The sequence below is a fragment of the Ictalurus punctatus genome, chromosome 23, assembly GCF_001660625.3.
Source record: "Ictalurus punctatus breed USDA103 chromosome 23, Coco_2.0, whole genome shotgun sequence".
NCBI classification, from domain to species: Eukaryota; Metazoa; Chordata; class Actinopteri; order Siluriformes; family Ictaluridae; genus Ictalurus; species Ictalurus punctatus.
Window position 1 is genome coordinate 11174130 of NC_030438.2, and position 72089 is coordinate 11246218.

The 72089-nt window shown below is 39.3% G+C and overlaps 2 protein-coding genes across 7 annotated transcripts in view; one reads left to right on the top strand and one right to left on the bottom strand.

The window, feature by feature from the left end:
* Positions 1–32555: 32555 nt before the first annotated feature.
* On the bottom strand, positions 32556–44493 carry tfap2a (transcription factor AP-2 alpha). 3 transcript variants are annotated; one of them, XM_017452838.2, is made up of 7 exons: positions 44354–44493; positions 39586–39999; positions 38550–38601; positions 36744–36972; positions 36173–36291; positions 34692–34833; positions 32556–33989 (listed from the first exon to the last, which is right to left on the bottom strand). In XM_017452838.2, the coding sequence occupies exons 1-7, from the start codon at positions 44366–44368 to the stop codon at positions 33701–33703; spliced, it is 1260 nt and encodes a 419-aa protein (XP_017308327.1). In that variant the 5' UTR covers positions 44369–44493; the 3' UTR covers positions 32556–33700. The 3 variants fall into 3 exon arrangements, with proteins under 3 accessions (XP_017308327.1, XP_017308328.1, XP_017308326.1); XM_017452839.3 differs by lacking the exon at positions 44354–44493 and adding an exon at positions 42332–42488; XM_017452837.3 differs by lacking the exon at positions 44354–44493 and adding an exon at positions 40453–40996.
* Positions 44494–69652: 25159 nt separating this feature from the next.
* The window catches only part of bloc1s5 (biogenesis of lysosomal organelles complex-1, subunit 5, muted), a 7621-nt gene continuing 5184 nt past the window's right edge, over positions 69653–72089 (top strand). For 2 of the 4 annotated variants that reach the window (XM_017452851.3, XM_017452853.3), the window contains exons 1-2: positions 69653–69902; positions 71724–71810. In XM_017452851.3, coding sequence (XP_017308340.1) covers positions 71792–71810 — 19 coding nt within the window. In that variant the 5' untranslated portion in view covers positions 69653–69902; positions 71724–71791. The remainder of the gene's footprint in view (positions 69903–71723; positions 71811–72089) is intronic. The other 2 variants (XM_017452850.3, XM_017452852.3) reach the window with 1 other exon arrangement.

Consider the following 72089-nt stretch of genomic DNA (forward strand, 5'->3'; position numbering starts at 1 on the left):
GTGCATGTGTGCGTTTGTGTGTGTGTGTGTGTCTGTGTGTGTCTGTGTGTGTCTGTGTGTGTGTCTGTGTTGGCCAGGTATTTACACCCGTCTTCTTATCAGATTACCTGCACTAGGCCACATGCCCTGAGGCACAATGACATACACAGATCATAATCCATGCATGACCTCAGCTTCAACACACACACACACACACACACACACACACACACACACACACACACACACACAGGTTCGCACACACACACAAGTCCAAATGTGTCCTCCATGTGGTTGCTCATTTTTCGTATTATATTTTAACCCCAGATGTCTCTGAGCTTCACCTGTAAAGAAAGAAAGGGTAATGTCTATGGTTTTATTACATATGTGCATGTATTCAGAGAGCACACCACTTAGGATAAACTCTAGATTTTTAATCTTCATGTGTGAGACAATATATGTATAGTTTCATAAATATCTCTGTGGACATATTCAGAGATAACTAGGTGCAAGAGAGAAGAGTGTTGGGGACAGTTACTCATGACATTTTTTTTATGTATGTAACACAAATCATGTAACATATGTAACACAAATGACTATATTTGGGGAACATCACTTTTATTGAATCACAGTTAAGAGATGAATTTAAGCTTAGATTAAAAAGAAAATATACAGTTATTAGAAATTAAGCCTAAATGGAATCAGCAATAAAAGAGGAGTATTGGTTTGTCTAGGTACGTACAGTGTGTGTAAAATCAGGTGTATTGGTAATTTTAGCTGACCTCTTTCTGTTCAGGAGAGGATTTGATGAGTCCTGGCTCACAGGTGTGTGGGGAACCTCTGCAGTAGCCTGGAACTGCTGAATGCTCATTGTACTATGATGGCCTCACCTGCCTGATAACATCAGCGTGCCTCCCTACATGCTCCACACCCTCAGGCAAGTGGCTGTTTGTTTAAAGCTAATCGGTATTAAACATCTTTTATTTCACCCTTGTTGAAGGAGAGAGGAAAGGAAAGAAGAAAGCACTGATGCTCACCAATAGCAGGACACATCTTCAATGATGTTTCATTGCCATCTCTTTCTCACTGTTTTTATTCTGTCCTATAAAATAGAATGAAGCAAAATGCAGCCAATCATACTGCTGTTATAGAACTGAGTGATCAGATTCCAAAAGCTGCAGCTGACTAGTGCACTTCTTCAATTATTTAGATACTGCCAAGCTGCAGGGTTTAGTATTTACCATATTATTACAAACCCATTTTAGCACACAAACATGACACAGAATAAATGACTGGATAAATACAGAGCAACATACATTTTTAAGTTGCAAAATACCTGTTACTATTAACATTTACCATTGCTTAAAATGACACTGTTTGCAGTAGCCAAAAAAGGTTAAACCTAATCCAGTGGCAAGTTCCCCTCTCTGTATAAAGTCAATGCATGAGTGTTGTGCAATTAGTAGGGAAAATGTCTGTCATGTCATGCTCAAAGGAAGGACAGAAATATCAGTTTCTGACCTGAAGGACAGATATGTCAGTTTGGGCCTTCATATTTTGGGCAGGGTCTCAGTAGAGAGTCTCTATCAGGAACTGTCTGTGTTTCTGTGTAAGGGGTGTCAATAACTTTCTAATCCATATCATCACTTCTTTCTTTTCTATTAGAAAGTATTTAAGTGTTGGTCTGCATACATCTATGTGAGGGAGAGAGATTTTAGACAAGTTGTATTTTGGTTAAGCCTATACTCTCTTCTTTCCCCTGTTTTATGCTTTGTGTAGACACGCACACTCAGGCCCTGTTTACACTTCTGTGTTTTCTTTTTAAAATGGCGTTTTAAAATGAAAACGATCTTCGTCCACACTGGAATTTCCGCTGTATTTCACAAACAATCTCCATCTGCACTACATGTGCGTGACCATTCATGCACACTGGGCATGCGCATACAAGTGTAAACAGGAAGTTGGTTGCTAGACACCGTTTTTGACCCTCAAAACGGAGTTCAATGTAGGGCTTACACCGCTTGAAATGAGATTTGTTGCCGATTGCTCTAATCACAGCTTGCCTCTTGAGCATGTATTGCAGTATTATAAAATACAGAATTTAACTGCACAAAGGCTGCTAAGAATGACAACAAAGCCAACAAAGCTTGCAGTTCAGTCTCCATGTGTATACGATTAAGGTAGCGTAATGGTCATATGTTAGGGGCTTGAGGAATCAGGGAAGGATACACAATGATCCAGAAGACCCATTCAGGAGGCGAATGTGGGCAGCCACGCCTTCGTTTTCAAAAGTCTGAGGTTTGGTCTGTTCACACTGAAATGCAAGCCCGGACTTTGAAAATTAAAACAGGATCTTTGGCATTTGCAAAAGTCTCCATTTTCGAGGGTCACAAATGCCGGAGTAGTGTAGACGACAGGCATAACCATAGCAAAGGTTATGCATTTTAAAATGAAAATGCAATAATGTAAACAGGGCCTCATTTTCTTCTCTTCTGATACAAATAGGCTGTGTATTTACAGTTGGAGCACAACTACCTGCAGTGAACAATCAGCAGTGACCAATCAGTAGTGGAGGTTCAGCTGTTGATCAGTTAGTCGGTGGATGTGTGGAGCCATGGCTCACTGGTGGCTGAGTAGTGAGGCCTGCAGGGGTCTAGAATTTTAAGGGTAGTCAGTGACTTTACTGCCTCATCATCGCTACAAGCATGCAATGTAATACAATATACAGTATAGGAGGTTTGTGTGCCAGTAACATTACATCAAGATTCCAGAACTATGAACCCATAAGGTGCTGTATAGGCCTGCACACATACAATTACTCACACAGAGAGAGACTTTCTATGGATTGTGTATTGTGAAAGGCTATGCTTATATATTTAAGCAATATAGCAAGAGTGCACTTATACTGAATATAGAAAATGGCTGTGATTTGCCACAGGTACGAGCCTGCAGGGTGAGACCAATATTCAGGATAACTGCATGATTTCAAGTGCAATATTGCTTTTATACAACAGTTCTATAAACAAGAAATTGATATATAGTAAGTAACATTTCAGACATAATATGGCTAAATGTTCTGTTTATTTTTGCTCTGCTAGCAGAAATTGATACCAAAGAAGTCACACTCACTTTATAGCATATCGGATAACTAGCTCACAAATTTTTTTACATTCCTGTTAAAGGTGCTTCATTTAAAATTAGTGTCCTTTCATATTTTAAGTCATATTTTATATTACTGAAAGAATCATTTGCTATGCCCACTGATGATGTCACTAACACTAATTTAGAAAATGTAGAATTTTAAGTGGCAAACACAGACAAGCGGAGTGATACACACAGTGAAAGGTCCCAGTGTGGTTGTAGGAAATACAGGCACTCTTGGAACAGAGGTCATCCTATTAAATTAGTGGACCAGGACTAACAGTTTGAGATGATGACATATATATGTATATATGTATATATGTATAAATATATATATATATATATATATATATATATATATATATATACAGTGGAGTCCCAAATTCTGAGACCTCTCAGCAGATTCGGGCGTGAGCAGAACTTGGTGGGCCGTGTCAGCAGACTTGGGGGTGAGTAGAACGTGGTTGGCTGTGTCAGTAGACTCGGACATTAGCAGAACTTGGTTGACCATGTCAGCAGACCCAGGCGTGATCAGAACCTGGTTGTCCGTGTCAGCAGCCCCGGGCGTGAGCAGAACTTGGTTGTTCATGTCAGCAGACTTGGGCCTGATCAAAACTTGGTTGTGCATGTCAGCAGACTCGGGCATGATAAGATCTTGGTTGGTCGTGACGTCGGCGTCAGGCATGAGCAGAACCTGGTTGGTCGTGAAATCCGCCTCAGGCATGAGCAGAACCTGGTTGGTCGTGACATCCGCCTCAGGCATGAGCAGAACCTGGTTGGTCGTGATGTCGGTTTCAGGCGTGAGCAGAACCTGGTTTGTCGTGACATCCGCTTCAGGCGTCAGCAGAACCTGGTTGGTCGTGACATCGGTTTCAGGCATCAGCAGAACCTGGTTGGTCGTAACGTCCGCTTCAGGCATGAGCTGATCCTGGTTGGTCGTGACGTCGGTTTCAGGCGTGAGCAGAACCTGGTTGGTCGTGACATCGGTTTCAGGCATGAGCATAACTTGGTTGGTCATGATGCCGGCTTCAGGCATGAGCAGAACCTGGTTGATCGTGATGTCAGTTTCAGGTGTGAGCAGAACCTGGTTGGTCATGACGTCGGTTTCAGGCATGAGCAGAACCTGGTTGGTTGTGAGTTCGGTTTCAGGCATGAGGAGGAATTGGTTGGTCGTGTCAACAGACTCAGGCGTGAGCATAACTTGTTTTGTCCATGCCAGTGACCTTGGACTGGAACTTGGTGTGGGAGGTCACTTTGTCGATGTCAGACTGGAACTTGGCGTGAAAGGTCATCTCATCAATCTCAGACTGGAACTTGGTATGGAAGGTCACCTCGTCAACCTTCAGCTGGAACTTGGCGTGGAAGATCACCTCGTTGATCTCAGACTGGAACTTGGCATGGAAGGTCACCCCGTCGACCTCAGACAGGAACATGTCTTGGGTGGCCATCTCTTCAACCTCAGACAGGAACTTGGCTTGAGAGGCTGTCCCCTCGACCTTGGACAGAAACTTGGCTTGAGAGGCCGTCTCTTCAACCTCGGACAGGAACTTGGCTTGGGAGGCTGTCTCCTCGACCTCGGACAGAAACTTGGCTTGAGAGGTCGTCTCTTCGACCTCGGACAGCAACACATAGCTTGGGAGGTCACCGTGTTGACCTCTAGCAGGAACTTGACTTTCTGCTGGAGCTCTGGAGATGAGACCGCCTTGTGCATCTCATACTGGAGCTCTAGGGATGAGACTACCTCATGCGTCTTATGCTGGAGCTCTGGGAATGAGACCGACTTGTGGGTCTCATGCTGGAGCTCTGCAGGTGAAACCACCTAGTGGGTCTCAGGTTGGGACTCTGGAGATGATGTCACCACATTGACATCCAGCTGGAGCTCTGCAGGTGATACCACTTTGTGGGTCTCAGGTTGGGACTCTGGAGATGATGTCACCACATTGACATCCAGCTGGAGCTCTGCAGGTGATACCACTTTGTGGGTCTCAAGTTGGAGCTCTGAGCATGAGGTCGCCAGGTTGACCTCCTGCTGGAACTCTGCAGGTGAAACCACCTTGTGGGTCTCAGGTTGGAGCTCTGGGGAGGAGGTCTCCACGTAGACCTCTGCCTGGAGCTCGGAAGGTTAGACCTCCTCGGGGGTCTCAGGTTGGAGCTCTGCTCTTAGTTTCTTGTGAAGCCGTTGGAGGGCACACCTGCGGCCCTTGAAACATTGCTGAGAGCAGAAAGATGATCCAGGTCTCCCAAGCTTATTACAGTTGCGACATTGTAGCTGCCTCAGGTCACACAATGCATAATTCAGATCTGGGAGGTTTATGCCAGTCCACTGGGGAAACTCGACTGACATGAAGGGTGGCCAGACATCTCCATTTACTCTGGTGTGACACTCTCCTTGCTCTCCTGTTGCTTCCATGTTGCGACGAAGTATTCTGTCACGTATTACACGTAATGATGGTTAGTATGGATTCACGTGGAGATAAGAGCTTTTAGTAAAGTGAGTCAGGCAGACAAATCCAAATCATGAGACAATAGCATAATCAAGGAACAGGCAATGGGTTAGGTGATCTGTAAACAGGCATGAACTAGGCAAGGCAAAATCAAGAACGAAGGACAAGAAGCAAGATCAATGAACATGAATCAAAATTAAGAACAGGGTACAAACGCTTGGTATGGTGATAACACTCAATACTTTGCAAAGTCATGGTGTTCAAAAAGTCTCTTATATAGCGTGGAGTGAGTGAGTGTGAGATTGACAACAGGTGTGTGTGATTAGAATTCCGGAGAAGATGAACGTGTGTGTGGGAAGTGTAGTCCATGGCGGCCATATTTGTAGGCCGCAGTGCAGGATGGGAAATGTAGTCAATGGTTTGCTGTGATATGACAGCATGATGACAATCTGACCTTCTGTATAAAGCAGTTAACATGGTCAATATCACAAATTTGGTTCCATTATATAAACCAATTTTGTAGAAATGACACCATGTGGCAGCAGAAGGACTGCTGGGGCAAAGTTTCCCTGGAGTTTGCACATATTAATTTAAGGTACCACCCTGAATAATATCTGAGGGACAATTTTAAAACAACAATAATTTGTCCATCCATCTGTCAATCCATTTTACTATACATTGATAATGCTAATCTCGTTCATTTTCTCTGTATATTTCCGGTGTGAGTATATCTCCAAACTCTAAGCACACTGTGTGTGTGTGTGTGTGTGTGTGTGTGTGTGTGTGTGTGTGTGTGAGAGAGAGAGAGAGAGAGAGAGAGAGAGAGAGAGAGAGAGAGAGAGAGAGAGAGAGTGTGTGTGTGTGTGTGTGTGTCTGTGTTTTCTTGTTTCTACCACATGGTGTTGCCCGTAATTTGTTTTTAATAGATACAATGGAGTTTGAAAGTTTGTGAACCCTTTAGAATTTTCTATATTTGTGCACAAATATGACCTAAAACATCATCAGATATTCACACAAGTCTTAAAGTAGACTAAGAGAACCCAATTAAACAAATGAGACAAAAATGTTATACTTGGGCATTTACTTATTGAGGAAAATGTTCCAATATTTGTGAGTGGCAAAAGTATGTGAACCTTTGCTTTCAGTATCTGTTGTGACTCCCTTGTGCAACATTAATTGCATCTAAATGTTTCCAGTAACTGTTGATCAGTCCTGCACATCAGCTTGGAGGAATTTTAACTCGTTCCTCAGTACAGAACAGCTTCAACTCTGGAATGTTCATGGGTTTCCTCACATGAACTGCTTGATTCAGGTCCTTCTAAAACATTTCTGTTGGAAAAGGTCAGGACATTGACTGGGCCATTCCAAAATATTAACTTCTTCTTTAACCATTCTTCTTTAACCATTCTTTAGTAGAAGACTTGTGTGCTTAATGTCGTTGTCTTGCTGCATGACCCACTTTCTCTTGAGATTCAGTACATGAACAGATGTCCTGACCTTTTGCTTTAGAATTCAATATTATAATACAGAATTCATTGTTCTATCAATGATGGCAAGTCATGCTGGCCCATATGCAGCGAAACAGGCCCAAACCATGATACTACCACCACCATGTTTCACAGATAGGATAAGGTTCTTATGCTGGAATGCAGTGTTTCCTTTCTCCAAACATAATACTTCTCATTTAAACCAAAAAGGTTTATTTTGGTGTCATCCGTCCACAAAACATTTTTCCACTAGCCTTCTGGCTTGTCCACATGATCTTCAGCAAACTGCAAAATATATTCTTTTTGGAGAGCAGTGGCGTACTTTTTGAAACCATGCCATGCACATCATTGTTGTTCAGTGTTCTCCTGATGGTGGACTCATGAACATTTACATTAGCAAATGTAAGAGAGGCCTTTATTTGCTTAGAAGTTATCCTGGGTTCCTTGGTGACCATGCAGACTATTACACATCGTTCTTTTTGAGTTATCGTTGTTGGCCGACCACTCCTGGGGAGGGTAACAATGGTTAAATTTCCTTCATTTGTACACAATCTGTTTGACTATGGATTGGTGGAGTCCAAACACTTTAGAAATGTTTTTTTTTTTTTTTAACCTTTTCCAGCCTGATAAGCATGAACAACTCTTTTTGTATGAGGTCCTCAGAAATATCCTTTGTTTGTGCCATGATACACTTCCACAAACATGTGTTGTGAAGATCACACTTTGATTGACCACCTGACTCTAATTTCACCTTCAGATTAACTGCTAATTCTAGAGGTTCACATACTTTTGCCTCAGACACCCTACATAACCAGATTAGCTTCAGAGATAAATGTTAAAAATAAGCCAATAAATACTATTATTAGACTCAAATATTTAATTCATTACATAAACTTCTGACATTGAGGCCATGTTACTGTATAATAACAGCTTTTAGAGTGGTGGCTTTTGAAAAAAAATGTGTTCTTGATTACTTATAATTGCATAATTCCCTAATTTCTCCATCTGGGGATTAATGAAGTATTATCTTATCTTATCTTATCTTATCTTATCTTATCTTATCTTATAATTAATTGATTTGATGTAAATATTCTAAATTATGTATGAAGCAGTTCAGTTAATCTATTTTTGTTTTGGCCAGTCCATTAATAGCCCTAGTCACAGATCTACCGGTCTATATCCAACAATCCTCTCTCACTGTCTCTGAGACCACAACGAGTGTATATCCCCTATCTCCAAGATCTTGTCACTGTTTTGAGAGTACAATTTGCCTGCTGGATTGATAATTGTTGGAAGGAAACATGTGGGCGTCCTGGCCTCCCCATAAGGAACCACAACTCCTTTGTCTTAGCACAGCATTAGCATTGTGCTAGTCAGAGTTGCAGAGGTTCCTGTGGATGCCCTCCTGGGATGGTCAGGCTTTGGTCAGAGCCGCTGGGCCTCCAAGATTTGCCTAAGTCCTTTCAGAGAGTCACCCATGTGAATTAGCCACCACTGCTAAAGAATTGTTGCCCCAATGTGGCGTGACCAAGGGCTGACCAGTAATAGGGGCACCTTGATGGATAGACAGGGTTAGGGAAGGGCCTGTCGCAGAGGTTAATTCAATGCATATGTTGCCCACTCACACAATGGGGCTTGCTAGGAGGAAGCACTGCAGGGGGTAGTCTTGTCCAATGTGGGAGTAATTAAAGAACAATATTAAAGTGATGAGTCATGAATTGTATATGTTCTTGTCTCTCTCTCTCCTGCCCATACATAGATATAGACAGATATCATTTTGGATGAGGTCAGGACAGGTTGGAATATGATGCAGGAATCACTGACTTTTAAATCACTGAAGTTTTAAGAATCTGTGATATTTGTGAAATATGAAAGTATTTCAAGGTATGTTTTTTTCCTTCTCTTTTAAACATCCTTTGCATAGCCCAAAGGTGACAGAGTAGCCGTGCTGTCTGGCCATTACATGGGAAAGCATAGCAGAAGAAAAAAAAAACTCACTACCAGCCCTTCCATTCAGTTATGTTATCCACAGTCTGCTGGGGCTATTGATTAAGAATCTGTGGGTCACTTGGTCTCAAGAGTGTGGAATTTCCCAAGAGATCCTAGTCCTCTTGACCAAGTGGTATAAGTGAGTCCTACTGGAGAGCTCTTACTCTTATTGTCCTGACAAATATGGGTCCCAGAGCAGAGCTGTCCTGAGTGGCTAACCTGGTTCCTTATGGAGGGATAGAAGTGAGTATATGAAAGATGGAAGAGGTAAAAGGAATATTGAAAAGAGAAAAACGTAAAACATTATAATGGAATTAAGAAAACCAGAAGAAAAAAAGCAAGAAAGAGGAAAAAGTTTCACCATGCTATGACACTGGAGCTCTTGAACAGACATCTGTGCTTCTATTTGTAATGGGGTCAGGATCTGACAAGATCATGATAAATGTCTACCTAATCTATTCACTTCCTTCTGTGAAGTGATACGACAGCGGGTGGCAAGAGGCCCCTACTTCTATTTGGGATTGAAGTATCAGAAATTCATCACCCCATATTACTCTCAGTACCAACCTGAATTGGATCCATCACTCCACTACACACTCCTAAAGAAAAGGTTAATGTGCCATCAAAATATGATCATAAGATTGTGGTTAAAGACAGGCTGAACTTGCCATGAACCCTGCCTGAGCATGGTACATCTTGTTTGGGCCTTTCTGTGCTGTACTCGGCACAGTGAAATGGAGGGGAGGATACACCAGGTCATTTTAAATATACTACTGGGCAAAAGTCATAGGCACATGCAAAGAAATGCTGTAGATCAAATATGCCTTCAAAACTAATTAAATTAAATGTTTCTTCCTTTTTAAAAAAAAAAAAAATGCTATAAAGAGTAAACAGTAATAAATTAAACAAAGGCAATATTTGGTGTGATGACCCTTTAATTAAAAAAAAAAAAAAAAAAAGTAGTCTCAGGTTGAATTAGTGCAGTTTTATAAGGGAATAAGCTGTAACATTTACTGAGCCTCTTGCAGAACTAGCCACAGTTCTTCTTTAAACTTGCTTCTTATTTTTGCAGCAAAACCCAGCAGCCTTCATTAAGTTTTTTGTCTGAAAAGTGTCTCTTACCACTTAATATGCTGCTTTCCTTACAGACATACAAACATTTTTCTGTAATATTTAATTTTGTGCTGGAAAACTAATGTTTGGAATAGATTTCCAAACATTAGTTTTCCAACACAAAATAAATTTTGTTTTAGAGAACATTTTAGATAAATGTTTTTGTACTGACACAATAATGTAGAAGTCATAACATAACAATGTTTGTACAAAATAAAATAGGGTGTCTAAGACTTTTGCACAGTAGTGTAGTTTAAAAAAATGATGGAAGGACTTGTCTGTCCTTACCAGAAGCTTTTTGGAGTTTTTTTTGTTGTTGTTGTTGGGGATGCTGGTGATAAACAATAATGGCAGCAAAATTTCTTCTTTCAAATTTTTCTTTAAATGCAACCTATTTAAGCAGATAATAATATCTAATTATGGGCACCAAAAAGAAATTTCTACTTGATCTAAAGCAATGGATAAACCGTGTAATAATAATAGTAGTAATAATAATAATAATAATAATAAGAAGAAGAAGAAGAAGAAGAAGAAGAAGAAGAAGAAGAAGAAGAAGAAGAAGAATTTTCTAGACACTCAAAGTGCTTTACATTGTAATGAAATTATCTGTTAAATGAAAGAATAGTTGCTAAGTAAACAGTATTATCGGGATCTTTCCATACATTCAGTGTGCATTCATTGCATGTGACACAGCACACTCTGGCTAGCATGATTGATTCAGACAGATGATCTTGTAAGGAAACAAAATTCATGCTAATTTTCTGAGCGGTTGAGTGGGGTTGGAATATGCATACAAATTATTTTTTTTAAACAAAATGCAAGACACAAATTTTTCTTCTTGCCTTCTGTTCTCTATAAACATGTTCTGATACAGACATATATATACAGGCATACTGTACATTATATGGTCATAGGTATGTGGACACGTGACGATCACACCTAAATGTGTTTGTTGAACATCCCATTCCAAAAGCATAGACTTGCTTTGCTTTGATTTCATAACAGCCTCCAACCTCCATTTTGGAAAATAGCTGTGGGGATATGTGCCAGTTCAGGCATAAGAGCATTAGTGAGGTCAGGCACTGATGTCAGGCAAGACGGCCTGCTGCAATGTGTTCCAATTAATCCCAAAGGAAGTGGGGTTGAGGTCAGGACTCTGTGCAGGCCAGTGAAGTTCTTCTACACCACCCATAGCAAACCATGTAATTTATGCACAGGGGCACTGTCATGCTGGAACAGATTTAGGCTAGGCCTCTTAGTTCCAGTTAAAGCCATGTTAAAAGTTAAAGTTGAAACATTCAGAGACATTCTACACAAATGTGTGCTTCTATCTTTCTGGATGAAATATGTATGGGATGGTTAGGTGTCCTCATACCTTTGGCCATATAGTGTACATAGACATTCAGGACCAAGTGTTAAAAGGTCCTGGTACCCAAAGTGTTCCTTTAGGGTTCTTTGGATATTCGCTTCTTTACGGGGTTCTATTTGGAATTCTCTCTGATAGAATCCATCAATACACTGTTGAAGGGTTTTAAATAGAGCCTTCATTCCTTCCCCACAGGAACAAGCATTGTAATGAATGTTAGCTACATCTTAAATTCTGTCAGTACTTACAAGACTCCCATTATTAGGGCAACAAAGACATGAAGTGCTACTCTTCATGTACATAAATTAGGTTGGGATTATGCATAATCTGCATATAAATGAAGATTATTCAGGCTCGGGTTCTAACTCTCCTAGCAGGTTTTTCAATTTTTCTTTGGATGATTAATTAATTGGAAAGTTTTCTGAAATTGAAACCCTCTGTTTTGATTTCTTATTCAGAAGGACAGACAAAAAATCAATACACATAAACATACCCAGTGATCAGTCACAAGGGAATTGTAGCAGCAGTGAATGTGGGAGCTCAGCATCTACACACTATATGCTTGAACTTGTGTAGCGTTCTTAAAAAAGAGTAGTGGGTTTGTGGATTTGTGGATTTGCAAATGCTTAAATTTGAAATGGTAGTGGAGGCAATTACTTTGCATCTACTGGTATAGCTAATGCAGAAACTGAGACAGATCTGCCTATGAAAGTATTCTTATGATACTGAGATATGTATATGAGATATGTATATGACATGGAAAGTCTACCAGTCAACTCATGGCATGTCAATATCACTTTGGATTAAGCCTACATATTATTCCAATTTTCCAAAGGGTGGCAAAGGTTTGTAAAGCTAGTTTGTTAGTTATCATAATATCTGCTTATATTCAGTTTCCATTTAACCTTACATGCAGATTTCACTTCAACCCTACAAATACAGCACCTAACAAACAACATCAGGTTTTTGCCCTTCTTTACACTGTATGTGAATGTGATGCCTTCTTTACAAGCTTCCCCACCCCTACTCCTTTAACCTATAACTGCTCTCTTTTTCTCAGTTCAGCTGCTAGTGATGCCTGCCTACATAAGTCACCACATGATTGCCAGCCCTCTACCCCCTGACAACCTTCCAGTGCTCAAAGGAACAGATAATGCATTGTGGGTTTGTCTGGAGGGCCTCTGCCCCCATTAAGAATATGTGACGCCCAGCTGCTTAGCCATGTCCTGTAGACTATTGCCTATTGTATGGAGGGGATGGTGGCTTTGGTCACATCTCAGCCTGATGAGCTCCTGCTGATGACCTACATGATTTGGCAGAACTGGCCTGGACTTTATCCATAATACTTGATGGGTGTTTCCACTCCTGGGGTTTAACGATAGTAACTCAGTCTCTGACTCAAACTATAGTGTCCTAAATGAGTCTGTCTCATCTATCAAGTTTTGGAAATCCATCAAGCTACAACTGCAGATTTTCACTCATGGTGAAGCATGCAGTGGCATTCTTACATGTTCAAGACTTGAACCTCACAAGGAACACATTCTGGCAAGCAACCTTAAATGTATTTACTATTCTGAATTATGTTGATTCATGATTGGCCTAAGAGGCATTTTGAGGTCAACAGGAAAAAAAACCTTTGTGCACTATCAAGCCAGCTATTAAGCCTAATTTGGAGGTGTGTTCAATTAAAGCCTATATTAAGAGTTTGGTTTATATGCCTCACTGCATTCACTCCATGCTTGATCTGTCATGACAAGACCACAAAAACATTCTTCACTAATATCAAAGGACATTTAAATGCTGTAGTCCAAGGCTATCTAGCCTGTTAAAAAAAAAAAAAAAAAAAAAAAAAAAAAAAAAAAACGAATAGTTTAAATTAAATTCTTCAGAAATTAATAGAATTTCATTTCTAATGGTGTTCATGGGTACAAACAAACACAATCTGTGCCAAACATATGCCTTATAAAAATGATGTGTAAGCATCACTTCTGAATGTTGCTGTATTGTTCTTTGCTTCACTAGGATGCTTTAATTCTATTTGTGAGGGCAAATATTTTAATATATGTTTCCACTTTTGTTTTTGTTTTGCATCTTCTTGCTCTTTTAGCCATTGCTTTTCACTGTTTCACTTGGCATAGTGGAATCATGCCAAATATAATAATAATAATACCAATAATTAATCACTTTAATGATGCTATTCAGAGGATCCATGTTTTTTGAATTGCAACAAACAAGCAAGGGGGCAAGTGGGAGGTTAAGCTCAGTGCTTGACTGAAATATAAGGTTTGAGTTAATTGCATCCAGAGCCAGAGCACAAGAGTAGATGCCACCCTTGTGCATCAATAAATGCTTATAAGTAACTTATTTGGAACTGGCTGCCATGAAGGGAAATGGCATAACTTTAAGCATGGTAGCTCTGGGCTATTCTCCTGCTCTCTTTGTCTTTTCACCCCACATCTTCAAATCTATTCACTGCCTTAGAGTAAATAGCCCCAGACAGCAGGGCACAGAACAAAATACAAATATGCATGTTTTACAGGCATGCTATTCTTGTTATTAGGCTGTCTCATTTCAAAAGATTGCCATTCTGAAATGACAGAGTACTCAAATGCCTGATGTAGGCACAAATTATTTTATGCACATTTTACCTGAATAGTTTTTCTTCTGTTGTTATGTAATAATTACAGAGGAGAAAATGATCTTCCAGAGGAAGGCCCATTGTGTCATTATTAAAGCACCTACTTTTTCTTTTTCTTATATTTTAATACAATTTGAGTCAGAGTTACTTTTTACTGACCTTAACAAATCATTGTAAAACAACACCCCAATATAGCACTTTATTAAGACAGATGTCTTAATGTAGTCATGATCCATACATGATAATGAGTCTTTATTTGTCACATATACATTACAGCACAGTCAAATTCTTTTCTTCGCATACCCCAGCATGTTAGGAAGTTGGGGTCAGAGCACAGGGTCAGCCATGATACAGCACTCCTGGCGCAGAGAGAGTCAAGGGCCTTGCTCAAGGGCCCAACAGTGGCAGCCTGGTAGTGCTGGGGCCTGAACCCCCGACCAGTAACCTAGAGCCTTAACCCCTAAGCCACCACTACCATATACATGTACATAATTGCACATTTTTATTTTTGCCTGATTTTTGGTTGCATGTGTGTGGGTGTGTGTGGGTGTGTGTGTGTGTGTGTGTGAGAGAGAGAGAGAGAGAGAGAGAGAGAGAGAGAGAGAGAGAGAGAGAGAGAGAGAGAGAGAGAGAGAAGAGAGGATGAGTTGAGATCTTTTTCCTTTGAAGTCAAACTGTCAGCTAGTTTGTGTGACACCTGTACGCATAGTCATGGGTGTATCTCGTTTTCTCTCTCTCTCTCTCTCTCTCTCTCTGTCTCTCTCAGACACAAACAAAGTGACAACTATTAAAGAGCTGTGGAGCTGGTTACTCAAGTCAGATTTGCATGCAAGATCACAAGCTGACATTACTGCTGTCTCATAGAACGTAAAAACAAAAGACAGCTGAGACAGCTTTTAATATTTCTATTTAAAATCCTACTACAGAGGGGGGTTTTTCAGCAAAGATTCCTAGTAGAACCCTTTTAGAAAGCATTAACTATTCAAAGAACATTAGATTTTCTACACATTAGATATACACATTTTCGAATAGTGTCTCTAATGCCATAATATGAATTCAACTTGGTTAGAGTAACTTTGAGGGGGGTTTTCTGCATTCCAAATCTGTGTGTCTTCCAGTACACAGGCATTAATTCTTTCATGCAACAAGTTTAAGTTAGAACTGCTAGCCATTATTTTTGCTGTTGCTGCTGTTGTTGTTGTTGTTGCAGCAGCCTTACACATTAACATAAACAACGTTATGCATGGCACTTGGCTGTGGAGGCTTCATTGGTTTGTATTAACAATGAAACATATGTAAGTTTCTACACAGAGGCAGGGGAAACTCAATCCTCGCATCCTCTGATGCTGATCAGAAGTTGTGCAAGTCTGTAGCATCTTTCATTAGCCATTAGCTCATTAACATGTCATTCTTCTGTTTTAGCTGTCTCCCTCACCATTTCTGTTCATATGCCCAACTGTCTCTGTCTGTCTCTGTGTGTGATGGCATTTTGGTTGTGCATCCACAGGCTAATTTCTGGCTTCAGTCTTAATAGCATGGGAGCACAGACACTCCACACACAGTGCGTCCATGTCTTGTTTGTGTGCGTGGGTGCATGTGTGCGTGTGTGTGTGTGTGTGTGTGTGTGTGTGTGTGTGTGTGTGTGTGTGTGTGTGTGTGTGTGTGTGTGCATTTGAGTATGAATTGCAACATACACATATTCCCACACAGATAAATGTACATTGTGTTTCTGATGGTGCATTTCTGTCTGTTTGTATGTCTGTCGGAATGCTTTACAGATGTGCATGTGCTGGTAAATGTTGGGGGTGGTGTGTGGGTATGTTTAGCTGTAAGCCTATGTGTACATTTTCACTCTTGCATGTGTTGAGCTATGTTTATGAATGTATGCAAATTTGTCTTTGTATGACTCCAAAGTTAGCAAACTCCGTGTCTCCAAAGTATGTAGCATCATTTTCCAGCACTACATGCCCAGTATAATCCTAAGTCAGTCTATCAAGTGCACGTGTGTAGGTGCACATCAGAGCAGTAAAAATAACTGAATTTGGTCATTGAAGCAAAGTGTGTTTATGTTGCTAGTTTAAAGACATTACTATATATTTTTGTCAGAATAAAATAGGAGGATAATTTGCAAATGCAACTTGTGACCCTGGATTTTGGTGGAGCCTTATAGCCTCAAACATAATTAAGTCCAAAGGGTATATCTCATTTGAGTTATGTGACCCTATAATAGGCAGTTAAGAGTTACAAGTCTTGAATGAACTTGAACAAACTAAATAAGTACAAAAATTTTCAGTGAGAATGTAGAAAGATCATCTGATATAAAAGTATGTGCCCCCAGCATAGACAAATAGCCACAGGTGCAATTCCCACTGTCATTGTTATAGGGCGTGAGACAAACACAGAAGAGCTAAAACCATTAAAGAACCTATTCACTGCTCCTCCCCACATATAAATAAAACTGTGACTCCTAAAGTGACTCCTACCCCAATGGGCTTTAGTGACTGTGGCATGATTGTTGGTTCTAGCTTTAGTTAGTACTTGTTGTAGTTCCCATTGTTGGCCAATAGGTGCAATAATTACTCTTAAGCGCTAAATGGGATGTTGCTCTATATATGGAAAATGTTGCCTGGTCTCATTCTGTCTAGAACCAACAATCATGCCAAAGTCATTGAGATCACATTTTTCCCCATTCTGACATTTGAACATTAACTGAGGCTGTACCTGCATGGTAGTATAGATTGTGCTGCGCCCACTTGATTGGCTGATTGGATAATAGATAACAGTTGATAACGTCAACAAAATAGTCTTCATGCAAAATCTATAATGCATTTCCTGGTTATACAATTGCCTTTTTTGACCATGTAGTATGCAGTTATGGAAGGGATTTATTTTTAATTTCACTAATTGTTGTCACCCAGATGAGGGCGAGTTCCCTTTTGAATCTGGTTCCTCTCATGGTTTCTTCTTCATAATAACGAGGACAGTAGTCCCAGGGAGTTTTTCCTTGCCACCGTCGCCTCTGGCTTGCTCATTAGGGACACATTTATAAAGTTAAAATTTTTATCTTGAATTTATATAGTTCTGTAAAGCTGCTTTGTGACATTGTCCATTGTTAAGAGAATTATACAAATAAAATGTAATTGAATAATTGCATGAATGAGGTGTGCAGGTGTTGCTAATATGATTGAGTGAGTGTATGTGGTTGTGCTACCTACCCCAAAATGAGCTGCCACTGATATTTTAATGGTGTTTTAAACCAAAGTGACAGTCTGTTAGTAAATATAGAGTCTGGCCACTGGCAAATGTAGTTAAATTAAGCTCATAAACTCTTGTTTTAATAACATATCCATGCTATCATGCTATCAAATTGAATCAGTGTGTAAGTGTGATCAAGAAGGCAAAAGTCCATCAACTCTATGCCAGTAAACCTGAGATCAGCTCATTTACCACCTATCTGTCCACCCTTTCGATGTTCTTCAGAATTTAGTGTACGCTACTTGCAGTGAACCTACAAAAACAGTTTACAGATTACAGATTACAGTCATGCCTATAATCTTTTTTTTTTTTCAGTTACATGCTAGAAAAGTTTGCAGACAAGTTTCTTGTTAATGGTGCATATGGTGGCACACATTAATGAGTTGATCTGCTAAATGGTATAATGTGATTTGTTCAATGTAAATATAATAACAACAAGTTTTCAAGTTATATAACAAGTTTTAAAGATACTACAGTGAAGTGTCTTCATAAAGTAAAGATTTAACCACAACAGGTGAAGTTTTTCTTTGGCAAACTCTCAGATATTCTGTATCACTCTTACATTACTTATTCATATTGAAATTTTGAATAAAGCAATCATGCTTAGGTGCTGTCATCTAGTTCAAAGTTGCTTAACTGTTGGCACTAAGCAATTGGAAGTTATCCCTGAAGAACAGCTTTGTCATAGGTATAGATGAAGTAAGAGCTTGGGCTCGGCAGTGTTTCTGACAAGACTAAGTGCTAAAACAATGTGTTTAAAATGAATACAACTCTCAAATCTAATGTGTCTGTCATCCAATCCAATGCAGAAGAAGGTGCCCAGCAGGGAGAAAGCCTATTTAATTTTGCTGAAAATTATGCAGCCATATTTGTCAGCATTGTTGGGCACAGAAAGAACCTGCCTGGCATATACTTTTTTCCTTATCTTTTTTTTAAATCTAATTTCTCTTGCCTTCTTTCCTCCCTCTCACCTCCTCTCTTTACTTTCTCCATGAAATTGATTTCTTCTTGTTTGTCTTGGCAGTAATAAGATCAGTGAAAGGATTACATTTCAATGGCATACCTTCAACCGCAGGCAAATAATTTGTCCAAACTTAATAATAAAATCCTTACAATGTATTTTCAAAGGTAAACAGCCGTTATTATAAAACAGTCCTCCAGGGTGCACACTTTCTTTTAACTTGTAAAACCCTATTTACACCAGGGGTCCTCTACACACAATTATGATAAAATGTGTCCCATTTAGGTGAGATAGACATCACTGTAGTACACATGGTAAGAAAATGAAGTCCAGAGAGCAGATGGTTTAGCCCTGGCAAATACCAAAAACACTTGTCAAGCACTGATGTGAGGCTAACTTCACTCTGAGTAGTTCAGTTTTAAAAAAGAATTTTCATGGAGTTCTATCTTGAATCAGACACATGAGAAATACACTAATGCCTGTCCAAATCTCTGGGTGTTATTATGCCTGTCAGTACAAGTTATATTTGTGAATTAAAGAGAGATCATTGTTTCTGCTCACAGATGAATGGCCTTTAGTTGCAAGGGAGATAAAAAGCAGCAATGCACTTCCTATAAATGGGCATAGAACTGAACACCAGTTTGTGTATTACACAGGGCTTGTAGAAACTTGAATTTCAACTTAGAAAGCTGAAGGTTGTGGGGTTAATTTGATTGATTTGGCAAGCTTAGTCAAGGTAAAATAAAGTGTTAGCTTAAAGCTAAACAGTTTTGAGTACACATGAATCCTATTCTAATTAGCATTTGTACTGTGTAATCTATGCACCTTTATTTGTTCAGTGAAAGTGGCACAGGGCAATATGCCTTTTGGATTGCATCTGGTATGGTTCTGTTTTGCGTATAGTTTTTAGAGATGTTTTGACTCTGTAAACCAGCCTCACTTCATCCTGCTCTAATCAAATTGCTATGCTAATTAAATTAACTTGTAGATTATAACAGTAGGGTTGTGCTTACATAGTGGCTTTCATTCGATAGATTATGTGTATACACAATACACAATATGTGTATAAATGTGTAGATGCATGAGTTTGTGTACTTATGTGAGTGTGTAAAAAAGCAGAAATCAAAGATTGTCTTATCTGGTCAGGGACTGAATTAGTCAAACACCTTTGCAGTGCCTTGGAGCAATGTTCTTTAATAGCTGCTAGAGATCTTATACCCCATATTGCTGCCACCAATTCACAATACCCTATTTTGAGTTATATGAACCTTCACATCTACTGAGCTGTGTTTCTGATTAGGACAGCTACAGTGCTGTCTTTTAAAGCACATTTTTAAGATTATTTTCTTCACTTCACAGCCATCTGTTAGGATAAAAAGCCATGGATGTTTTGAAGTTTGGCCTTGCTTTCTGTGTGTGGGCAAAAAAAAAAAAAAAAAAAAAGCATTTTTAAAGTTGCTGTGACACCCTTGTTTGAATTGTTCCCCATCATTTAATGTTAGAATAATTTCTAATATTAAATTGCTTCTCATAGAAAGGACATTTGCTTCTCACAAAAAAGTACTACAGTCAAGTCCTGTTCTGCTTTGAATTACAAATATCAGTCATAGTTACTCTGTGGTTTTGCCATTTGACTGATAAAACACTGTCTGTTGTGCCAACATTTCATTTTAGTCTATTTTTTATCAAGGTTAATTGATATTAAACAAATTAAACATTGTCACCTTATTTTTTTCAGTACAATCCTATTTTAGAACATTATCTGTATACAGTTAATTAACCAACATTATCTATATACAGTTAATTGAAAAACTAGAGTCTGATAGTTTAAGATAATTACCACTAATAATGCTTTTCAAGTAAACAATACAGTATATGATAAAGCAACACTATCATAACATTATTATAAAGCTTGTGCTACTGTCAGAGACTATATAAATGTGCCCGAAAAATCAAAACCCATACGCGTAATGGCTCCATGCCTTCAAACAAATTTGAATACAAACAGACTACAAACAGATCACACAAACAAACACACACACACACACACACACACACACACACACACACACACACACACACAGAGGTAGACTAAGGTAAGATTTGTTTAGTTAAACTGTGCAGTGCATGTTTAGATTATAATTGTCAGGGATTTGTAGCGGAGCTGCTTGCAAGTGCAGATTTTTATTGTATAAAGTGCCAACAAATAACAAAAACATTGAAAACAAGAACCAAATAGATACAAGCGATATAAGGCAAAACATGCAGACTCTGAGCGAGACTATCGTACAGACAGAACACACAAACACAGCAACAACAAAAGCTTCACAATGGATTCTTACAAACTTGAACTTATATAGAGGTGCTAATCAGGGTGAAGCGAGACACAGGCAATAGTGGTTAGGACATGTAACATGGAAAATGTAGTTCATCATCTACCGTGGCGCTACCATGACAGAATCCATCCCTTAACATGTGGCTCCTGAAGTGCAATACACAAGAGGGGGTCCTGGACAGTCATGCGAGATGTCTCTATGCTTATAAAGTCCTTAGGCCAACAGGTTTCCCTGCGAGCCACACCTTTAGCATAGCAGGGAGGAGGGATGACATCCTCCACAAGGCGGTGAGGTGGAGCAATCTCTTTCGCATAGCTAAGGTGTTGCGCAACATCGAAGGTGGAGCACAAGAAGGTGACAAGAAAAAGCTTGTCAGTGAGGTTCTTACAAACTAGAACTTATATATAGGTGCTAATCTGAGTGAAACTAGACACAGGTGATAATGGTTAGGTCATGTGATGTGCTGGGGCTGATGGGAAATTTACTTCAGTGTCTCTTTGGCACTACCATGACACAAAGTCTAAACATTAATGTCTGATATTTGTACATTTATGTTAAACATGTTTTAACATACTCCATTTATTCATAGATTTATGAATATAAATGTATATGGTCAGGTATGCACACTTGCAGCTAGCTATAATTGAATAGCACCAGCCATCGGAATGAACACTGCACTTGTGTTTCACTGCACATTCACTACAGAAGGATTTCACTGCTGGGAGCTGGTTAACACTGTCAAAAGAGCAGTCTTAAACTTCTTTTCTCAAAATGAACATTGTGGGAGGAGAAAGAAATCTTGGGCTAACCAAGACTCAGCAAGGGAAGCCCATCCTCCTCTGGCCAGCACTTTGAATCAGATAGTCTAAGAAGTATAAAATACATAGAATATTGGTTGAGAGCTGGGAGTAAGAATACCAAAATACTGTTTGTCAGTGTCACTTTGTCATTATACAGTGTCATCTCCATGGTCATGGTATAAGTTGAAGGACCTCAGAATGTTAGGAGTAGGAGCTTTTAGCCCTTAAGATTGGTAGGTACCACATTGCTATAGTAAGCAATGTAGAATAAAAAGAAACAAAACTGCTTGTATTATGGAGGAACACATATAACTTCTTCAAAATTATCTGTATGTAATATTATTATTAATGACCTATATAAGAGGTGAGGTCAGTGGGCCACACAGTGATGTGCAGTCTATGACACACCAGCAACTATAACATGTAAGGAGAATGCTTATTTTCTCAAACCATATTTGAACAATGCATTACTGAAGTGCATCACTGTACTTCTCCTTATAAGTGGATGGCATTTTGACAGTGTTCCAGATATGGAAGCAGGATTTTACAGCAAACTCAATAATATGGTTTTCAAATGTTAAGTCCCTGTCAATTATGACACCAAGACTCTAAGAAATACTGCATGACATAGTGGTGAGACAGTTAGGCTCCTACTATGCTCAAGCCCAATGGCCCAAGACTCCTTTCTTGATTATTTTACCCTTGTAACAATCCTCACCAACAAACGGTAGAGAATAGTTACACGAAGGAAATCAGGTGAGTTAAATCTTGTGATGGGTGTGAGCAGAAGACTCACTTTTCAAAATAATGTACACTCACCACACTTGATTTCAAAGATAAATAACTAGGGAGAAAGGCAGAAGAGAAAGAATAAAGGATGGAGTTAGTGTGACGTTCTCAGTGTAGCAAATGTAGGCTGAAATAAAGCAACCATGTGCCAATTGAGCTCTTACAATTAACAGATTAGTGTGATAAAGAGGTGCTTGGCTGTAAGGCAAGGCTGCCCCCCTTTGCCCCAGGGCACCTTGGATAGGGATGGGCCACACTCCTGATGAGAGGGTCAGATAATCTCTTTCTCAACCTCCCTCTCCCTCCATTTCTCCCTTACCCTCGCCCCATGCCCTGCAGCACCTCTGCAAATACCTGCTCAATATTCTACTGCAAAAGGGTGTGTGTGTGTGTGTGTGTGTGTGTGTGTGTGTGTGTGTGTGTGTGTGTGTGTGTGCGCGCCTTGGAGTAAGTGGCACAGCTCTGATGGAGATATATAAAAAGGCCAAGCAGAAACAAAAAGCGTGACATCTGCTAAAGCGATTGTGAGTAAATATGTTTGACAATTATTGTTTACAGTGACAGTGGAAACAGTTCATGAGATCCATCCACATTTCTGTTTGTACTGAGGCAGATGGGCCTACAGCGATTCATTAGCAGGCTGTCAAAAGCTTATTTTGAATTTACTTTTATGTGCCTGCATACCACACTGAGAGGGGAAGCTGTTTTTGGGAATAAAAATAGCTGTTATCAATTTGCTTGCCATTAGTAGCTTATGTATTCCACATTTAAGTGTTTCCTCTTCTTTTTGCCCCTCTTTCAAATTTTGCTGCTAGAAGTGTTTTCTCTTTAGTCTTGAGACCTTGGGGTTATGCCTTCAGGATTATTTATTTTGGTTGAACAGTAGAATGAGTATAACCTTCTGACAATGAATAAAATGATGGTGATGACATGCTGGGGATGATCATTTTCTAGAAGCTTCTGGTGCAAGCTGAGACTTTGACTTAGAAAACAGTAATTACTTGCAATTTATGAATCACTGTTTACTACCATGAGAATTGGTACAAAGCCCAGACTTTATTTATTTTCATATACCACCTAATTTAGGTAATTCACATAGTATCATTGTTAACGTATTGTACTATAAAGTATAGCATAATAAAGTAGTTAAATACATAAAATATTCACACATTTGATCCAGTTTGACAGTTTGAGGACTGAAAGTTATAACATGAACAAGTGTGTGCAGTTATGTGCATGCAAAGAGCATATTTTGAATACAGTACGCAAATTCTGTTGGCTTAATCAAATAGGAGAGGCTTTGCACTCTGAGACTTAGACTCCACCAGGCCACATTCATTTTCATCACAGTGAAACAAGGATACAAAATAGTGTTATAATAAATGAGATCTTCTTCCCAAATCCCCAACACTGTTGATCTGATCCACTCAATCAAACGTGTTAAGTCATAATTAACCTCAGCCCCCTCCACACTAATTTAAGCTTATTAGAGCTGGCACGTGCTACTGTCACAAAACATAGGAGGAGCTCACCCGCTTGATTGGTAAGCAAAGTACAGAGGCACCACACACAGAGGTTAACCAGCACTTAATTATCAATGAGGGTCTTTTTTCAGCTCTGCCTTCTCTCTAGGTCTCTCTCTTTGCTCCATCTCCCTCTTTCTTTCTCCTCAGCCTCAGGCTCCATTTCCTTCAGTAAAAGTAATGGAGTTCTTTAATGGAACTTGTGTTAAACATGGTGCTGCTGTTCATGCTAGGCCACTTAGCACAGTGACTTGGGTCCTTATTTTGGAACCTGATTACAAATGAAGACTGTTTAGCTCTCTAAAAGTAGAAAAGGATAGCAGCAGAGGCCTGGGCCTATGCAGTGGGATAATATCATACTCACAGTAGTACACTGATAAAAACATAACCATTGCTGATTTTTTTTTCTCTTTATAATCTGCTTTTTACTTATTACAAATGAAAGTCAAGTAAAATAGGAGCTTGTATGTTTATCAATATTATTAGGCTATTTTGTGCCAATTTTGTGTTATTTTACATTAGCATGCATGTTGATATTTTATGATGTTACAAATTGGAGCTATTGGTAGCTATTAAAATAATTAGGGGTAGCACTAAAGTTAGTACTAAAGTTCCCAGAGAAACAGCACATTTTGGATGAAAGTCCTTCATCACAGTCCTTCATCAGACTTTGTCTGAAACATCCTGATTTTCTGGAAACTTTATGTACTACTATGAAATTTTTACTACATCTACATTAATCATTTAAGTACACTGTAGTTACTCCCTGGACTCTTTTTTCAGTGTAATATGAAATATTTATTTTGATATCATTAATGGACCTCTGTATGTGGAAAGTTTGAATGGAAGTATTGTTTTAAAATTATTTTTTTTTTATGATGAGTCAAATGACGAAACTTTAATATAGTACAAGGTTCTCACTTTGTATTTAAAGAAATTAAATAACTTTATGCATAGTCTCTTCTTAGTAAGTCTTACAGTATGAGATTCGAAAAAGACAAACATATTGTTGCTTGTACACCAAATCACACATTTTATGTGCAGGTCTTATTTAAATAAGGTAAGGACAAGCACATCCAACACATTATCAGTAAAACACCGATATTACAGGACATGTGGTTGTGTTGATGCAACTATTTGGGGAGGTACTATTCAAATTGAAAGGGTCTGTTTTAGTTTAACAACATAAAAAAAATTCCTGGATGTAAAAAATAATAATAATAATAATAATAATAATAATAATAATAATAATAATAATAATAATAATAATCAGTGAGTTTTCATATAAATTAAAAGTGATCACATTCAAAGAGTGAGAGAAAGGGAGAGAGGCAAAAGGCATCCCTCATTTGAGCAATGCCCTAGGAGACAGAGAGAGACTGCAGCATCACCTTTGGGTAGAATAGTTACCTTACCACACAGTACAAGCACCAATCAAAACAATGTCCGTTAGTTTCTCGGTTAAGAATAATTATAACAAATATGGACAAAAGTGGATCATGGTGTATCAACAATTATATGTCAACATTACGGTTCAACTATTCTTATACTATTGCTATTTTATTTAAACTAAAATGTGACATTGACAGCCATAAAATGAGCAATGGACATGGGCAATATTACAATGTTACAGTCTAGTTTGTTTGCTCATCCTATATTTTCTCTTTACTACTGCAGTGGATGTGACGTTAACCCAATTGTTTTTAATTATTTTATGTCATTACAGATGTTATTACAGCTTAATAATTTCAAACAAACTTACTGCTGTAGCAACAGTATAGTGATATAAAAGAAAAGTATCAAACAATTTAAACTAAACAAATAAATGCATATTAAATGTGGTAGCATAGACATCCTTAGACACAGAAACTGAACAGTTCTATGTCATAAACTAATAATAATCAGCACTTTGACCTTTGTCCAAGACCTTAGTATTATTTACAACAATAAAATATTCATTCCTTTTCGTTTACGCATTTTGGACTCGACTTTTAACAAAATCGGATAGCTGTAATGCAGTTATACAGACGGATAGATAAATACATTTCCAGTAAGATGCAATAAGCCAAACTGATCTGTATGTAATATTAAAAGGGGAAACGAAAGAGTGAGTCTGCGAGGCCATCGCTGCAAGTTGATTAGATGTGCAGTGAAAAACTGCGCTCTCTCTCTCTCTCTCTCTCTCTCTCTCTCTCTCTCTCTCTCTCTCTCTCTCTCTCTCTCTCTCTCTCTATGTGGGAGCAGGGTAAATCCTTTATCAGGGTCTGACACCGGCGTAGCCTGCAGCTACTGCTCGCCTGGAGCGAGGTGCTATAGACGAGTAAACGGGATCCCATCATCAAACTTCATAATAACGCGCCCTGCGCCGCAGCTGCGGTGCGACCCTTTCTGATGGAACAGATAGCAGCGAGATGAAATACTGTTCTTCTTTGGTATGAAATTATCACGTCTATTAATTCAGACCGACAACGCCTCGCGCTCTCTCTCTCTCTCTCTCTCTCTCTCTCTCTCTCTCTCTCTCTCGGTTGTTATTTTTCTACCCCATCTCTTATTCCTGAAAATATACGATTTACAAGCTAATGTTTTGTTGTATTTATTTTTCTATCGTTTATTTACAGAAAATAAGACTTAACGTGAATACTGAACTAGTGTGTAAGAGAATTTAAAAACAACGTGCTTCGTCGTGTTTTTATCTTTTCTTTTTGAAGATCTGTTTACATTCATCCCAAGAAAGCAGACAGAAACAGACAGGAATGGGTGTGATCAACTAAGCGAGACTCACTTCTCCCGGTTAGGACACATGAAACGTTGAACAAATTCGGAATAATCCTAAAAGTGTTAACAGCAACACAGTGTAAATCAGATTTGTGTTAAATATTATAATATTTTCTTTAACACTCCTTACACACACACACACACACACACACACACACACACTACCACCACCACTAATAACAACAACAACTATTATTATTATTATTATTATTATTATTATTATTATTATTTTCTTTTATTTTTTTTTACTTCTCCTACTACTACTACTACTACTACTACTACTACTACTATTATTATTATTACTATTATTATTGTTGGTGGTAGTGATGGTGGTGGTGGTGTGGATGATGAAGATGATGATGATGATGATGATGATGATGACATTCATAGTATTAGTAGTACTGTATTGTAGCCTGTAAAAGTATTCAGAAAGGGGGCGAGCTCAAACGAGATTTGGAACTTAACTTGCATTAACCCTATGCACATCTTAAAGCGTGTTAGTTAGAGTCAACACTGCTGCAGGCCATTGATTATTACTAAAGTACGTTATCTCGACAATATACTGACTGCTAAATCATATTGGAACGAGTTGTTCTTTTGTGAACAATCTTTATCATTCTTCAGTGTGTTATAGCAATTTAGAAAATGTAGAACTACAGCGTCCTTAAAGGTTAAGGAAAGAATTCATGAAATTGAATGGAAAAGAACGGTTTAAAGATAAAAACTGCTTTAGGTTTAATTCTGAAATGTTAGCAATATAAATTCCATATTTATTTTCTTATTTATGTATGTATTTATTTATTTATTTATTTATTTATTTTTGCACTATGACCCAGGTCGTAAAGGTGCAATTCTACGCTGCCACCACTGAAAGCATCCACACGTGAGCAGTTACCGCTGGTGTTGGTGCAGCATTTTGAGGGGAAAGAGGAAATTCCACCGCACCTTCAGAACGGCTGAGAACATAATTTGCTGCAGTCTGCTTTCACTATACAACCTGTATATCTCTTGGTGTTTTTGACCAAGCTGTGAGACGGAGAACACTGAAAAATTACTAATACATGTCAGTGTACTGTATATGGCGAATAAATGTAATCCTATTTTCTTTTTAAACACAATGACACAGCAAAAATATCTCGTTTTCTGTTATACAATTGTTGTATAATCTGTTTATAATTGGCATGCCACACTGTAACTCGTTGCTAATTGTTGCCGATTAGCATTAGTTTTTTTTACATGCACAATATACATTTATTAGTTATCTAAATATAACAATGGCCTTTTTGACTAAGAATTATTTGACTAAGGCCACGCGTTTCAGTATTCAGTTCATGAATCTGTAACACCTTAATATGTAGCGTTTTTCCGGAGCTTTTCTTTTTGGGCTCCACAAATTGAGGGTTCATTGCATGGTTGGTGGGTCTTTACCCCTACGTTTTCCGTAACTGGGCTTCTGTTGGATGCTTATATCTAGTAGAGCTATAATGACTGAGCAGACTCCACACAACACTTTAATTCCCATCATCCCATCTACTTTGATTCCCATCATTTGGACTCTGGAAGACAATGGTGTTAGGCTTGTTTAATGTATTATAAGGTTTGTTGTGAGCGATCACTTCTGATAATAGCTCTTCAACAGATCCAGGAGCTGCCATATTTGTGTAGTGGACAAGAGTTGCACCAAGTCATTTGCGGAGAGGAAGAATTTCACTTCCCTGTCCTGTATGGTGAGTCTAGGGGATTCAGACTGTATGAATTGCACCCGTAGCTAAAATACTAAAGGGTTTTGGAACGAGGCTACATCCCCAGGTGACCCTTTCCTTTCCTGAGTAAATAATTTTGTATTTGTCCCATGTTACTCATTTGTTATCCACTTACATTTAATTAATGAAATAATGCAGTTTACTCACTACACAAAATTAGTTAAATGATAAAAGATTTTTACCATTTATGATTGATTCACATGTTGATTGATTATGGTGTAATATGGTGAAACGGTCGGTAGTACAAAAGAAGCCATTCTCTCTCTCTCTCTCTCTCTCTCTCTCTCTCTCTCTCTGTGTCTTTCTGCATTAGTGTGTGCGCGCGTGCGCGCGCGTGCGTGTATATGTGTGTGTACACTGTTGCTAATAGATTGAACTATAATAGAACGTTTTTGCGCGGTGTTTCATGGTGATGTTTCCAGTAGGTCGCTGCGATTAATTTGAGCTCGTAAGTCAACCCTGATAACATCCCTGGATTGTCCGAGATGAGCGTATCCATAAGAGAAAAGGTGCATAATCAAAAAGGATAAACAATCAATAAATTAATGAATAATAAGGTGGTTTGCCTTGTCTATTTTGTGCCTTTGTTTGTTTGTGTGTGTGTGTGTGTGTGTGTGTGTGTGTGTGTGTGTGTGTGTGTGTGTGTGTGTGTGTGTGTGTGTGTGTACACGAGCATGAAAGAAGAGAGAAAGGGAGAGCAGGTTGGCAGTCTTTATGAAGCGTGAAGCGGTTTGTTAAATGTTCACATCATTTGCAGGGACTACGGTTTGATAAAAAGAGACAGCCCTCAAAAGAAATTGATTGAAATGGCGTGTGCCTGGCTGACGGGAGCCAGCGAGGGACAAAGCCCTGTGAAACCATGGCCACTCGAGCAATTATTCCTCCACGCTGAATTTGGATTAGCGCAATGGAAAGAAGCATATGTTTGGCCCGCGGCAACATTCCCCCCGGCTGGCTTGGGCGAGGAAGGGGGAGCGAAGCTAAAACTGGAATATAAACTATATTAAGCAGAAAATGAAACATTTACACCGTTGTGGACCCTTTATTTTTGAGTGTGCACAAACAGTGCTGAACTCGTCTCCAAAGTAACAAACTTCACGTTTTCGGTTTAGATTAGAGATTATAAACCAAGTCCTAGGCTAAATATGATTTTCAGTAAATATCTAAAATATGGGTGTGTAACAATGGACCTAAAAAAAAGAAATGAACTACAATCTAAGTACATTTCATTTGATTTACATTCCTTTCGAAAGTAAACTACTTTTAATCAGCGTTTCTATTTCTAGTCAACTTAATAATTAATACGTAATTGCAAACATCTGAGGCTTCAATGGAAAACAAAACGATTTAATAATATAAATAATAATAAAATAAAATTATTATTATTATTATTATTATTATTATTATTATTATTATTATTATCACGAACTGTGCACCAGATCAATTAATTTTGTTAGTTTGTTTATTCAGTGTTTTTTTCTAATTGATTGCCTTAATGCTTCGAACTATCACGAACGATTTGTTGAAGTCTCTGACCTCTCTTTGCATTGCTGTGTCCCGCAGCCTGCTCTCACGACAGGGGTCAGTAATGGGGCGAGACCTCAAATGATGAGGGCTGAGGTTACGAGTCGAGTGCAATTAGCTTTTTTGCGCTCGATTAAAAAACTTACAATCACGTAACACGATTGCGAGCGCTCCGTATTGCTACTCAGTCGAACTAAACTATAAACTATAGACAGCCTGTATATCGAAACGAATTGGTTCATGAGTAAACCAAATTATCTCAGAGAAACACACACAATGAACGCTGGTCCTTGTAGATGTGATGGTGTAGCTTCTTTATTTGATTCATGTAAATTAGACTATTAATATTGCTGCTTTGGCGTCAGTTCGTTTATTTGTACCGCCCGAGAGTATCACTTTAGCCAACATTCTTTCAACCGAGGTTAAAATTCGTACGACCTGCTTACAATTATTAGCAACAAACACTAGAATATAATAGGCTAATGGACGCATAACCCGTATACAAATGCAGCAGCTCATTGAAGCGTTAGTGCATTTTGTTTAATTCCCTTTCAAAACAAGCCTAGCGCGACCGTACTATCCAATTTGAGCTTATCTGAGCCGGTGACATTTTGATAAAGTAATTTTCTGTCAGCGGTGTTGAATATGTCGCGTTTACCCACTTAAAATTACTGTTCCCGTAACTGTCTTGAGTGTACGAGCTAGTGAGTTTCGCTTGGTTGTAATTAACTTAGGCCGAAGTTTTAAAGCATACCCATCATAACAGCAGTCGTGTGTGTGTGTCCGTGTGTGTGTGTGTGTGTGAGAGAGAGAGAGAGAGAGAGAGAGAGAGAGAGAGAGAGAGAGAGAGAGAGATTGAGGGGGTGTTAGCGAGAGCGAGCGTCAAATTAAGTTTGGTAAATAGGTCCTGCAGAGTTAAGGACGACCGCCCCCCCCCCCCCCCCCCCCCCCCAAATGCACCCCTAGCCAGTTAAGATCATTGTTTTTTCAGGTGTTCATTATAGCGGATATATTGTACAATTCAATAAATTAAGAACTTTAATAACGTTAATTATCACAAAAGAATACTGTGAAAATGATAGACTGAATTGATAGTAAATTAGCCAAATTCAGCAGGGTATTGCAATGCCACTGAATTTCAATTCGAGCTGTTTTACACACACCGCTACTCCTTCCAGGCATTATGTTAAACAAGTTCTTCCAGTTAAAGTGAAATTGCAGTAAAATACAAATTAAAATACAAATGTATTATAGTGTGTTTTGCGCAGACTCCATAGGGACGTAAAGAAATGCTTAAAATAATGCTTAAAATGTATGAGGAGAAAATGAATACACTGCTGTGCATATGCATAACATGCAACGGGTTGATATATGCTGTTAAAATTATCGTTTCTTTTACAAAAACGCACACTCTAATTCATCTAGTAACATTAGTAGTAAAGGCTCACGCGTGACTCATTTTTCCTTAAAATGATTGTGTATGCGTTTTCCCCACCGACTAACGCAGAAGATGCATCCAGATATCACTCTTTTCAAGTGAGCCATTGCACCCGTGGTTAGGCTCCCACAAACAATCTGAAATGGAGCCAACAAAAACAGTACTGACAGATAATGCTCACCTGCTGCAGCACTTTTCATTGTAATTTTGCCAAGGACGTCTGCACTTAGGTTTCCTTAACCTTATTTGAAAACAACAGCCACCCGATAAAAAAAAATCGCTGAAACTAAAAAGAAAAAAAAGAAAGAAAGAAAAAAAGCTCGCGGGGCAAATGACCGCTGTTGTGAAAAGAATAGCCTGCAATCCTACGTCAGAGGCATTGCAAACGCGGGCTTTGGGGAACTGGGCTGGTCACTGTGAAAGGGAACGCAGCCATTTCATTATGCTCCACTGGAGATTGATTTAGAGGTGCAGGGTATTAAGAAACAAACGTATTTTTAATTAGAGTTACACAGTTTATTTTAACTGTATGTAATAATTACTGAAGAGGACTTCACTAAGCGTTGTCCAAACACACTATGATCATATCCCACACAATATAATATTATATATATTTATCGTAAGTTGGTAGAAAGAACGTACCAGATAGTGGCGTTTAACAGCATACAGCGCTGACATGGCAAGTGCACTCACCCCCAACCCAGGCTTATACATGTGACTGATTTTAAGAGCGGTTTTGCTTGAGGGCCGAAACTACACAGATTCACTTCAAACACGATTGAGAATTCATTGTTGCCTGTGTCATTTGGCTTGTAAAAAAAAAGCTGCTATATTTGAATTATTCTTTGCTCTGAACGAGGAGTTCAAAGTATTGTTATTTTCATTATTTCGATGGTAATAATAATAATAATAATAATAATAATAATAATAATAATAATAATAATAATAATAACCAACAGCAACTGTCATTATTATTATTATTATTATTATTATTATTATTATTATTATTATTATACTTGAAATAAAAAGTGGGTTAAACTGCTTATTGCATGGAATCGCCAGGGGAGAGCTAAACGCAATTATAGTATCCGTGCTGAATATATAAATAAATAAATGAATAAATAAATGAATGAATAAATAAATGAATAAATAAATAAATAAATAAATAAAATAGCCCGGCGTATCGGTCACTAAATATAAATAAAAGATGATTAATTAAAATCGAAAATTGATATGAAGCGTATCAAATATTTATTTTCTTTTGTGGGCAACAAATGACTATAATACATTGACAGGCATGGGAACTATTGCCAGCACAATACAGATAAAACCGCCTCCAATGTGACATTGGACATAGGGTACCAGATAGTTCCAAATATTTTGAAATTCTTAAAAAAGAAAGAAAAAGAAAATGCATGTTAAAGACAATAGGTTATCCATTTATTGCTCTTATGGTGCTTCAAGGGAAGAACACGACGTGAAAAGTATTCTGATTGGCACAACACAATAAAAACTCACATAAAAGCTCAAGAAATTAGAAACATAAAACTAGTCACGGGGTCTTTTGCGTTTTTTTCCAGTTTAAAAGGAAATTACATTAGGGATAGACAGCGAAATAAACGTTTATTTCTATTAAATTTGTTCACTTGCTTCAGTGACGCCTCAACATGCTACAAGAGGGCTGAATTGAAAAAAGAAACCCTTCTGTTTCCTAAGAACCGTAAAACCACATAAAGAACTAAGCGAATATTCAAACCCACTAAAACAGGAGGCACCAGATAAATAAAAAAGAAGTTTCAACAGATGCACCATATTTACAGTTCCCGTTAAATTACACATAAATAAATATATACATACATGAACACAGATTCCCTCATATAACCGTGAATCGTGTTTAAATTCAAAGTTCAAGTTTGGTCTCTCAGAGTGAACCGTCTGTGTGTGAAGACATGGCATGGAACTATGGGACTCTTTCAAGTTTATTACTGACAATACTGATAGAAAATCATCCTCTTTCAGTTTCTTTTTTGTCACGTGGCTACAATCGTCAACTGACAAGGGTGGCTAAATTTCAGCCCGTTGCAGCTCATAAAAAAGAGGGAGTTCATTAAAAGTCGTGTGGAAAAAGTTTTTTTCTTCTTCTTCTTTGCTCACGCGCCCCCTGTCTGGAGTTGGTTCCTGCACCTCATTAACACATTTTTTTTCTTCTCATTTAGGTAAAATTGTCTTTCCATGAATCCCAGGCTGAACTGCGGTTTTTTAAAGAAATTAAACATTTCAGGGTAATCGTCAAGACCGGGAAATGGCACATTGTCCTTTTTATCACTAGTGTAATATATATACGTTTATAATATCTGTGCGTGGTCTAATGGTCGCAGATCACTTTCTGTGCTTTTCGTCTTTGTCTCCACCTTTAGTGCCGGACTCGGAGTGGCTGTTGGGATTGTTGTTGAGGTACATTTTATCCATCGCTTTAATGGCCTCTGTCAAATAGTTCTGTAGCGCAGTGACGGCCGCGCACACGGCCGGCGTCCCGAATCCGTGAGAAATGAGACTGAAGTGAGTCAAACAGCTCTGAATGCCCGGCTCGAGTATGGGCTGCGGGCGTGAATTCCCCAGAGGCGAGCGGTCCTGGGAGAGAAGGTCGGTGAATTCTTTGCAGATTTGTCTAGAAGGAGACACAATGCAGTGTAAGGAGCTGATGGCGTGATATGTGCACACAAAAGTGCCATTTTTAATTTATATCAAACTGATTGTTTCACTAAGAAATACATTAGCACCACTTTTGTCGTGTTTTATTTGAGTGCGCCTAATCAGTATCACGCAAGAAAATTTTGCTGTTACTGCAGAATTAAACCGGTTAGGAACCAAAGTTCAGTTGAATCAAGTCACATGCCAATTATCCTACGTCACTCACGTATCTGGGGATGAAAATGAGCCTAATAATAGACCTACAATAAATTCCTATTTTTGTAATCATTACTTGGCAAATTAAATTGCTATTATTTATTTATTTTTTTAATTTTGAAGTATGGCGTATCTTGATTATTGAAAATCTTCCGAAGAAGCGTAATGTTCATGCACGAACTTGAACGTGGTGAGGCGGACGTCATCCAGTGGGATGGTTTGCCATTATGCTTCACTAGAATGCAGAATTCCAACGAGCATTTACTAAATCCTTACATAAATATTACAAGCCCATGAAATTAAAGCATGAAAATTGCATGGCAATTGTTACTGAATTGAATGATTACTACTACTAATAATAATAAAATGTTATGCAATCGTGCCTGTGTTTTCGGAATTAGACTACGTGCTTGTAAAAATGGTAATGCATCAATCATTTGAAAAGCAAAAATATATCACTTACTTCGTTGCCAGTAACATATTTTTTCTTTGGACTTGTTCATTTGGGTCGGAATGCTGACGGTTTACATATTCAGCTACTGCCTTGGCTGGGAATTCGGTCTCGCATACATAACCGAAATCTCTGGCAAGATGCACAGCTTCGCCTAAGAAGAAGAAAAAAATGGGTTGAGTGTGTAATATATTACTTTAAATTACTGACACCAAATGTAGACCAATTAACACCTTCACTTTGCTCATTTATCATCTAATTAACGTTCTCGGAAAAAGGACAGGGCATTCTTCCAAAAGCCTATATTTATCAATCAAATTATTAACAGCACTTTATTTTCTGTTGAATAGTGGAAAATCATATGTTATCAATAAGTATGAAGTTAAATAGTATTTGATAATGGGCGTCACACAGACACCATGACATTGATTCGCAATTCTTCTAAAATTATTGGCGGATGAAGAGATTGTTCTCCATAGTGAACCAAATACAAGCAGCAGTAAGTAACGCTCTCTTATACATAGGCCTACTTTAACCTTGAGAATCACTAGGCCATTCAATATGGGTATGTTTTGTTGATTTTCTGAAGTCTTTGGTTTTAATTTCCTGAAACAGTTGGATTTTAACTTCAGGCTTTCCTGCCACAAGTTTAACCCCGGAAGCACGCATGCGCCAATTAGCAAGTTCTGGTCCAGTAAATCGTTTTCCATAAAACGGAGCACAGTAAACAATAACATCACTCCAGAAACCTGCTGTCCTACTATATCACTACTCGGCTCCGCGTACCCCAGGTCCCTCCATTTTATCGTGAAGGAATCATACATTTCAGCAGGCTCATTTCCATACAAAACCAAATTTCAATGAAGCAGGATGAATATTGCTTTCAGTCTTCAGCGACAATGATTAACAAGAACCAATGAACCGTCTCAGACTTTCACCTTTAAAAACCAAATACCACCGCACAGAATAATCACCTTCAACTTTGCAAGCAAAAAGGATTTTTAACATATAAGTCATACGTGAAAATAATAATCATAATAACAACAACAAGAATACGAATAAGGGAAACAAATTATATTAAAGGTGTCGTAGACAGTCGCCGCCATCACAATCAAAATGATGTTTCGCCACATTTACACGAGCCAAAAACAGGCGCATGCTTTTAAGACAACAGACAATAAACCAATACATTTGCATTTATTAATTTAGCAGACGCTTTTATCCAAAGCGGCTTACAAATGAGGAAATGATGAATGAGGAAAAACAACAAATGTAGCCAATAATGTATAATGCCCTAAAACAATGTTAGGTCTGCTGATCCGCACTGTTAGAAGGGTGCCATTAATCGTACACAAGTCCTAATGTTTCATGTTTTAGGTTCCAGTACTTTTGTTTAAACTCCTTGGATTCAGTCACTTCATATGTTGCTTTAGAATGGCCATGTGCAATAAAGTTAAGCACCTGCTTTAACCCGCACTTATACTGCGACTTACCTTCTACCAGTGACGTCAGCAGAGTAACGTTTGCTGCTTTGCGTCTTCCTGCCGGTAGATTTAATCCGATTTTGTCCAGCTTCTCTCTTAGTGATCTTCCACCATTTTTAGATTTTGCCCTGTTGGCCGAAGGGTAAAACCATCAAATATCTTGATTTTCTCTATGTTTAAGATTCCGAGTGACATGAACCAGGTTATTGGCTATTATCTGCTTAGGCCTAAGTAGTATTAAGCGTCATTCACATTCATTCAAGCGTCTTCATCATACCTAAGAGCATATACAAATTACTACTAGCCTAAGAAAAAAATGTTACAGATACTAAAAGGCACACAATAAGTCATTTATCACTGTTTGACTATTTTATTTGTATCTTTTTTGTTTTATTACGTTAGAACAGTTAGGGCAATTTGTCATTGTGTATTCCGATATATATTCTTTTATCACTGTAGCTATGGTGATCTTTTTGCTACGAGGCTTTAGGAACGCACTAAATATGTTGGTCGATGTAATTATAGGTGGCACTTGAAAAGGAAGGAATAGAGGGGAAAAAAACATGGAATACCGTCTCACCTTCTCAACACCCCACCAAGCAAGGAGGCGTTGAGGCACTCAGGCGGCGAGAGGCGTCTTTGCACTTCCGCTACTGTGACCTTGTACTTTGATGTAGAACTGAGAAGAGACAGACGACCCGGAACAGAACAGAAAACTTCGTTTGGATTCACCACCCCGCCAAAAAGGCCATCCTTATTTATAGGTATAGCCGAAACGTTGCTGCTGTTCTTGGATAACGAAACTGGACCTAAAAGAAAAATAGGACACAGATCAATATTTGGGACATTCGGGCTCATCTACTTTGTGAAACACATGCAAAAGGATGGATTGCTATCCGCCAAACAACTTGAATAAGAGTAGGCGTGTGCGCTTATTAAGAGTGTATAGTTGTAGGCAGTAAGTTCTCATCGAAAAGAAAGGCGCCTAGATGTAGAAAAATAGATGCGATAGCAATGACTTTTCATTCAGCTCATGAATGTAACTGCTCGAATACGCCTCGGGTAATAAAGTGGTCTGGCCATCAAAATATTTAATATTATCACAGTCGTGACGTGGGAATATAACAGCGGAACGTGCACGGCATTGGTTCGATATGGACACTGACTTGATGTCTTGCTAGGCGGGTTAATGAAGGAAAAGGAACGTCTGTAAACAATAAGTGAGACTCATGCATAACGAAATTATTATTAGTAGTAAGTAGTAGCCTAGTAATAGTAGCAGCAGTAACATCAACGACAGCAACAATAATAACAATAATAAATTAACTTATAAATAATAATGCGATATATCTATATCTATATATCTATATCTATCTATCTATCTATCTATCTATATATATATATATATATATATATATATATATATATATATATATATATATATATATATATATATATATATGACATTCTTGTTTCTAATCCAGTATTCACTATTCTTGTGGTGGAACTAATTTATGAGATACTAAAATGGCCTAATCTGCTTATTGCACATTTTCTACATTCCCACACGCACACACACGCGCGCGCGCACACACACACACACACACACACACACACACACACACACACACCGCGCGCTCGTATCCGACTGCAACGCGTGTTGTTTCTTTGTCGTTCTTTGCACGGTAAACGGAGACAAAGAGCTAAGCACTTCTGGATAGATCACTTGTGACATTAATGGCTCAGCGGAGGCTAATAGAGACAATGGCAGTTAAGCGAACTCCGGAGATTGTTAATATAACAACCAATTATCGTGCAGATATGAAAAAATACATCGTTGAAATGCATCCGCAACGTATCAAATGTAACAAAGAGAATTATAGCTACCAATACAGTCGTGACATAAATTTTTGGAAATATTTTCCGAATTTGTTCTTCTCCAATCATGTGCAGCCGAAACAGAACAGATGCAGACCAGCAAATGGACATTTCTTATTGAACATAAGCGTAATTATTTTAGATTCATATATGCATACATCTTTATGTATTCATCTTCAGCGTATTTGTAGTGTATGGTCTCTGCGTGAACACGTTTCATAAATCGTTAACTCTGCCATTTTCGTATTTGATTTTACTACTGTGACGTGGTGAACAAGTCACGATGAAAGAAATAGTATCGCATTAACAGCCAAGTTACACATTTCAGGCGAATATTAGCAAGAGCCCGCTGTAGAGGGCTTGTTTAAAATGGATAGTACCCCATCGGCAAGCTAACTGAATGCCTACAAATTAACCCAGTGTACACTTCAGAGCAAGTTCGGCTAGGCTTTACAATCGTTGAGCAGCCAGTCGAGGCACGTACGGTATTTAAAAGGAAATTGCTTACCTTTCTTGATTACGGTTTGGTCAGGGATGTGAATTCCTTGATCTTCAACGTGCTACAAACGATGAAAGCAAAATATTAAGAAGCATACTAGAATGCATCGGAAAAAAAATTAAATTTGTCTTAATAGATACGCCATTATTTTAACGGAAACGAGGAAAAATTTCGCTTTATTTTTGTATCAGTTTTTGTGACAAACTGTAAAATGTCAAAAATATATTAATAGAAAATAAAAATTTCTATCTAAAAACAAATACATGAGCGATGACAATGATGTTCTTTTAATAATCTGCTTTTCCAATTACACTTGCTATACGATAAATACAGAAGTCTCTATATGCCCTCTGCTTTTGCATGAAATGGTTCTGTGTGAAATGGGCCACTTAGCCTTGTCTTTTCCGTTCGCCTGAATCTTTTCAGTGGGAAGACAATTAAATCAAAGCTGAAATGCGGGCAACCAAAAACCACGTCCAAAAATGCCAGTCAATATTAAGGAAAATGTGCAATAAAGCATGTACTCTTTTTGAGGCGAAAATATATAGTTTTAATCTTAATGTACAAATATCTGCGTTATGTTTCTACATTTTATGGGTGCTTTATTTTAGAGTCTATTGTAAAACTTGTAGTCTATTGTAAAACTTGTCACTTATGGATTAAAATATAAATACATTTTTTTTATATATAACAGATAATACATTAAGCTAGTGCTGGTAGTCAAATGTACCATAATCAGCACCCCCGCGCCAAATTGCATTACTTTGTATTGCATCAATTATTTGTCAATAATAAGCTCATTTTAATAGCAAGTTTACTCTTATATCCCGCGTTGCTATTGCCAACATGTATAGAGTACTGAACTAGGGCAAATGTTTTAAAATGTTGAAGGCATAACTGTATAACAAATTCTGGACAATGAGCAAAATTCTGTTTGTTGAGATAAAGGGCTCTGCAGAACCCCGGCAGAATGTAGCTTCTAACAACCCCCCGGGGGGGAGGGGGGTGTGTTTGGGGTAACGCAAAAGTTGACGTTTCACCTTACCTGTACATCGTCTAAAGAATGAGGTATTCCATGGATAGGAATCGAGTCTGTGAGTCCAGTGTCAATGCCGTGAGCCGACGGCAGCAGCACTTCTCGGCGGTACTCCCTGCAGAGTTGGTGCGGCAGGCCACGGTGCTGGTGCAGCAGGCCACTTTCCTGGCTCTGTCTCTGGCTCGGCCAGGCTGGATGCTGCGGCTGAGGCTGTGCATGCAGCGAGTTTATGGAGTATGGATCGTTCACGTGCGAGTAGGGGTCCTGAGACTGCGGATAGATGGGCTGGTAGGGCGGCGGGAAATAGGGCGGCTGGAAGTCCGAGTTCGGCGTGTGGGAGAGCGGCGGTGCACTGCTGTACTGACCCACGCTGCCCAGCTGAGGTAGCCTGGCTGTGCCGTTGCTGGTGCCGTCGTGACGATCCTGTACAAAGAGAAAAAGAGAAAGAAAGAAAAAAAAATCAAGATTCATTGTGACCGATTTTTTGGAGCATTTGTTCCACATCTGGAAGCGTCATGCTCGGTGTTCCAAGACAAATTTATTTTCATATCCGAATATATGCCTCTTTCTATTAGATGTGGGTTAGGGTTACATTTGATGGTGACAAAAATATAATAATAATATACATTTCTGGCTATTGAAAACAGAGGCAAATAATTTGGCGCATTATAAATCTGTGGGCAATTTGCAGACTTAGGGATCGTTGGTTTAAAATTTAAAGCTACGAAAGGGAAAAATGTTGAGAAGATAAATCGAATAAAATTTTCTTATAATAACGTATGATTTTTTTAAGTACAGCCTGCATGATGCTGGAGGATAAAATGAAAAGTCTAAATGTGAGAGATTGTTTCAACTGTAGCCCTGCTTGTCACTCACCATCGCGGAAAAACTGTGCACTAACATCTGCGAAGATTTCCGAGCGTTTTTAAACGCGAGAATTTGGGAAAGACGAGTGTCGACAAAACAGCGAAAATAAACAAACGAATCAAACTCAGCACTGTGTTCTGCGTCGAGATCACGCAGACCAGTGTTCAAATAAGTGAAGAAGAACCACGATAATCCATCAGAGTTTGGGTAGATTCCCAGTGTTCTTCATTTGCTGTTAAAATGCAGAGGTTAGATTTTTGCGGATAACTGATTAAAGTGTGTTGAATCCCTTTTCCATCGCTTCGCTCTGTCAGTGAGCTGATCCCTTGCTTAGGCGCATAGTAGCAATGAGCTGCGTCTTCTTGTGGATTCCTAGTAGAAGATATTCATGACTATTAATATTACACGAACGCTTAAGAGAAGAATGGTCGGAAATCGAGCGTGAAGCGAGGAAGCAACTCAAGGCAGACTCTGCACTAAATGACGTCCATTGAACGAGGAATCGGTATATCTAATCAGAGATGGGGTGAGAAAGAGAGGGGAGTGAGAGAAAGAGAGGGAGGGAGGGAGACAAAAAGAGGGACATTCTCTTGCGTCTGACGAATCAGAGAGAGAGAGAGAGAGAGAGAGAGAGAGGGGTAAACATTTTAAAAGGTTCGAGGGCAAGCAAAAGTGAAAAAAAAAACGACAGAATGAACTGGGAAACGAAGAAATGAAGAATGGAGGAAGAAAACGGAGCACATCTGATTCGTGTGAAAATTCAGCAAACACTGAGGCCATTTCATTTAGCATATTTTTAGTTTTGGTATAGGGCGGTCATCTGCGCTGTGTCTCATTGTCTTTTGCTTCGTTTTCCGTCTTTCTGTGCTCTATGGCCTTTTACATTTCGTCCCAGAGAATTAAACGGCCACATGGCTACATCGGACAAGTTAAATCGCCCTCTGAGCGAATATACTCCGAGGTTTACGATTCCACATTTACCGTGCAAGCACACTTGACGAAGGGAAGAAAAAAAAAACAACTCCCTTCCCTTCTCAGCGTTTCTGCACGCAGTGCTGTTTTTGGTTCACTGGTGCAATTTATTACCTCAATTTTGAAACGTAAGATAATAATAATAATAATAATAATAATAATAATAATAATAATAATAATAATAATAATAATAATAAAACATTTAGATAAAGCCTCGATTGTAATAACCAAGTCAAACCACCAAAATTAGGAAGAAGTGCCAAAGTTTCCCGTCCTCCAGAGGCGGTCAAAAACATGTTCAACTGGCTGTACCACTCCACAACAGCTCCCAAATATTAGTGATGAAAGCCTTCAAATGGCGTTAACCTTTCTCATCGCAAACATAGCACAAATGCAAAGTTAGAAAACACGTTTTGGAACATGAAACAAGCACTCTCTCTCTCTCTCTCTCTCTCTCTCTCTCTCTCTCTCTCTCTCTCTATATATATATATATATATATATATATATATATATATATATATATATATATTTCTTTTTAATATTTATGGAAGCGAATATACTTTAATTGGTATTGGATTATTATTGTTGTTTAAAGCCTTTTAAAGACACTGTATTAAAGTATATTTCCGTGAACTATGACTAAATGCATGACCTATGTATTATTATTATTATTATTATTATTATTATTATTATTATTATTAACAACAACAACACCAATAATAATAATAATAATAATAATAATAATAATAATAATAATAATAATAATAATAATAGTGGTAGTGGTAGTAATAGTAGTATACCATTCAACACCGCACATTCAGCAGTAAACGGATGTATTACAAATAATATAACACAATTTAAAAATCACAATAACAGTGTGTCTTGGGAAAAAAAAAAACATTTAAACTGTCTTACCTCGCAGTCTTCATATTTAATATTATCAGTTAATTTCCAAAGCATTTTCATGAGTTGTGGATTGAACAGCGTCTTTTGCCTAGTTTTGCACAGTGCGCGAAAGCTAAGCAGGACAGGCTTTTTGGCAGCTTGAGCTGTGCGCGCGCTCAGATCTCCCTCTAATGGTGAAAGTTAAGAGCCTCGCGCACTACAGCATGAACACTGGTGTTCCTCATTAGCATATTAACCGCCGCTCCATTCTCATTATTCAACATCCATAACTATACTCAGGTAAAACCTGGCAAGAGAACTGAAGAATTTAAATATTTTTTTCTCTTTTCAAGTCACGAATGCACAGTGTATGTGTAGAGGTCAAATCTTAAAATAAGGCAAACATATAAGTGTTTTATTAAATGCATACAACTTATTATAATTTATCCATAATGACCTGAAAATAGGAAATAATTACGAAATTGTTCCGATATTTCCTGTGATCATACCTGAAATTTATGCAGATGGAATTTTTTAACAGAGAGCGTGTCACAAAGAATGACAGCTACCAAAGTAAAATCTTTAAGCATATCATTGAGCCTGTCATGCAATGCAAATACTCCACGTCTCTCCGTCGCCAGAAATACTTTGTTACCACACTGACTTTCGTAAATTGTTGTTTTAGACCTATTGAGATCTTTCACCGTGAGGCAGTACTGCCACTGTTATGCTAAGATGTCAATCCTTGTGCGTGTACGGGACAAGTAAAGTATGCGATTTTAGAAATGTAAATAATTAACACAACAACATAGGTTGTTAAATATGAATGAGCGACTGGACGAGTGGGGTTTAGGTGCTTGAAAGCGGCGACACGAGCACCCCGGGTTGCCAGTCAGGGACAGGTCGACCAGTTTAAGGCGTTGGTTCTTTCTGGTCGCCATTATCATTTTGGTGAGGAACCTCCCCATACAGTTGTCATTAATGAGAGAACCAAAGAAACTTTGCTCAGAATGGCAATAACGACAGAGAAAAGTAAAATAGAAACTGCCCTCTGTGCTACTTTTTGTGGGGGTTTCATGCTTAGGTAATACCGTAATAGTGTAACTAGCCGCCTCCTCTTAATCTATATATAGCCTACTATACTGTATACCTATAACTATGACTACACACACCCACACCCACATGTGTGTATTTCAGTCATATAGATATCTCAGTCTCTCACGTGGAGAATTTGAAGCAACTATTTTCATTGTATTTTATTTTATTGTATTTAGTTAACTTAATTATCTATTGTTACCGCACGCCAGTCTATGTAACGGTACAATTATTTCTTATTTTTGAATTCTTGCATTCTTGAACACTGCAACACCAGAACCGCGCCGTCTAAAGTAATATGCTATATTGAACATGTTCAAATTTCAGCTGTTCACAGGCTTATATCAAACGTCGATGCACATTATGTCTTGATGAATAAAAAAAGGATAAACCAAACTAACATACAAACATAACAAACTAACATACATGTTTTTGCAAAGCAAGAGGTCTGAGATGAGCCAGCATCGTTCGAAATGTTTAAATGTGACATGCAACTACATAGTTTTCCTAGAAAACTGTTTGTTTATTTATTTATTTATTTATTTATTTATTTATTTATTTATATTAATTTATTTTTACCGGCGTGCTAACACATAGCCTATGACTTTTATTGAAATGTGTTCTCGGAGTTAGACGACCAGTCAGTTTCTGCTCTCACAACAGATTCTTAAGTACGAGCATATTCACTTCTGCACAACTATTTACAAATGCGTGGACTCACGAAAGATATTTTACTTTTTACCTAGTTCGAATCGGCATATCTTCTCAAAGCATGCAGTTTCATTAGGCCTACTACAAGAAAATGTGCATGCTGCGATCTTAATTAAAGTGCATGATATAAAATTATGTGATTTCTTCTGAGAACGCAGCTATAGGCTATAAAGAATTCCCGTTGATTGTTCAAAGTTAAAAAAGTAAAAGCACACACCTTCCATGAACCAACGGAGAAGCACGTACCTGCCAATCTCCCATTATGCCAACTATTGAAATCGGTGAATCTTCTTGCTGAACAGATCACACGTCGTACTACCGCATTTAGTCTCCTGTCCTTAAGCCAAATTCCACTTTTACCTGAAAAAAATCCATTCACCTGGTCATAAAAAACTCACCTCAAGGCGCATGCGCACTGTATTGCACTGTAATGTCTGAGGTTAAACTACCGTACACACGAAAAGGTAAAAATACTTGAGAAATTCCTCCCAACAACATTCACTAGACTTACTTATCATATGCGTAAAATTCGACGGAGATCGCCATTCTGAGGCATGGTTATCGAAACCTCACAAAAGTACATTGAGGACATAATCAGTGGTTCGAGAGCATTATTTTAAAAAAACGATAAAACTAATAAAATAATTGGGACTTGTTTTATTGATCTATGCATAGTATCTTACTTTAGGCTATTTGAATAAGAAAATTGTGTATGCGTTATTAAAAAACCTGGAAAGGAATTTAATGTTTTCTTAAATTATTATTAGCAAGTTCTACTGACTGTGCATATTTTTCTTTTATGTACAGGTATGTAGATCATTCGGGGAAAACACAATACTGATTAGGTCTTTTTCTTACAATATCCAGATTGTCAATTGTATTGAATGACCTATATCTTCAAGCATTCGAAATATAAGAATACTACTTGCGCGTCCCGTGTGTGTGTGTGTGTTTGTGGGTGTGTGTGCGTGCGTGTGTGCGTGCGTGCGTGTGTGTGTGTGTGTGTGTGTGTATGTTTAGTTGGAAAGCGTGTTCAGGTATTGCATTGTAATATTTGTACAAAAAATGACACAATAATTACAAAAATTACACAATAATAATTACACAAAAATTACACAATAATAACAACAACAATAAAAATAGTTGTTGTTGTTGTTGTTGCTGCTGTTCATTAATTAATTAGGCCTAATTATTTTTATTTTTTATTTTTTCTTTTCCTTTTCGCTGTCTAGCTGTAGCTTGCAAAGGTTTGTCTATGCTGTTTATTTATTTATTTCCGTGGCTTCTACAGCCTGGTTGTAAAATACCAATTAAAGTGAATTTTTGAATGATTGTGGAAGCGCCTGCGTTGCCGCACCACCTATTGCCGTTCTACCTTTCTTAAGTCGTTCTCTGTCGCCATCTTTTGGATGGATATGGATTTTGGCGGTTCACTCCTGTTTTAGTACGTCTGCTGCTAAATACCGTTCGCAATCAAAGCCTAATGCCTCAAAATTACTTTCAAAAACAATGTTGAATTTGCTGCTAATGATGATAATTTGGCCATGGCTACTGATCAGTCATGATGATTCAGAATTTCGTCATCATTAGTGAAATGTAACATGCTGAATTAGACTTCAGAGGTACATTTGCTGTCCACTTTATTAGGAAGACCTAAACAATCATTCCTCCATCAAACCATTTTCTGTACCGCTTGTCCTGATTGTGGGGGAGCCAGAGGCCTATCCCAGGGAATTCAGGGCATAATGTGTGGAACACTCTGGATGGGGTGCCAACCCATTGCAGGGCACAATCACACACACATCTGTGGCATGGTTGTTGGTGCCAGATGGGCTGGTTTGAGTATTTCAGAAACTGCTGATCTTCTGGGAATTTAACAGTCTCTAGAGCTTACAGAATGGTGCAAAAAAAACAAAAACTCCTGTCAGCCAAGAACAACAATCTGAGGCTATCGTGGGCACAGACTCACTAAAACCGGACAGTTGAAGACTGGAAAAAGACAAGATGATTTTTTCCCTAATTTTCAGCTGTCCAGTTTTGGTGAATCTGTGCCCATGATAATGTTATTTAATGAAGCAAAAAGTTATCCAATACCAGCTGGGCCTGTGTGAAAATGTATTTGCCCCAATAGTTACTAATTCCCTAAATCTATGAAATTGCATTCATAATGCGCTTCAGCTGGACGAGATGCAACCTGGACTGATTACTGCAAACCCTGTTCAATCACATCAACAAATATAACTTTTCAACTGCATGAATTTGGTTAAAAAGGTCTTGCCAGTAACACACTATGCCAAAATTAAGGAAGAAGGTGATTGGAAAACATCAGTCTGGGAAGGATTACAAAGCTATTGCAAAGTCTCTGGGACTCCAAAGAACCACAGTGAGAGCCATTATCTACAAACGGAAAAGCTCAGCATTGTAGTGAACCTTCCCAGGAGTGGCCAACCTTCCAAAATTCCTCCAAGATCACATCAATTACTCATCCAGGATGTCACAAAAGACCCAAGGACAACATCAAAGGACTTACAGGTCTCTCTTGTATCAAAAAAGATCACTGTTCATGACTCCATTCTCAGAAAGACACTGGGCAAAAATGTCATCCATAGAAGAGTGGCGAGGCGAAAACCACTGCTTACCCAGAAGAAAATTAAAGCTAATATGAATTTTGACAAATGACAGCTTGATGATCCTCAAATATTTCGGGAAAATATTCTGTGGATTGATGAGTTGAAAGTGGAACTGTTTGGAAGACAGGGTCCGGTTACATCTTGTGTAAACCAAACACAGAATTCCACAAAAAAAAGAACATCATATCTGAGTCATTCTACAGAAATGTGCACTTTTGGAAAAGTAGAATGTCTTTCTTTTTTTAACATTTAAACTTTGACCACATGATTACTTAAATCATTGGCTGTATGAATACGCTTAAATGACAGCTTAATGATTTTTTTTTTTGTGCATTTATTTAAAGATGGCATGCACTGTCTCTTTGTCACTGGTGTTACCTTACTCATTTGGCAATATTAAATAAATTATTTAATGATACAGAAAATGATACAGAAAAACACACAGTAATATCAGTGACACAATGAAAGACCAGTGACATACAAGACCAAAGATCCTTATTGCTCAATTCTAATTAAGAAAATGGTTTCATTTGGCATGCAGTCAAACTCATTGACAATAGGTCAAAACACTTGAACGTTCATAAAAAATAGTTTAAGCACATTTGAACTCAATTAAGAGTAACAACTAAAAAGGCCCAACAAAGACCATTATCTAAACTGCAGTTGTCTGCTACTATTTTATGTCATGCTATGGTTATAACTAAGAGGGGTAAACTGTCCCCATTTTATGTTGCCTTATTTCACTTGTCTAGCTGTCCCAGAATGATCTCCCAGAACCTCTGATCAATTTCACCTGAATGCCTATTCAGTGCTAGGGGCTCTGGAATCAGGCAAACGATCTGGTCATCATGATACCAGTTAATATCATCTCTTATTCACTCCATTTCAGTGCATGCACTTGACTTCCACATTATTTTCCTCCACCTTCAATATTATACCAAGGTAGTGTTCATCATCATAGCAAACAACACACCATTGCCCACTGTAATGGTGTTCAATGACATTGGGTCTAAACTCTTCATCCGTTTCATCAATTGCATCCATAGCTATAAGAGTAACCTCCTCTAAACCATAGCATAAACAGTCAAACATTCCCTCAGCAGCCTGGCAGAAACAGCTGATGTCCCTGTATTTTAGAATGCCATGCAAATCACTGAGGACCTCATGCATCCTCATTGTGCCCTTGATGGTGAACAGGGACACTTCTTTCAAACCTTCACCCTTCTTCTCAACTTCCTCCTCACTTACATAGAAGAGTTTAACCTTGCCTGTATCTTTTAGCAGTTGGAAAAAGGCCTGTGCATTTGGGATATCTCTACCTTGCCTAACTAGTCTGTCTGCCATTCTTTTCAGTGCAGCCCCCACTCCATCTGGTGCACCCTTTCTGTGACTTGCCTCAAAGAAGTTCCACGTCACTGTTGAGAAATGTCTTTGGTGTGGTTCAGTGGCTATCATATAAAAGTTTACACGGTCCTTGAATTGTGTGGCAGGTCCATCACTAAAAAAGTGAAGGTTTTGGACATTAGTGTGGTCTTTTGCCAGGAATTGAAGAATAGGGTCCAAATTAGCCCATATAGCTGGTGGGTCATGCCTTCTGCTGGGGGAGATCGTGCAGAAGGGCATGGGGTCCTTGTTTTCCAGATAAAGTACCCCGGTGTGGAGGGTCACCTGCTGATGTGACCCCCCAAAGTGGACCGACTGGATTTCATTGGAGTATTTACAAGTATAGTTCTCACTGAAATCGATGTGGATCAGAGAATCTTTGACAGTGAGGCTCTTTCTGAGTTTTTTGTACGCACTGTATTGCCAGCGAATATTAAAAAGCTTTTTCCTGAAGTTAAAGAGCCTGTACTGGAATTGTGCTACAAGCTCATCCTCTTGTATTGCATCCACTCCTGCTCTAACTCCTGCCCTGTGCTGTTGCTCGCAGACCCTCCATGCCTTTGGTTGTGCTCTCTTCTCTCTTTCACTTAACTCACTCACTCTTTTCCTCTTTTTCATTTTTACATCTCTGGTATAGCCCTGCTTCCTGCTCTGCAAATATCCTTTTCTGCGTTCGGGATCAGCCCGCTGCCTGTACTGCCGCTGCTTCTCAGCTGCACTCAATTTAGCAATAACTGTGCAAAGCTACATTAACAATGAGAAAGAAGTTATAATCCTGAAAACTGAGTGATATTCCATACAAAAGAAGTCAAGGGACAGCTTTGAATATAGTTTATTTATACATGGGAGTCACTGGTGTTACTCATCATCACTGGTATTACCTATCAGTAAGGTAACACCAGTGACGGTAACACCAGTGACAATTTTCATGAAAAATGCAGTTTACAAAATGGCTGCTACAGGGCCTCAAGCCACATGTTTGTAAATCATGGCATACCCACTAAAATATGTAATTTAATCCATTTGTATTCAATTTATTTCTACATTTCCTTAATAATAAAGTAGGTCATACCAGTGACCTCAACAAAACGCTTCGTATGAAATCATGATATAAATAACAACATTTCTAATAACTAAAAAGAGACAGTGGACTTACCATGTGCCTTTCTTCATAGATCTTCGGTGAAGGGGCCACAGGAAGTCAAATTATGACACAGTATGATTTCTTATTTCAAAATAAGAGACTTTTATTGTACGGTAACACTAGTGACATGACTCCAGGGGACAACTACTTTTATTCTATACCACTTATCGTTCCTTCAGGGTCACGGGGAAACCTGGAGCCTATCCCAGGGAGCATGGGGCACAAGGCAGGGTACACCCTGGACAGGGTGTCCATTGCAATCCATTCCAGGGCACAATCACATACACATTTACACACTACGGACACTTTGGACATGCCAATCAGCCTACCATGCATGTCTTTGGGGAGGAAACCGGAGTACCCGGAGGAAACCCCCGCAGCATGGAGAGAACATGCAAACTCCACACACACAGGGCCAAGGTGGGAATCGAACCCCTGACCCTGGAGGTGTGAGGCGAATGTGTTAACCACTAAGCCACTGTTTATTTTATTATATTTATTTTATATATTTTTAAAGTCATTTATATCACATATTTGATAGTTATGCATACATTATTGTTTAAAATAGTAAAAAAAAAAAAAAAACATGTTTCTGACTTCAAATTACAACACTCAACCTCTATACATGACAGTGGGGACAAGCACATTTATGATGCTTGGAATTCTAAATAATTGATTAAAAAACAAATGTAGCCACATTGATGGCTCAAATATAAATACATTGTAACAATAAAGTATTTTTTCAAGTGTAATCATTCTGTTAAGTCCAGGGACAGAAAAATGCACATTTCCATAGAATGACCAGTTATTGGAAGCGTTTGATTACAGTTATTGCTGCTAAAGTTGGCACAACCAGATTTTATGTTTAAGGTGGCAATTAGGTTTTCACATTGGGGATAGGTGTTGGATAACTTTTTTGCTTCAATAAAAAAACTCAGGTGTTTACTCAGGTTGCCTTTGTTTTATGTTGTATTTCATTTGAAGATCTAAAACTATTTAGCATGAGAGGTACACAAAAACAGAATAAATCAGATACTTTTCACAGCACTGTAACTGCATGAATGTGCAGGTGTACAGCTGTTCCTAATAAAGTGGACAGTGATCGTATGTCTTATATGGCAGTAACAGACAAAATGGGGTATCACTGACCAGAAGCGTTAGCTGGACTGTTAATCAAACATTTTAGTCTTGTATGTGAGGGTTAATTGCTTAGAAAATGTGAAAATTGGACAAAAAGTTGCATTTATCATAAAACCTGCCTTGGGTGTTATCACTTTTTGCAGGACTACCAGACTGATAAAATATAAAACATCTAACAGGAGATTAGTCTAGCTTGGAGTTGCTAGTAAAGGAGAGGCACAACTAAGCTATCATTGTATTTAGCAGGTTACAGTGCCATGCAAAGTATGGTAGCTGTCCTTATGCACTGCTCATATCATGTTCATGTAACTTGGAACTAATATAAACATTTACACACCTTGTTTTCCTGGCTCAGCATGAGAAGTGGTTAGTATTTCACTTTCAACCTCTTTATTGGTTAAAAATTAATTTCCATTTCTTCTCACACTAACTGACTGTCTGAGCTAGCATTTGGCAGAATTAAGACATGTAAGCCAATAAGCAAATTTCCACATATTTTCCTTTAAACCCTGTCTGATTGGTCTTGCCTCATTTCACTGAAGATAAAATACAACACTCCATTCACTGAAGATACAAAATTACAACACTGCTGTCTTCTTTTACTGGTGTTCAGTTACCTAGTGACAAACCGCTCCAATGGAGAATTATTCAGGGCTAAAGAAAAAATTTTCAAGGCTACAGCCCCGAATGATGAGGCCAGATTACGCCCATGTCACTGACTCAAGGATTTGTCACACTACATGCAGTATAATGATTGGTATTGAAGTAGTAGGGTTCTTCAAGGATTGTTTAAGGTTCAACCGGACTCTTAAAGGGGAAATACTCTGATTTAGGGTTAGATAGTTAGGGTTTAGATGGTTAGATAGATTGTATTTGTATAGTTAGATATTGGTGGTAGGTATTTAAAAGCACTGGCTACATGTTTCAGGACCATTTAAAAAGATTCCGTGCACAAAGAGGACTCATCATCCGAAATAAAGTGAAGAAGAGCATGAGCTTTCTCTGGGGCACTGATCTGGCATGGCTGATACCTTTCCCTAGCCCCCAGGGTGGGGTCTTGTTTCCTGGAAGTGGGGAAGTGTTTTATATTTTCATGTGTGTGTGTTAAAGTTTATATGAACATGTTACTCCCTGTATGCTGGACTGGGGAAGTGCTGATTTTTCCACACTGTTTAGTGTTTGATCACAATTTATATTGTGCCGTGTGGGTTGGGAATAACCACCAGAGTGCAGAGTTAGTTTCATTTGTGTATCATCTTTTGGCCTAGTGAGGGCATACAGAGTAAATGTTTGTTGAACTTTCTTGAATGTTTTAATGGTTATATTTTTCTAAATAGAATTGTTAATAAAGTGAAATTTTTCTATAAAGTCCTGATGGTGAGATGTACCCTCTGTTCTGTATAAATCTGGTTAAACCTCTTTAAATATATAATATAATATATAATATAATATAATATGAGAGAGAGATTTATTACAGTATCATGTGTAGTTCAACAAAGAGAGGGAGGGGGTGGTATGCTCTTTTACTGTTACAGTACCTTTTGTGCAGAGTGGCATAACTAAAAGGGAGAGCCAGAAGGTAACACAGACATGAGGGCTCCCAAAGACATAAAGTGGCCAGCCACTCTACCATCAACAAACCTGAGTGAACGCAATTGTCTTGTTGAAACAGATCTTGGCTAGGCCTCTTGGGTCCAGTGACAGTAACTCTTAATGCTACAGCATACAAAGACATTCTAAAGAATAGGCATCCAACTTTGTGACAACAGTTTGGGGAAGGCCCACATATGTATTATGGTAAGGTGTCCATATACATTTGACCATATAGTGTACTTATAGAAACTTATAAAATACCAAGTATGTACATTATACCACATATGCATGCACAAGGCTTCAAAAAGGGACCTATATGGAACCTTCTCTAAAATAGAAACCATCTGTTGTACGGTTCGACATGTACTACATGGAAAAGTATACACCCCTTCTAATCATTGGAGTTGTCCATTTCAGTCACACCCATTGCTAAAAGGTGCATAAAATCAAGAATAAAGCCATGCAATCTCCATAGATAAACAATGGCAGAAGAATGGGTTCTGCTGAAGAGCTCCATGACTTTCAAAAGGGAACTGTTTTTATATGCCACCTTTACAATTAATCAGCTTGTCAAATTTGCCCTGCCTTTTGGCAGATGCAAAGAGAATGCTACCTGCCTGCATGCATGCATAGTATAACAAAGCCTTAAATAATAAAGGCTGCTCCACGTGGCAAGGCCCCTTCATTCCAGTGAAGGAAGTCACAGCCTGTCTGTTCAGGCCCCCTAGTGGTGTAGACACTGGTCAGTACAATCTGAATATTGTGCAAAAATAGCTTTTGTATAAAGAAAATAGCGACAATATCAGCAAAAGCAGAATGCCATCTTTCAAAATAAAGGTCAAAGTAATATGAAAATTGAGCTTTCTCTGTCTCTCTGTTGTGGAGCACTCAATAACTGAACAGACATGTCACTTCTGGACTTTATAGAATCTCAAAATAATGTGTCTAATATTTGGGACATCACAAACCAAGTAATTTTACCATCAAAAAATCATGTTCCAACAATACAATACAGCTTATGGGTAGAAAGAATGGTTATACTTTATTTAGTTAAACAATGATCTATTTTGGTACATGTCTGTCATTTAATTTACATGAGTAGTCAGTGTGCAGTGCTTTATTTTTTGGGACAGACCAAAAATTTAATTCAAAATTTTCCCTCTGAACAAATAGGTTAATGGTTGAGCACATAAAGGCATTCTAGACAAACGTGTGCTTCCAACTTTGTGACTACAGTTTGGGGAAAACACTTTCCTGTTCTACCATGACAATGCCTTTGTGCTCAATGTTTTGTATGGTGGGACACTCTTTAAAGGTGGGGCAAGGAGAAGGAAGACAGAAGCAGGCTTGACACACTCCCGCAATTTATTTTTTTTTCTCTCATTCTGGGGTTTCTTTTATTTTTACATACATTCATAAATGGAACATAGAAGGTAAATGGCACCAAACGAAATTGGTAATATTTCAAACAGCATGGAAGGAGAGCCTTCTGAACTATAGAAAGTCTTTTAGTGATGCTACAAAAGTCTATCCCCCCACATTAATAGAAGAAAACAAAAACAATTCAAGATTTCTATTCAACACGGTAGCAAAATTAACTAGGAATAAAACCACCACAGAAACAGACACACAATCATTATATAGCAGTGAAGATTTCATGTATTTTTTCATTGGTAAAGTTGAAAATATTAGATGTGAAATTCAGTCTATTAAATTAAAACCAGACAGTTTTATAACTGTGAGCAGCTGTGGCTCAGGTGGTAGAGCAGGTTGTACACTAATCGTAGGGCTGGCGGTTCAATTCCCAGCCCACATGACTCCACATACCGAAGTGTCCTTGGACAAGACACTGAACCCCAAGTTGCTCCCAATGGTAAGTTAATGCCTTGCATGGCAGATCTGCTACCATTGGTGTGTGAATGGGTGAATGAGACACAGTGTAAAGTGCTTTGGATAAAAGTGCTATATAAGTGTGCCATTAACCATTTATAACTAACCCTGTAGATGATAATATAGCAATATCTGATCAACGATTAGAATGTTTTACTCCCCTTAGAGAGACCGAACTAGCTTCATTAATCTCTTCAGCAAAATCAATTTATATTCTAGATCCCTTTCTTACATGTTTCTTTAAACAGATTTTTCCTGGAGCAATTGAACCCCTTCTAAATATAATCAGTTCTTCCCTTAGCACTGGCTATGTACCAAAATCATTTAAATTAGCAGTTATCAAACCCCTGATTAAAAAACCTGACCTTGACCCCTGTCAACTTTCCAGCTATAGGCCAATATCAAATCTCCCCTTTTTCTCCAAGATCTTAAAAATGGTTGTAGCACAGCAACTGTGCTCATATCTACGTAGGAACAACATTCATGAAATGTATCAGTCAGGATTTAGGCCCCATCATAGCACAGAGCCAGTGCTAAGTAAAGTAGTAAAAGACCTACTACTGGCCTCTGATCAGGGTTGTGTCTCACTACTTGTGTTACTTGACTTTAATGCAGCTTTTGATACTATAGATCGTACTATTCTCCTTGATAGACTAGAAAACATTGTTGGCATTAAGGGAACGGTCCTCTCCTGGGTAAGGTCTTATTTGACAGATCATTATCAGTTCGTAGTTGTAAATGGCAACTTCTCCACGCATACTGAGGTTAAATTTGGAGTTCCACAAGGTTCTGTTTTAGGCTCACTGCTTTTTACTTATGTGCTTATTTACTTATTTTACTTATATGCTTATATGCTACCTATAGGTCAAATTATTCGTAAACATGGAATTAGCTTAGACTGTTATGCTGAGGATACACAGCTGTATGTTTCAGCAAAGCTGGATGACAGACAGCAGCTTAATAAAGTTGAGGAATGTGTAAAGGACAATAGATGGTGGATGCTTATTAACTTCCTCTTACTTAATTCTGACAAGACAAAAGTACTTGTACTAGGACCGCTTGTAGCTAGAAGTTTATGATCACATAGTTACTCTGGATGGTCTTTCTGCTTTGTCAAGTGCAGCAGTAAAAAAGCTTGGTGTGATTATTGACTCCAGTCTTTCATTTGACGCTCATGTAGATAGATAATATTACTAGGATACCCTTCTTTCATCTCAGAAATATTGCTAAGATAAGAAATATAATGTCACTACATGATGCAGAAATATAAGTTCATGCTTTCATCACCTCTAGACTAGATTATTGTAATTCCTTTCTGTCTGGATGTTCCAGTAGGTGCATAAACAAGCTCCAGTTAGTCCAGAATGCAGCTGCTAGTGTCCTTACTAGAACCAGAAGATACGACCGTATAACCCATATCTTATTCACACTGCATTGTCTCCCAGTGAAATCTCGCATTGGTTATAAAATGCTACTATTGACCTATAAAGCATTAAATGGTCTCGCACCACAGTATCTAAGTGAACTTTTGGTTTTCTATGATCCGTCACGCCTACTTAGATCAAAACGTGCAGGCTATTTGTCGGTACCTCGAGTAGCGAAGGCTAAAGCAGTGGGAAGAGCTTTCTCTTACAAAGCCCCACAGTTATGGAACAGCATTCCAATAAGTGTTCGGGACTCAGACACAGTCTCAGTGTTTAAGTCTAGGCTGAAAACGTATTTGTTTACTCAAGCTTACCATGAGTAGACTTTCTTTTACGCAAAGCACAGTCTTACCTAACAATCTCTCCCTTTCTTTACCTCCCTCTCCCTGTCTCATTCTGTCAAGCCACACATAATTTTATGGAGATGCATGTGATCGTTATCCTTTCTGCTCTCCAGACCTGCCTGATCCATTCGGATTCCCTACCTCTGGATGGAGGTCTCATTAACTCCAATTCCACATGGACATCCTCACTGTGGTTGCTGGGACTACGGTTGCTACTATGGCCCTGGGACTGCAATTACCACATGCAGTTTTGCACTTGGGTCTCCTTTGAACAGTGGACTAGTTCAACAAAGAGACTTCATATAAAAATCATAATGAACTTTCCTTTGCTTTTACACTATAGATTGCTACCCAGATGAGGATGGGTTCCCTTCTGAGTCTGGTTCCTCTCAAGTTTTCTTCCTCCTATCATCTTAGGGAGTTTTTTCTTGCCACCGTCGCCACTGGCTTGTTCAATTGGGATTAATCCATACACTTAAAATCTGTATCCTGTGCTTATATATTTCTGTAAAGCTGCTTTGAGACAATGACCATTGTAAAAAGGGCTATACAAATAAAATTTAATTGAATTGAATTGCTTGGCTTTGTGCTCTCTCACTCTCTAGAGGCGCATTTGAGCACACGCTCTCTCTTATCCTCACCTCATCTCACTGAAACAGGGAACATTCATTAGCCAAAATTTCCCACAGGTGTGCACCCCTTGCCATTCTCCTTCTCCGGCTCTGACCTCCGCCTCCACATACCCCCAGCGCCTGACTCAAGCCGGGGAGCCATCCGGCCTGTGGGGTGTGGTCCAAACAGAGGGTGAAGGCCCGCCCCAGCAGATAATATCGGAGAGTGAGGACTGCCCATTTGATCACCAGGCACTCCTTCTCTATCGTGCTGTACTTCGTCTCTTGCATGGAGAGCTTTCGGTTGATGTACAGCATGGGGTGCTCCGACCCCTGGGACAATACGGCCCCCAATCTCTTGTCCGATGTGTCCATATGGAAAATATAAGGGAGAGAGAAGTTAGAAGAATGTAGGAGTGAATGCCTGATGGCATGGTGCCATCCACTGGACCGGGTTTGGTGACCCCTTTTTAGTGAGATCAGTGAGCAGGCTGTTAACTTCTGAATAATTAGGCACGAATCTACGATAATAGCCAGCCAGCTCGAGAAACTGTCTCATCTTCTTTTTGGTCTTGGGTCATGGGCAGGTCACAATCACTGCAGTCTTGTTAATTTGGGGATGCACCTGCCTATGGCCCATGCCCATATCTAATTGCACACATCTTCGAGTTCACCGTGAGTCCTGCCTGCATCAGGACTGATCTTAAGTGCTGCATATGTTCGCTTTAGGCCCGCCTTCCCCCTCAGTCCGGCCCGCGATAGGATGTAAAAAAAATATATAACCTGGCCCTCCAAATCTAATGATATTTCTTAGCAGTTTCCTGCCAATTCAATCTACCCTTTTGAAATAATTAAAATAAAAACACAATTCTGTTTTTTTAAAATGCATTTCGTTTGTTATGGCAAAGGTCAAAGTTGGCCAAAATGCGTGCAAGGTGCTGAAGAACAAAGATGTCGCTGTCAAAATCAAAACGTAATGTGGATGATGAACACAGGCTGTTTCAAGAAAGATGGACTAACCAGTATTTTTTTGTGGAGTTTAATAGAAATGCTACCTGCCTGATATGCAACAGAAAAGTTGCAGTTTTAAAGGAATATAGTATCAATCGTCATTATTGGACTAAACACGGAGAGCAGTACAAGAAGTACGAGGGAGATGAGAGGGCAACACGAGCCACGCAGCTACAGAGAGGATTTATATCTCAGCAAAGTATTTTTCATAAAGCCAAAAAGGATGCTGATACTGCAGTTGAGGCAAGTTATGTGGTGAGTGAATTAATCGCCAAAGCCAGAAAGCCATTCACTGAAGGCCCGTTTCTGAAGGACTGCATGATGAAAGTTGCAGATATTTTATGTCCAGAAAAAAAAAGAGCTTGCTGAACAATATAGTGGCTAACACGGTGGTGGAGCGGATCAGCGAGTTATCAAGTGACATTTATGATCAGTTACATGATAAAGTTTGTGTCCAATGCACGGCTGCACCACATCCAAAGATATTTTTCACGAGCTGTGTGACACGTTTGAGTGTGCTCGTTTACCATGGAGCCGACTGGTAGGCATTACAACTGACGGAACCCCATCTATGACAGGCAGAAAAAATAGACTGGTTGCGCTGGTACAAAGAAAATTAGAACAGGAAAAAGCAGGTCCAGCAGTTGTTCTGCGCTGCATTATACTCCAACAGGCACTGTGCAGCAAGTGCCTGAAATATGAATATGGCATGTCTGTTGTCCTGAAATGTATTAATTATATCAGATCCAGGGGTTTGCAGCACCGCCAGTTCAAGGCCTTTTTGAAGAAATTGAGTCAGCATATGGTGATGTACTTTACTTTACTAAAGTGCGTTGGCTCAGCAGGGGAAATGTCCTGAAGAGATTCTTTGAGTTAAGAACAGAGGTGAAAAGATTCATGGAAGATGGCAGAATGGATGTTCATGAATTTGATGATCCAAAATGGGTGATGGATCTTGCATTCCTAGTGGACATAACGCATGAGCTAAACATCCTTAACCTGAAGCTCCAGGGCCCTGATCAGCTCATCACAGCAGCTTATGAAAACGTGGAAGCCTTCTTCATAAAACTGAGATTGAATGGAACTTATTGACTAATAGTCAACTTATTGACTAACAGTTAACTAAAAACTAAATTCACAGAGGCACAGGGAAAAGCAGATCTCATTGGACAATTTATGAGAGACTTACCTCCATTCTTCCCAGAACTGATAAAAATGTTCAGGTGGTTAATGTGCCTTTTTGGAAGCACATATCTGTGTGAAAATTTTTTCTCAACAATGAACTTTAATAAATGCAAGTACAGGTCCAGGATTACTGATGCCCATCTTGAAGCTATACTTAAGGTTTCGACTACAACCTCCTGGATCAGGGCAAATGTATCTCAATTGTGTGAGAAGAAGCGCTGTCAGGTGTCTGGCAAAAATTATAACAAAACAAAAATTTGTGTGTGTGTGTGTGTGTGTGCACTATTACATTTATGTTGAAATTGGTACCAAGTTATTGTTATGGTATTGTTATGGTTATGTTTACTACTACTAAATATGTTTAATAAAATATGTTGGAAATGGTAATAAAAAAAGTCAATTTTGCGAATATTGCACTTTCTTGGAGTACTTTAATGCTCTTGCAGCCCACCTATGAGATGACAGTACCAAAAGTGGCCCCAGGGCAATTTGAGTTTGAGACCCCTGCTCTAGATAATAATATTATGTAAATAGGCAGCGGCGTAGGCCGCGTGTGGACAGAGCACTCTGTCCATGAGCTGCTGGAACATTGTGTGTGCCCCGAACAACCTGAAAGGAAGGGTCACGAATTGGTGTAACCCAAATGGAGTGGAAAAGGCCATTTTCTCACAGGACATGGGAGTTAAGGGGATCTGTCAATATCCCTTCTATGACACATCCATGATTTGGGATGGAGAGAGGTGGTCCCCACATGGGACCAGGATGGATTGGCATGCCACTTTTAGGTTTACCTCTATTCCCAACTCCTCCCTCTCCAGCATTACCGTCACCAATGCTATGGGCGCCACCTCACTCTAGGGTTTGAGGAGGTTAAGGTGGTGAAGGTTTGGTGCACCCCACCTCTATTTGTTTGTTTTACCTCATAGTCGACATCTCCGTCTCGCCATGTGACCACAAAGGGCCCTTGCCACTTGGCGAGCAATTTTGAGCTGGACATCACTAGTAAAACAAACACGTCATCTCCCTGCATGAATTCCTGTAGCCAAGTACCCCTGCTATACAGCCGGGATTGGCTTTCTTGCAACTGTAACAAATGCTCCTGGGTTATTTGGCTGAGGGTGCAGAGTTTTGCTCTTAGGTCAAGAACGTACTGAATTTCATTCTTATACTTTAAAGGTCCCTGCTCCCAATGTTCTCGAATCATGTTGAGGACGCCATGTGGCCTGCGGCCATATAATAATTCAAAAGGGGAAAACCATGTGGAGGCTTGTGGGACCTCTCACACCGCAAATAACAGGGGCTCTAACCACTTATCTCAATTTCGCCCATCACCATGAACGAACTTACAGATCATGTTTTTAAGTGTTTGATTAAAATGTTCCACCAGCCCAGTGCATTTGGGGTGGCCAGTGGATTCAACAGCTGGCATTCATGGCATGCTGCACACCACTGGCATACATCGTCCTGAATACCCAGCCAATAAAAGTGGGACAGGAGTCGGTCAAGTGTTTTCCCCTGTCCTAAGTGCCCTGCCATAGGATTATGGTGAGCCGCCTTGAATACCAATTCCCGATGGCTCCATGGAACCAACAATTGGGTTATCTCTTCCTGCGTCTCAGCATCCTGCATCACTCAATATAATCTATTGTTGATCACTGAAAAATAGGGGTGGGAGAGCGCAACATTTGGCAGGATCAGCTGACCATCGATTATTCTCACTTGGTCAAAGGCGTGCTTCAGTGTCTCATAGTGCAACTGCTCCAAGGGGAGCAGGGGAAGTAGTCTCAAGGGGAATCCCCGCTGAGAGGGGAGGAGTGCCCCCCCCCCCTCCCCAGACCATATCCCAGACCACCTCCCCTTTGTGCAGGAGCCATCTGTGAATATTTCTTGGGCTGATGACTGGAACCCTGGCCAATTTGTCCTCAGATTAGTGCACGGGTGAGGTATAGACTAACCTCCACCTCTACTCTGTGTTTTGGAATTCAATGACGATGGGCACCATCGGGTACTCGTGAACATCCCCATGCACACACCTCACCTTCACCAAACGTACATTCCCCAATGCCTTCCCTTGATCCAAGCATTGGTGAATCAAGGTTTGATTACAGCCTGAATCCACCAATGTCTGGTATGTACCCCCCTTCACACTTACCGGTATGCGGCACGGCTCAAACGGGGGCAGTCTGTGTCGGGGAGCCAGACCATTGCCCCCACCTCTATGACCATTGCCCTCGCCCCACCCCAATTTCAGAACCAGTGCCCTGTGTCCTCGCAACACTAGCATGCCGGTCATTATTCCTGCACCTGCAGCGTCTGTGGCCCTCACTTGGGGTGGAGAGGGAACAGAAAGAGGTGGAGAGGGAGTGGGGGAAATAACAGGTATGGGGGGGTCTCGGGGGAGCCAACCTGTGTTGCCGGGGTGCTGGGACAGGATGGAGAGAAGAGGGGGAGACACAAGAGCGAGAGAGAATGCAGAGGAGGAAGAGGGGGGAAGATAGCCTGCCCCAGGATATGCCACCATGTGGTCTTCTGCCATCTGGACCGCTTCCTCTAACAATGCTGAATTGTGGGACTGGACCTACTTGGCTGTCCCATCTGGCAGCCAGCTGACAAACTGTTCCAGGACCACCAGGTCCATCACCTCCTCTGTGTTATACCCCTCAGCCTACAGTCATATCTGGCAGGCATCGCAGAGTTTCTGGGCGAAGGAAAATGGTCAACCGACATCGCAGAGGATCAGGGACCGGAAGTGCTGATGCTGCTGCTCGGGGGGTCCGGCCGACTTGCTGCAGAATTGCCCGTTTCAGATCTGGGTACTCCATCATGTTGGCGACCAGCAACTGTTGAGCTGCGAGCTGAGCCTCTCTGGATAGCAGTGGTATCAGGCAGGCCACCCACTGTTCCATAGGCCAGCCCCACAACAGCGCCAAGTGCTCGTAGAGCTCCAGGAAGGTCTCCAGGTTATCCTGCGGACCCATCTTAGTGATTGTAGTGGGGGGGTGTCGTGGTTAAAACAGCCTTATTAACTACATGGCCAATGGGCTCTCTCCCTACCACAGTATATAAGTGGTTGTTTATGCCTCCCAGAATGCATCATGGTCAAAAACCCGCCACTTCCTTTCATTGCTATGGACAACAGAGGTACAGTGTCTCACAAAAGTGAGTACACCCCTCACATTTTTATAAATATTTGATTATAACTTTTCATGTGACAACACTGAAGAAATGACACTTTGCTACAATGTAAAGTAGTGAGTCTACAGCTTGTATAACAGTGTAAATTTGCTGTCCCCTCAAAATAACTCAACACACAGCTATTAATGTCTAAACCGCTGGCAACTAAAGTGTGTACACCCCTAAGTGAAAATGTCCAAATTGAGCCCAAAGTGTCAATATTTTTTGTGGCCACCATTATTTTCCAGCACTGCCTTAACCCTCTTGGGCATGGAGTTCACCAGAGCTTCACAGGTTGCCACTGGAGTTCTCTTCCACTTCTCCATGGTGACATCACGGAGCTGGTGAATGTTAGAGACCTTGTGCTCCTCCAACTTCCGTTTGAGGATGCCCCACAGATGCTCAAGAGGATTTGGGTATGGAGACATGCTTGGCCAGTCCATCACCTTCACCCTCAGCTTCTTTAGCAAGGCAGTGGTAACCATAAATGCCAACATGTACTGTGACATACTGAAGCAGAGCATGATAAGTATGCAGTATTCCAGCATGATAATGACTCCAAACACACCTCCAAGAAGACCACTGCCTTGCTAAAGAAGCTGAGGGTGAAGGTGATAGACTGGCCAAGCATGTCTCCAGACCTAAACCCTCTTGAGCATCTGTGGGGCATCCTCAAACGGAAGTTGGAGGAGCACAAGGTCTCTAACATTCACCAGCTCCGTGATGTCACCATGGAGGAGTGGAAGAGAACTCCAGTGGCAACCTGTGAAGCTCTGGTGAACTCCATGCCCAAGAGGGTTAAGGCAGTGCTGGAAAATAATGGTGGCCACAAAAAATATTGACACTTTGGGCCCAATTTGGTCATTTTCACTTAGGAGTGTACTCACTTTTGTTGCCAGCGGTTTAGACATTAATGGCTGTGTGTTGAGTTATTTTGAGGGGACAGCAAATTTACATTGTTACACAAGCTGTACACTCACTACTTTACATTGTAGCAAAGTGTCATTTCTTCAGTCTTGTCACATGAAAAGTTATAATCAAATATTTACAAAAATGTGAGGGGTGTACTCACTTTTGTGAGATACTGTATGTGTTTTTAGCTTTGTTGTGTAGCTGTTCGATGCTAGCGTTGTCCATTTACCATGTGATTTACTTGTTTAGTGTGACTTTGGGCTACCGAGACTGTGTGCAGGTGTGATGTGCTGCTCACAATCAGTGCGGTGTGCCGTCAAGGCTCCCAACTGTGTAGCATGGTAGTTTAACGTAGCTCCGGTCGGAGTGCCAGCTGTTGCCGCCACAACTATTAAAGACACTATCATGATTTTCATATGTGCCATTGTGAGTATCATGTCATTGGATCACGGTAGGTAAATTGTTTAGTTCTATTACTCGAGCTAAACTATCTTGCATGCTTTCCAAATTGAGGTTGTAACACCTGTTTGTTCTTAGGGTCCTCGATTTTGCATGTGTTAAGGTGGGCTGAGTGAGATGTGGTCATTTCGGTATAGCGCCTCCCCCTCACTCGCAGAGCCACGGTGCTGTTTGGTTTTGCTGCTTGATGTTTTTATTTGTTTTTATTGTTTTACTGTTTTATGCTCTGTTTTGTTTTGTTATTTTGCTTTGTGTTGGTTACTGTCACTGAGATCAGCTTTCTTTAATTCAACTGTGTTGTAACAGTCTTTATCAGTTATGCTGATACTGCTATGTGGTAGTAGTGGTTTTGGTCAGCTTTGGTAAACTTGCTACTTGTAATCAGTTTGAGTGTGGGGTTATCTCTGTTTTTGTGACAGTAAGTTTGTCTTTGTTTTGTGTTATTCTTTTGTTTGTCTGCTTTGAGCATATTGTAATTGACTTTGTGTTTTTGTTTTCTCCTTGTAGGAGTTGAGTGCTTCCTGAGGCTGGGGGGAGTTCTTTGCTGCACCTTAGGCTTTACTTAATTAAGGGTCGTTATTATTGCTGTGTTTCTTTGCAGTGAATTTTGTGGGTATGATTCTGATTAGTGGGGTGCTTTTCCCTTTTTGTATAGCTGGTGCTGTCGTACTAGCCTGCCCTTCATACAGGAAGCCTCAGTCCTCCTATGAGTATTGTTAACTTCCTCTTGTGACTGTTTTATTTGACCAATGCCTGACTGTGTTGGATGTTGCTTCTTTTAAAATAATTCTTGGCCAGTCTTTTTAACTTTAAAATAAAATGTATTTTTGTATGGAAACCCATGCCTCTTGCCTGTTCTAAGTGGAATGTACTTGCGTGTCTTTATTTGGGTTATTTTCCTCATTTTCTCGGGGTGGCGTAGTTGGTAAAAAACGAAACAAATGAGCCACATAGCTACACATGGCGTAGTCGGCAGGATCTTCATAGTATATTTATGAAAAACAAGCCACATTGCTACATGAGGATGGCATGGAGCGCACCTCCAGCAGTCGGCTGCCGCTGCTCCGGCCTGCTGTACCAGGCCCTGGACCACCTGCCAGTCCTTGGCCTGGACATCAAGGACATCCTTCATGTGCTGCTCATGGTCTCAGCGCAGCTGCCCCAAGGCCTGATGCTGGTTCTGATGGAGGGTGGCGAGGGCCCTGGCGAGTTCGGCCAGCAGTGATGACTCCATGGTGGTGACTCTTTCTCTTTCCAGGTTTCAGCACCAGTGTGACACTCTTTAAAGGTGGGGCAAGGAGAAGGAAGACACAGGCAGACTTGACATACTTCCACGATTTATTATTTTTTCTGTTGTTCTGGGGTTTCTTTTATTTTGACACTCACACACACTCTCAGCACACGCACGGTGTTGTTCTCTCTCGCTCTCTTGGGGCGTGTGTCTCTCTCTCTATCCTCACCTCATCTCAGTTAAACAGAGAACATTCATTAGCCAAAATTCCCCACAGGTGCACCCCTTACCACTCTTCTTCTCTGGCTCCGCCCTCCATTTACAAACCAGCACTCATCCATGCCTCTGCCTCCACATATGGTCATGAAAACGTTATGTAAAACGTTGCTGTAACATTTAATTTTCATTACATACAAACATTTTCTCAACATTCTTCCTAGGTTATAGGAATATTGCTTGCAACCTTATGTTCCATGCTCTTGTTAGATACACGTTCTCTCAATGTTTTTTTTAATGTTTATAAATGCAAAACATTACTGGAGTGTTCACTAACAGTGTTGTTTTCAAACTTTAGGACTGTAAAAAATACAATCTAGAAATAATAAAATGGAAAATAACAAAAATGCTACACTTTTATTACACTAAATTTAGTTTTAAATTAAGTTTCGTCAAGACTGAAAAAGTGAACTGATCAAAGCTATTCAAAATGTATAGTCTGACATGTATGTATGATTTGAAATGGATTTCAAATCAATGGGCATGAAATCAATAACATACGGTAGGGGAAATAAATATTGGACCGGTCAACATTTTTTTCAGTAAATATATTTCCAATGTGAAAATTTCATGTGAATAGCCTCATTGGAAATATATTTACTGAAAGAAATGTTGTTCAATACTTATTTGCCCCACTGTATATATATAAAAAAATTGATCACAAATGTAAAATAAATGTACCATTTACTACATGTACATGTAATGATACAAAAAAAACTGCAGAAATCTCCAATGAAATGTTTTAATATTTCAAATGCTACAGTATGTATTACACATTATTTAAATAACATTAAAAAAATGACAGGAACAAAATTCTTTACAACTTATTAGCTTTAATAATGTAAATAATAAAAATTATAATAATAAAAAAGGATGGGAGGGGAGGCTTACAACTGGTACACTGCACAGCTGTAGGACTTCATGAGGTCAGGCTCTTGAACACACTGCATATGGTACCACCGGGCACACGCCACATTGGATCTGTAACAACAAGGATAATAATAATACAGCAACATTTTTAGGGTAAAAATCTGAGATACCATGCAACATGTAGCTGTTATGCATATGTATCCTACTCTTAGAAAGATATGCCATGTACAGGGATGATCAGAGTCCAGTAATGGACTGCCTTATTTTAAAAATAACTTATTTACCCAAGTACATGAACTGTTGACCAGAGCGGTGATCGTCTTTTGGTTATACATGAGAAGTTAACAGAAGTCACCTGAGATGATTGGGTTGGTGTGTCAGACATTTTCAGCCATGTAACAGGGAGGTCACATATTGTGATGACAGCTTTCAAAATGTGTGACCTCTTGTGTCCAGGTCCAGCTTATGACCAGAGCGGTGATTGTCTTTTGGTTATACATGGGAAGGACAGATAAGTCACCTGAGAGAGTTTGATTGGTATGTCAGACATTTTCAGCCATGTAACAGTGAGGTCACATATCCAGATGGCCCCTTTAAATATAGTAGCCTAAAGTTGTCTGTGTGATGTCAGCTTCATAAACATCATTAAACGGTTGTCTGTCATGTTTGAAACACACTAATAGGATACTTTGCAAACAACTACACTGCATTTAATCTAATGTGACAAGCAGATGAGATTTATGATGTAAATATCCAGCATTTCTAAACAAATGTTCCGTACAGTTTTCATCTTCATTTACTTACAATCTGAACTTACGCTGTTTGCGTAGCAAGCTCATCTGTTTAATCAAGTTCAAGCTGCACAGTGACAACACTGCCAACTACGGTCACAGAATATGATGGTCACAAAATTTGGTGTTATACCATGTTCTCTGCCACCATGCATGCAGCTCTCTCTTCACTGGTTCTCCCAGATGTGTGTGCCCTCTTGCAGTATGTGGAAGACATCCTATTATCAGCTGTTAACACTGACATGTCAGAATGGCTCAGTGGAGCTCCTGGCACGATGTGGGTTCAAGGCTTCGCTCTCAAAGCTCCAGTTCTGCCTCACCACGGTGCCTTATCTGGGTTGTCTCATCAGAAAAGGTGAACGACGTCTCTCTGCAGATCATCTGAGAATCATTCTTGATGTTTCACCTCTATCAATGAAACGAGGTATGCTCAGTTTCCTTGGAATAGTAAACTATTGTCATCAGCACATTCCTGACTGTTCACATCATGAGAAGGTGCGCAGGCAATGTTGTCTCACAGACCAACCTGACACCATTACAGGGACAAAAGAAATGATGCATTCTTTTTGTTATCTCAGGCAGTCTCTGAGTTAGGTCTGCTAGACTATCAGTCTCTTTTTCAATTCAAATGTATGTGTTGGAGGACAGGAGAACGGTCACAGGGGTCCTGGCCCAGGAGCATGGCAGCGGTTATGATCCAATAGCTTATCTGTCCAAGACCCTTGACCCTGTGGCACAGGGCATGCCTGCATGCTTGCACTCAGTAGCATCCTCTGCTCTGCTCATCTCTGATGCTGGAAAGTTGGTTCTCTCACATCTGCTTACCCTACATGTGCAAAATCATGTAATCTCTATTCTTAATAACATCCAAACACAACATATGACCGCACAGCATTGTTCTGGCTATAAGACTATTCTCTGTGCCACTCGGTACCTAACTACAGTGAGGGAAAAAAGTATTTGATCCCCTGCTGATTTTGTACGTTTGCCCACTGACAAAGAAATGATCAGTCTATAACTTTAATGGTAGGTTTATTTGAACAGTGAGAGACAGAATAACAACAAAAAAATCCAGAAAAACGCATGTCAAAAATTTTATAAATTGTTTTGCATTTTAATGATGGAAATAAGTATTTGACCCCCTCTCAATCAGAAAGATTTCTGGCTCCCAGGTGTCTTTTATACAGGTAACGAGCTGAGATTAGGAACACACTCTTAAAGGGAGTGCTCCTAATCTCAGCTTGTTACCTGTATAAAAGACACCTGTCCACAGAAGCAATCAATCAGTCAGATTCCAAACTCTCCACCATGGCCAAGACCAAAGAGCTCTCCAAGGATGTCAGGGACAAGATTGTATACCTACACAAGTCTGGAATGGGCTACAAGACCATTGCCAAGAAGCTTGGTGAGAAGGTGACAACAGTTGGTGCGATTATTCGCAAATGGAAGAAACACAAAAGAACTGTCAATCTCCCTCGTCCTGGGGCTCCATGCAAGGTCTCACCTCGTGGAGTTGCAGTGATCATGAGAACAGTGAGGAATCAGCCCAGAACTACACGGGAGGATCTTGTCAATGATCTCAAGGCAGCTGGGACCATAGTCACCAAGAAAACAATCGGTAACACACTACGCCGTGAAGGACTGAAATCCTGCAGCGCCCGCAAGGTCCCCCTGCTCAAGAAAGCACATATACATGCCCGTCTGAAGTTTGCCAGTGAACATCTGAATGATTCAGAGGACAAGAGGAAAGTGTTGTGGTCAGATGAGACCAAAATGGAGCTCTTTGGCATCAACTCAACTCGCCGTGTTTGGAGGAGGAGGAATGCTGCCAAGAACACCATCCCCACCGTCACACATGGAGGTGGAAACATTATGCTTTGGGGGTGTTTTTCTGCTAAGGGAACAGAACAACTTCACCGCATCAAAGGGACGATGGACGGGGCCATGTACCGTCAAATCTTGGGTGAAAACCTCCTCCTCAAAGCCAGGGCATTGAAAATGGGTCGTGGATGGATATTCCAGCATTACGATGACCCAAAACACACGGCCAAGGCAACAAAGGAGTGGCTCAAGAAGAAGCACATTAAGGTCCTGGAGTGGCCTAGCCAGTCTCCAGACCTTAATCCCATAGAAAATCTGTGGAGGGAGCTGAAGGTTCGAGTTGCCAAACGTCAGCCTCGAAACCTTAATGACTTGGAGAAGATCTGCAAAGAGGAGTGGGACAAAATCCCTCCTGAGATGTGTGCAGACCTGGTGGCCAACTACAAGAAACGTCTGACCTCTGTGATTGCCAACAAGGGTTTTTAAACCAAGTACTAAGTCATGTTTTGCAGAGGGGTCAAATACTTATTTCCCTCATTAAAATGCAAATCAATTTATAACATTTTTGACATGCGTTTTTCTGGATTTTTTTTTTGTTATTCTGTCTCTCACTGTTCAAATAAACCTACCATTAAAGTTATAGACTGATCATTTCTTTGTCAGTGGGCAAACGTACAAAATCAGCAGGGGATCAAATACTTTTTTCCCTCACTGTATTTAACAAATTATGTGTGACGTGGCTAAATGGGCCACCAAAGAGGGCTCATCATCGCCATACACTGATGATAACATTGTTTTTTCCTTGTTCACACATGCATGTTCACCTCATGATATTGACATTGCAATTTTGCCTCAGATGGTATTATTCATTGCCCCATTGGACGCATTGCGTTGCCCAGTTCAGTATTACCATTTCTTGTGTGCCATTTTCATGGTGTTTCACAGGTTGCACAAAGATGGGTTTTTAATATTATTCTAATTTTATTAAAACAAAGTTGGGTAGATCTTTATGGGCAAATACTAGAACAGGTTCCAGTTATTAGATATTTAGTGGTCTGGATGGATTCAAGGTTAACATGGGAAGGACTTATAGATATAGGGTTTACATGGGAATGAAATGGTTGATAGATTGGCAAAACAAGCAGTTGGTCACTCAGAAGTAGGTTTTCAAATAACGCTGAGTAAAGATGAGGTATAAGGAAAAAATAGAGAATTTTGTGAATAAAAGATCGCAGGATATATGGGATAAAGAAATAAGTGGGAGACAATTTTACAGTATACAAAAACAAGTAGGTATAAGCATAATAGTAATTAACAACAGAAAGAAGTTACTGTAATAACTCGTCTCCGAATTGAACCCTCCAGTTTAAGTCGTTACTAAGAGTAGGAAAACATGAAACAGGATTATATATGAATTGTAATCAAGAAGAGACAGCATCTAATACTACATTGTATGGGCTATGAAGAATTGGATAGCAAAATATAAATAATAAAAACTACATATTATTATTGTTGTTGTTATTATTATTATTATTATTATTATTATTATTATTATTATTATTATTATTATTATTTTCATCTCTGTCAATTCTTCACACTCCTGTCCAGTTGGTGGCGGTAATGCACCATTTTAGCTGGTTTGCCAACCGCCATAAAAACAACAGAAGAAAAGGAAGAAGAAGGAGAAGTTGCGGTTTAGTTATTGTTGTTGGAAGTCTTTTGTTAGTAGTTTGCCAATTAAAATTTTATTTTATTATTTCAAAGTGTGATATTTTAGTACCACGTATTGTAAATAATCTTGATTTGTGTAAGCTGATAACAAAAAGGTCGGATATAAACAAATGCTTTAGGAGTCATTATTATTTCTTTTACTGACGTCTTGTGAACATGGACAAAATAGCTCACGGTAGGTAAGAATGGCAACACATGAGAACTGTCAGTTGCATGACAGTTTTATTGAAACGTTATAACTAAGCCGAATTGTTTCGTTAATGGTAAATGTACAAAAAGAATTCGACTATTACCTTTAAGCTAGTCCCATCGTACGTTAGTGAAAGGAATAAAGTAACTTGGCTTAGTAACTTAGTTGATTTTTACTTATCGTAGGCAAATAATTTACCAGAAATCAACCTAAGAAAACAAGGCATCTACCACAGGAAAAAATATTACCATAAGAGAATCATGGCCTTAATGGAAGCATAAAAATGCTATTTACTCTTTTATCAGCAACCTTTTTTTAGATCTATGTTTTCTGCCCCCAATTTAAAAAAGAGAGTGCAAGCTGTGAGCAGTTCTCGATCACTGTGTAATGCAGCTGAAAGCGCATAAAAATAATAATAATAATAATAATAATAATAATAAAAAAACCTATATTTGTCATCTGAACGTCAGGCTGCCACGTGGTGCGATTTTGATTCGTAATGCATCAATCCACTGATTGTACAACCCCAATTCCAATAAAGTTGGGACATGGACACTGTATAAAATATAAATAAAAACAGAGTACAGTGATTTGCAAATCTCCTAAACTCATATGTTTTCATATATAGAAAACATATCAAATGTTTTTAAACTGAGTAAATGTACCATTTTAAGGGGGGAAATGGTAATTTTGTATTTGATGGCTGCAACATATCAAAAAAGTTGGGACGGGGTAACAAAAGGCTGGAAAAGTAAGTGTTATTAAAAAGACACAGATGGAGGTGAATTGGCAATAGGTCAGTAACATGATCGGGTATAAAAAGAATATCTTAGTGAGGCAGAGTCTTTCAGAAGTAAAGATGGGCAGAGGTTCACCAATCTGTGAAAAACTGTGTCTACATTTGTGGAACAATTTCAGAATAATGTTCCTCAATGTAAAATTGCGAAGGCTATGCATATCTCATCATCTACAATACATATTAGCAAAAGATACACAGAATCTGGAGAAATTTCTGTGAGCAAGGGACAAGGGTGAAAATCAGTAATGTATGGCCATGATCTTTGGGCAGTGGAAATCACTGCATGGGCTCAGAAACACCTTCAGAACTCATTGTCTGTGAACACAGTTCGCCGTGCTATCCACAAATGCTGGTTAAAGCTCTGTCATGCAAAGTAGAAGTCATATGTGAATATGATCCAGAAACACTGCCATCTGCTGTGGGCCAAAGCTCATTTAAAATGAACTGAGGCAAAGTGAAAAACTGTTCTGTGGTCAGACCGCATCCTCTAAACTAAAGAGGAGAGGGACCATCTGGCCTTTTATCAGCACTCAGTTCAAAAGCCTGCATCTCTGATGGTATGGGGGTGCATTAGTGCATATGGAATGGACCTTTTTGGAATTGGGGTTGAAAGAAGATGCAATACAGTTTGATTTAGTAGCCTCAAATTGATATGTGACCAACTTTGTTCAGAATCTGGTCTAGGCCTACTGTTAATTCACAAATGATGACTATGTAGAGAAGGACTATTGTAAGTATCATAGTTCTAGGCAAATCACCTTGATAGACCAATATATGAATCTGTTCAAAATAAGAATAATTTTTTACCATTTTATGATAAATAGTAAATGCATTATAAATTGATAATTGATTTGATTGTTTTATCTGTTCATTTAAATCATTCCCATTTAAAATAATGCAAGCATCACCTGCCAGCATACTGCCTTGCTCTCCTCCTCTCCTTTTTTCTCCCATACCCTTTCCCCTCTCCTGCTCTCGTTTTGCCCCTTTTCTTGTGCTTCATTCAGGTCACTGCCAAAATGTGTGGTTTTCTCCATAAAAGTTGCAGTAGCAGTTGCAATGGTATCACTGATGGATGCTAGGGTGTTCCTATGGTATTACAAATGGTCATTTTTTGGGTTTGGGAGCATTTAGCTGTCATGGGTGTATTTATGTGTTTGGGGGAATTTATTTGTATGTTTGGGTAATTTAGCATGGTGCTGTATCCATTTATTTTTGGGTTTGAGGCAGTTAGCAATGAGGGGCTATTTGTATTTTCTTAGGGCATTAAGACTGAGGGGCTATTTGTTTTTAAGTTTTGGGCATACAGCAGTTTTTGGTGGTAGGGGGTATTACCAATGAGATGGATTTTTATTTGGGAGTACTTTGCATTG

Coding starts and splice junctions, on each gene's coding strand:
- tfap2a (XM_017452839.3), bottom strand. CDS start 42,382: ATGAAAATGCTTTGGAAATTAACTGATAATATTAAATATGAAGACTGC. Junction 36,973..38,549: donor CCAAACCGTAATCAAGAAAG/GTAAGCAATTTC, acceptor TTTTTCTTTTAG/GTCCAGTTTCGTTATCCAAG. Junction 33,990..34,691: donor AATATGTTACTGGCAACGAA/GTAAGTGATATA, acceptor GTCTCCTTCTAG/ACAAATCTGCAAAGAATTCA.